General features: G+C 40.5%; 3 protein-coding genes across 3 annotated transcripts; 2 read left to right on the top strand and 1 right to left on the bottom strand.

Annotated features, from left to right (window-relative positions):
* Positions 1–20,160: 20,160 nt before the first annotated feature.
* Positions 20,161–20,742, top strand: LOC122644958 (calcium-binding protein CML37-like). Its single transcript, XM_043838317.1, has one exon. The coding sequence runs from the start codon at positions 20,278–20,280 to the stop codon at positions 20,740–20,742; it is 465 nt and encodes a 154-aa protein (XP_043694252.1). The 5' UTR covers positions 20,161–20,277.
* Positions 20,184–30,546, top strand: LOC122646460 (calcium-binding protein CML37-like). The gene is made up of 2 exons (XM_043840022.1): positions 20,184–20,216; positions 30,018–30,546. The coding sequence occupies exon 2, from the start codon at positions 30,085–30,087 to the stop codon at positions 30,541–30,543; it is 459 nt and encodes a 152-aa protein (XP_043695957.1). The 5' UTR covers positions 20,184–20,216; positions 30,018–30,084; the 3' UTR covers positions 30,544–30,546.
* Positions 30,547–51,557: 21,011 nt separating this feature from the next.
* Positions 51,558–53,105, bottom strand: LOC122644957. The gene has a single exon (XM_043838315.1). It carries the CDS (start codon positions 53,103–53,105, stop codon positions 51,558–51,560), a length of 1,548 nt encoding a protein of 515 aa, XP_043694250.1.
* Between the last annotated feature and the right edge of the window lie 14,273 nt (positions 53,106–67,378).

Raw genomic sequence — 67,378 nt, 5'->3', positions numbered from 1 at the left:
AATGTTCTCCTTTAGGAATTTGATAACCATCTTGTGGTCATTGGTCCTGCAAGCAATTGCCTCAATCCATTTGGATACATAATCCACAGCAAGTAAAATATATAGGTTACCAAAAGAATTAGGGAAAGGTCCCATGAAATCTATACCCTATACATTAAACACCTCAACCACCAGAATTGGATTGAGGGGCATCATATTTCTCCTGGAGAGACGTCCTAAAGATTGGCATGAAGAACACGCCTTGCAATAAGTAAAAACGTCTTTAAAAAGAGTAGGCCAATAAAATTCATACTGTAAAACCTTGTCGCTGTCTAATTGGGCCCAAAATGGCCTCCACAAGTCTGATCATGGCAAAAAGATAAGATAGATTGTTGTTCATGATCAGGAACACACCTCCGGATTACCTGATCCGGGCAGGTCTTAAAAAGATAAGAATCATCCCAAAAGAAATATTTAACTTGAGAAAAAAAATGATTCTTATCTTGGGTGGACCAATGTGCAGGTGTCACACCCGTAACCAGATAATTAACAATGTCAGCAAACCAAGGTTCACTAGACACTGCCATCAGATACTAATCAGGAAAGTTCTTGTTAACTAGAGAATCATCAGTCAAGGAATTCGGCAGCTAGGATAGATGGTCTGCAATCAAATTTTCACTACCTTTCTTATTCCTAATTTCAAGATCAAATTCCTGTAACAAGAGGACCCACCTAATGAGGTGAGCCTTGGCATCTTTCTTCTGCACAAGATATTTGATAGCTGCATGGTCAGTATACACAATCACATGTGAGCCTATCAAGTAGGGTCTGAACTTCTCTAATGCAAATACAACAGCTAAAAATTCTTTCTCAGTGGTGGTATAATTAAGCTGTGCATCATCTAGAGTCCTACTTGCATAATAAATGACATGGGGCAATTTATTGATTCTTTGCCCAAGAACAGCCCCTATAGCAAAATCAGAGGCATCACACATAAGCTCGAATGGCACTGTCCATTTTGGAGCTTGAATAATGGGTGCTGAGGTCAACTCTCTTTTCAATTGCTCAAAACTCTTATGACACTCAGGGGAGAACTCAAATGGGCGGTCCTTTGCCAAAAGGGTAGTTAGAGGTCTAGCTATCTGGCTAAAGTCCTTGATGAACCTTCTATAGAATCCAACATGACCCAGAAAAGATCTAATATCCTTCACACTCTTGGGTGGTGGTAAATTGACAATAAGGTCCACCTTAGATCTGTCAACCTGAATCCCATCTTTGGACACAATGTGACCAAGAACTATGCTTTGCTTCACCATGAAGTCGCACTTCTCCCAATTCAAGACCAAGTTCTTTTCTATGCATCTCTTTAAAACCAAGGAAAGGTGGTGCATGCAATTAAAAAAAGTAGAGCTGTGAATAGAAAAATCATCCATAAACACCTCTAGAAAATACTCTACCATATCAGAAAAGATACTCATCATGAACCTTTGGAATGTAGTAGGGGCATTGCAAAGCCCAAAAGGCATACGCCGGTAAGTAAAAGTTCCATAAGGGCATGTGAATGTGGTCTTGTGTTGGTCCTCCAAAGCAATAGGGATTTGGTTATAGCCTGCATATCCATCAAGAAAACAATAATATTCATGGCCAGCTAGTCTCTCTAACATTTAATCAATGAAAGGTAAGGGGAAGTGGTCCTTCCAAGTTGCCGCATTCAGCTTCCTATAGTTAATGCACACTCTCCATCCCGTTTGGATACGGGTTGGAATCAATTCATTATTTGCATTCTCAACTATAGTGACTCCCTTCTTTGGGATCTCTTTCTTAATTGCCTCTTCCATCATAGGATTAGCCCTTCTTTGGGGTTCCCTAGAAGGCTTAGAACTCTCCATCAGATGAATATGATGTTGAACAATGGAGGGACTAATACCTTTGATGTTTGATATGATCCAACCTATGGCTTCCTTATGTTCTTTTAAAAGCTTGATCAACTCTTCTTCCTGAATAGAAGTCAAATCAGAAGCAATAATTACAGGAAGAGTGTGATCATGTCATAGGAAGGCATACTTGAGATTGGAGGGCAACGTTTTCAACTGTAATGTGGGGGGCTCAATAATGGAGGGTTTAGGAATGGAGTTGGATAGGGGTCCAAGGGGCTCCAAATGGTGGTTGGATGCTCCAGACCTCAGTTAAGGTGGTATCGTCAACACCTTCCAATTCCTTCATACATTCCTGAAATCCCGAATCAAAATCAATCTCAAAGAAAGTCTCAACATCATCGGGGAATCCCTGAAGCATATGTACCTCTTCATCTATATCAGACTGCTTGTCCAACCTAAACACATTAAAGTCCACAGAAGTATTGTCAAAAGATAATTTCATGAGACCATTCCTGCAATTGATTAAAGCATTACTGGTAGCAAGGAAAGGTCTACCCAAGATAATCAGGATTTGTTCCTTGAAATTTACAGTAGGTTGGGTATCTAAGACAATGAAATCCACAGGGAATACAAATTTCCCAACCTTTAACAGGACATCCTCAACCATCCCCTTAGGGACTTTTACTGACCTGTTTGCAAGCTGAAGAGTGACTCTAGTGGGTTTCAGCTCTCCCAATCCCAATTGTTGGTAGACATGAAAAGGCAATAGGTTCACACTTGCACCAAGGTCCAATAAGGCATGATCAATAGTGGTGTTGCCTATAGTGCAAGATATGGTGGGGCTCCCTGGGTCCTTATGCTTGGCTACTACTGGTTGTGCGATGAGAGAACTAATGTTAGCAACAAGAATGCCTTTTTGGGCACATTGGTGGTCCGATTTTGGGTATATAAGTCTTTGAGGACTTTAGCATAAGCGGGGACTTGGGCTATAACATCCAATAAAGGAATATTTACCTGAACCTGTTTAAAAACATCAAATATTTTCTCTACAGAAGGAGACTTCTTGCTAACCAACCTATTGGGGAATGGGGTAGGTGGGGTATATACTCTTTCAGGGGTGGTCCTTTTCACTTTCTCAACAGAATCATCTTTGGTTTCCTCAACCAAATCATCTGGAATTTCTTCAGGTTCATCAGACGAATCAGGAACAGAAGGTTCTACAATGGCTTCATCAGAAGGGGGAGAGTCAACATGAGTATGAGATGGTAAAGACTGAGGGGTACTAACCTGTTGATACTCACGGCCACTCCGTAAAGCATATACTGCATTAACCTGGCTGGAGGGCCCTTGATGCTGTTGGCCTTGTGCAACATTGAGCTGAGGAGCTTGGGTACCTTGCCGAATAAGAACCTAATGTCTAGGATTTGGCTCAGGTTGGCTAGGCAATTTCTCTTTATCCCTCTCATGCATGATTGTGACAAGCTGGGTGAGTTGCTTCTCCATATTATTGTGGCTTGTCATGAGAAGGGCCATCCTGTTCTCTAGCTCACTTATTCTTGTTGCTTATCATGTATTGGTAAACCCTGGGGGTTGCTGATAAGGTGCAAGGAGAGGTGGCCTAGAAGCATTCAATGAAGGTCCTAAATGAGGACGAGGGGGAAGGGGGTGAGGAGACATACCTGGGTTTTATGGTGCATAGTTGGGCCTTTGGAGACCAAGCTGGCCTTGATGGTGAAAGTTGGGTGGACCTACTTGGTTCCCTTAATTCCAGGAGAAATTAGGGTGATTTCTCCATCCTGGGTTGTAAGTGTTGCTATATAGATTATTTTGGTAGAGGGCACTTACATTCTCAGTGTTGGAATTACCCACAAGGGTGTTGGGGCATTCCTCCAAAAGATGTCCAGGTGTATGACACTAACTGCATAAGGAAACATGGCTGACTTGGTTAACCGGTATAGGCTCTTTAGGAACTATGGACTCCAACCTTTTGATGAGGCTGTCAAGTTTGGCCTCTTTGGCTGGAACACCCTCAATGAGATAACCCTTAGTGGTCCTTTCAGCTTCTTGGGTGGATTCTCATTCCCTAGTCTTTTCAGCCAAGTTGGTCAAGAATGTCCAGGCCTCATTCTCATCAGTAAAAGAGGTAAAGCCTGTAGGACACATAGACTCTAAAAGTTGTTTGGTCTGAAAGTCAATGCCCTCATAAATGATTTGGCAGAGTTGCCACAAGTCAATACTGTGGTGAGGGCATTCTAACAGGAGGTCTTTGAATCTTTCCATGAACCTAGAGAAGGACTCATGTGGTTTCTGCCTAAACTAGAGTATGTCATTCTTGAGTTTATTGGTCTTGTGAAGAGGGAAAATTTTTCTCAAGAAGACAATTGTGAACTGATCACACGCAGTGATGGAATTAGTCGACAGTCCATTGAGTCACTTCTTGGCCTAGTCCTTCAAGGCAAATGTTATAAACCGAAGCCTAACTGCATCATCAATTAAATTTTGGACCTTAATTAGAACACAAACCTCCTCAAATTCCTTAAGGAAGAGATATGCATCTTCACGGGCCATCCCATAGAAATGGGGCAGCATACTAATGAAGTTGGTCTTGAGTTCATAATTGTTCCCTGTAGCAATTGGCAGACTGATGCAGGAAGGCTGTGCAGCCCTGGTAGGGTAAAACCTATCCTTAAGAGTCTTGGGTTGTTGGTCACCCATAGTGGTAGGTGGTGCAGAAGGTGGTATCCTAATAAGACGGTTGGATGAATCACGGGTCCACACTTGAGCCACCTAAACAAATAAGAAGTCTCCCTTTTTTTTTTTTTTTTTTTTGAAAAAGGAAAATAAAAGGTCTAGAAAAAATCACTAACAAAAAACACGAGGGAATCAATAATCAGGTGGTGCATTGCCCTCAAGAATCGAAACAATGGATCCAAAGCTGTAAGGTTGCCACATAGGTTGACAGAAAGCGAACCCATATAGTCTTCAATAGCCACCTATGTGCGACTCCAAGTGGATTTTGATGTAGAGTGGAGGACTACTATACGTTTTTGTTTTCAAACAAAAGCTCTCACTATGTCGCTTTCCTGTTATCAAAGTTGGTCACCTCCAAAGATATGACAGATGCCAATCCACCCAACCAAGTCAAGATGCAGCGTCATAGGTAACTAAATCCTATGAGGGACACCAAAAGAGGCTGGGTTTGGGCATATGAAAAACTTTAGATTGAGCGCACAGTCCTTGAAATAGAAGAGAAACAAGATGAGGTTTTTTTATTTTTGAAAAAGAAAAGGAAAAAGAAAAGAAACTCAAGCACTTCGAATTACTTAAAAATCAAAAAAATAAAGTGGACAAATATCTCCCCGGCAATGGCGCCAAAAACTTGTTTGCAAGAAATAATTACCACAAGCGTACGGATCAATCGTAGCTACGGGTCGAACATAAGGAGATGTATGCCACTCTATCTTACTCATGTTTTTTTTTTTTTTTTTATGAAATTATCTTACTCACTTAAAAGCAATGCAAAGTGAACCAAATTAATTAAGGTGTTGGATTAAACTAACGTATCTTAATTCACAAGCATCTACCGAATCGAATCCTAACACACATCCATCTAACGAAATTACGCATCTAAGGAATTGAATTGGCGTCCTAACACACATCCATCTAACCTATCAAAACTAATGCGGATTAAAGGATTAAATAACCACAGCTACACAAAAACAAAGGAAAAATAAATCTAAGGGGTCAAAGAAGTAAAACCCGAAGGTGCTTGAACCGAACTAAAATTGCTTGCTTTTCTCTACCACACTTAAAATGCTCCTACCAAATCTGAAAAATAAAACAAAACTAATTAAATTAAAAGCTTAACATAATGCATGATGATGATAGTGAATAAAAAAAATAAAATTCCATAAGCATGGAAGAATTAGAGAGGTAGAGAATGAAAATAAGAATAAAAAGAGTGAAGAATTAAAGTCCTACTAGAATGGAGGGAATAGAGAGGATGAGAGTGAGATTAAAATAAAAATAATGGAAGAACTAAGGAATTAAGAAGAAAAAAAATAAAAATAAAAACTTTGAACCAATACTCCCTTCTACCAAACTTGTGATTGCATGAATTGACTAGGCATTGAATGGATGTAGTTGATGAAGCTTGAAAAACTTGAATGAACCTTGCATGGCTTCCTCTTCCAACTCTCTAAGTCTACTCACAAGAATTAGAAAATTAGACTAGAAAGCTTTACAACTGGAACTAGAATTAAGAGATTACAACCATATTGAAGACAATAATTGAAATTAAAACTTGCATAAACTTATTACAACCATGTAAATCAAACTCATAAAATCAAACTAGAAGCTAAAAAGTAAAAAATTAGAGGGAGAAGAAGAAGAAATTTCACTAAAATTTGAACTAGAACTAAACACCTTCACACCCCAAAGCCTTGGGTATTTATAGGGGAAGGAGAGGAGAAGAGAGAAGAGAAGAGAGGCCTCCACGGTTTTGGGAGGCTCTTTCCTTCTAAAACCGTGGAGGGTGGAGAGAATCTCCCCCATAAAATATTCTCTTATCCCTCTTTCCTCTTTTCAAAGTGCTTGAATCCCACGAAAAATAAAAAAAAATAGAAAGTAAGAGAAATACTAAGCTTGGTCCAATAGACTTGCTATTTTCCAAAAAGTAGACTTTCCAATTTAATTCTTGTGCTTCCTTTTCTTTGCAGGAGTCTTCTCCAAGTAATGTGATTAAGGCATCTCCAATCTTTGACTTTTCAACCTTCCAAGGATGAGAGAATATTCTCCAAAAGATATCTATCCATAGTCAAGTTCCTAAAATAACCTTGGAAAGTTGGAGGAGAGAGAAGGTGATGACTAGGATTCCACTCAAAGAATAATTAAATCCCCATGATGTCCTTCTTCAGAAATTAGTGGAGCATATGTGCTCCCTAGAAAAAACGTGTAAGGCTTGTGATGCATCCTTCAAAAATCATGGAAGGCTTATGGGTCCCCCCCATGTGTCGATGGCAGCTCTTCTCTCTCTTCAAGATTTAAAAATCATAGAAAGGGCCTTATACTTGCATTAAATTTCAGTCCTTGATTAGAAGTACCTTCTTTGATGTAAAAAATACCCTTGGGAAGTGGCAGATAGGCTTGGGCTTGCATTCCAGCTCATATGTGGCCCATTATTCTTTCCTAGCCTGAAAAGAATAATCGCTTGCATGGAGGCCTAAACGAATGCGTACTTGAATTCCATCACGTCCATCTTGCTCAAAATTCAGTCCTCTTTACAGCCATGGAAAGAAATATGGTAACTTTACGTGTAGATTTGGACATGCAGCTCCCGATAGCCCAGAATAGCATAAAATAGCCAAAAACCTGAAAAGTACAAGAAAGCACCCGAGTAACTCTGTTCAATGTGGTAAAATGTATGCTTTATGCCCTAAGATTTCACACATAAATGTGCTCATCATGTGACATAACCATTGTGGCATAGGTTATCATGGTAATGGCTATGTGATGCACATGATCATTGTGACATTGGTTGTCATGGTAATGGTCATGTGATGCACATGGTCATTGTGACATAAGTTTATACGATGGGTGTATTGGATGCACATGATCATTATGACTTTGATTGTCATGGTAATGATGATTTTATGTGTTTTTAGCATTTTTCACATAAAATATTAGAATATTAATTTTTGAGCATCATGTATGTAATGATGACTGTGGTTATGGGATTTAAAATTTACATACATTAGATAGATGTGTGTGCTAGGCATGGCATGGACGTGGTTTGATATGAAATTTCATTTTTATCCTCCAGGGCAATCCAATTTTGGTGGACTGGTTTCTGTTTTGTAATTTTGTTTGGAAAGGGTTGTAATAATTTTTTGAATTAGTTTTACATTATTTAATGTAACCTCTTGGAGATCGTGCTAAGATCGGGATCATGTTTTTGGATCATGGATCAAGGATCTTACCGGTTAGTTGAAGAGAAGATTAAAGGAGGGGTTTGCTCACTTGAAGTGTCCAAGTTTATTGCAGTTTTGGATTAATTTTCCTGTAATAGTTAGTTGCATATGCATTATCACATTATTATTGTCATATGTGGGAGTAACATATGAGGCTATGATTGCTCCCATCCATCTTTTAATCAAAGTGAGTTTATCATGGTTATGAACTCATGTTGATTAAAGATGCTATCCCATAACCATTGGTGTTTATATTTTTCCTTGGATGGATGTGCTATTATGCTTATACATTGGATGTATGATTTGTGGTTTTTATGCATTCCCGCTATCCCTCAATTTTAATACAAGTGTGATATGGGAAACCCCGGTTGGTGGGATTCTCATGGCCTCCCTTAGTTGGTAAGTGTAGAAATTTCATCGATCTACCCTTGTAGATGCCGATAGGATAATATTTGGATAGGTTGATGAAATTATTTGTACTTATCTCACATGTGATAGGTAGAGAATATGGTCAGTGGTACATGTACTATAATAGTAGGCATTAACCCATAAACACCATAATTCCCTCCAAAATTTAGGGTAAATACTTGACTTGAGTGTGTGTCAGTCGATAGGAATGGGCATGACACTCAGGTGGCCAAATCATATTGAAAGTCTAAGTGACGGACAGAATAGTCCACCCAACCAACATACGAATGATGAACTCCGATAGGCTAAGTCAGGAGCATAAGGGTTGATGGTTTTCCAATTCATACCCTACAAGCCAGAGGGAAGCTTAGGGTGTGATTGACCATTGATTGTTCTTACCCCAGTTATTTCAATGGTTGTACATCATTCCAATTGTTATTTTTTGTACATCATATAGATTTAATAATGTCAGCCCAATTCAACTATGCCGTCCTTATTAAAGACCATATTTTGACCTACCCAAACTATGTTGACTGGAGGAGGACAATCAAGTTACTCCTGTTTACAAAAGGTCTAATGTCTATCCTGGATGAAGAAGAGCTTGAATTCCTCAATGAGGAAAACCCTGAATCTAAGCCGGTCTATGAGTTATTTCGATAGAAAAACTCTAAGGCCAAACTCTTCGTGTTAAGTTCTCTGAAAAATACCATTGTTGATTCTGTTAAGGTTCTGCACTTGACCAAGGACATGATGGAGGAGTTAAAGGAGATGTATAGGAGAGAAGAAAGACATGCCCATCATCAACTGGTGACACTCCTCCATAGCACGAAGATGGCTCAAGGAACTTCAGTTATAGATCATGTGATGAAAATGCAAAACTTGTTCCAAGATCTGGAGAACCTTGGGACATCCTTCAACCTGAATTAGAAGACGGGTGTCATCTTCTACTATTTGCCTCAAGAGATCAATGGATCGTTTATTGTTAATTATAACATGAATAAACTCTTCGTCGAACTCCCTGAGCTGGGCAATATATTGTAAGAGGTAGAAGCTGCATCCAAGAAGCAAAATGTGGAGGTCTTGACTACAGAGGACAAGCCTTCTTCCTTTAAGTCCAAGGGCAAGAAGAAGAAGAAGAAGTCAGACAAGGGAAAAAATCCTAAGGTCGGTGCTAAGGGAATTCAGAAAAATAAGGGCAAGGGGACTTGTTTCTATTGCAAGAAGGACGGACATTGGAAGAAGGAATGTCGTGCTTTCCTGGCTGCCCAAAAAAGAAGCAGGAGAAACAGAAAGAAGGTATTTCTGAAACATTAGTCCTTTGTGAGTCTAATTTGTCAGAGGAACCTACTAACACATGGTTGGTGGACTCGGGGTCTACCGCCCATATTTACAACTTGTTACAGGGGTTCAAGCTGACAAGAAGGTTGAGTAAGGATGAAGTTCATTTCAGAATGGGTACGGGAGCTGAGGCCGTTGCTGAGGCCGTTAGAGATTTTACTTTATTTTTTAATAGTAGCACTTTGATTTTGAGAGATTTTTTTTATGTCCCCCTATTTAGGAGGAACATTGTTTCTATTAGTAGGCTGGTAAAGGATGGTTATACTTTTCTTTTTGGTGACAAGTTAACTATTCGATTGAATAACTCTTTTGTTACTACTGGCTTACTGGATAACGGATTATATCTCTTAAAATCGATACTAGAGGTAAATGAGATCTCCAATAATTCTATAAAAAGAGAATCAACCCAAGATAATTCAACATATCTTTGGTACTTGAGGTTAGGCCATATTGGAGTAGAAAGGGTAAACAGGTTGGTGAAGGATGGACCTTTGGATCCATTGAAGGTAGAACCTTATCCAACTTATGAGTCGTGTCTACAAGGAAAAATGACCAAGAAACCCTTCTCTAACAAAGGAAGAAGAGCCAAAGCTGTGATGGAATTGATGCACTCTGATGTGTGTGGACCCATTAATGTTCAGGCGAGGTATGGTTACGAATACTTCGTAACCTTCACTGATGATTACTCTCGTTATGGTTACATATACTTGATGCACCGCAAGTCAAAAACCTTTGACAAATTCAAGGAATTCCGAGCAAAGGTTGAAAAATAGTTGGGTAATTGCATCAAGTGCCTTCGATCTGATCGAGGAGGAGAGTATTTATCGGATGAGTTTAGGGACTATCTAAAAGAAGCTGGGATTATATCTCAGTTGACTGCCCCAGGGACACCTCAATAGAACAGAGTTTCAGAAAGGAGGAACCGAACCTTGTTGGACATGGTTCGATCCATGTTGAGTTATTCAGAACTCCCATTGAGTTTTTGGGGTTTCGCACTGGAAACTGCCATCTATCTACTGAACAGGGTACCAACAAAGTCTGTGACCAAAACACCTTTTGAATTGCAATATCAACGCAAACCTAGTCTCCAACATCTTAAGGTGTGGGGTTGCACAGCACATGTAAGGAAACAATAGACAGATAAGTTGGAATCCCCAACAGATAGAAGTTATTTCTTAGGATACCTTAAGATGACAATAGGCTACTACTTCTATGACCCTGTTAATCAGAAAGTCATAGTTCGTAAGCATGCGGCATTTCTTGAGGATGACAAGATCTCACTAAGATCAGATCCAGTGGTCATTAAAGAAGTATCTAATGACCAAGTGCCCTCTACGTCGACATAAATTTCAGTTGACGTACCCACAGTAGAGCAACAACCTCAAGAGCCTAGACGGAGTCAGAGGTCTATCAGACCACCAACTCGTTTGAACTTTCTCATACAGGAAGATCAAAAGGTGGAAGAATTCCACATGGTGTCTGATTGTTCAGAAACAAATCCTTATACTTATGCTGAGGCTCTTAAGGATGTTGACTCGGTGAAATGACAGGAAGTTATGCATAGTGAAATAGATTCCATGGATTCTAACCATGTCTGGACTTTTGAAGATCTGCCACAAGGGGTAAAACCCATTGGCTGTAAATGGATCTACAAGAGGAAGAGAGGTGTGGATGGAAAGGTGAAACGTTTCAAGGCAAGACTGGTGGCAAAGGGATACACTCAGAAAGAGGGTATTGACTATGATGAAACCTTCTCACCGATAGCGATGATTAAATCCATTCGGATTCTATTGTCAATTGCTGTATACCACGATTATGAGATCTAGCAGATGGATGTACAGACCGCTTTCCATAACGGTTATCTTGATGAGGTCATATATATGAGTCAGCCAGAGGGTTTTGTTTCCCCAGGGGAGGAAAATAAGGCATGCAGGTTGTTGAGGTCCATTTATAGACTAAAACAAGCTTCCAGAAGCTAGAACATCCATTTTGATCAAACTATCAAGGAATTTGAGTTTGAATAAAACATTGATGAACCATGCGTGTATAAGAAAATTTGTGGGGGTGCCATCTGTTTCCTTGTCCTATATGTGAATGATATACTATTAATTGGGAATGATGTGGAGTTGCTATCATCTGTAAAGATGTGGTTATCCAATACATTCTTGATGAAAGATTTGGGTGAAGCCAGCTACATCTTAGGAATCAAGCTTGTGAGAGATCGCAAGAAGAGGATGTTGGGATTGTCACAATCCACCTACATTGACAAAGTGCTTGAGAGGTTCAACATGCAGGATTCGAAGAGAGGAAATGTACCTCTCAGGCATGGAATCGGTCTATCCAAGTCACAATGTCCTCAAACTCCTAAGGAAATTGAGACTATGAAGAGAGTTGCTTATGCTTCTGCAGTAGGAAGTCTGATGTATGCCATGTTGTATACCAGACCAGATATTTGTCATGCTGTAGGGATTATAAGTCGATATCAATCCAATCTAGGACAAGAACATTGGACAACTGTCAAGGGCATCCTCAAGTACCTAAGGAGGACCAAAGATTACTTTCTTGTATATGGTTGTGATCAATTGTCAGTAGTTGGATATACAGATTCGGATTTTCAAACTGACAAGGATGATAGAAAGTCTACCTCTAGGATGATTTTCATGATTGGTGGGGGTGCGGTGATTTGGAGGAGTGCCAAACAGAAGTCAACAACTGATTCCACAATAGAAGTTGAGTACTTGGTAGCTAGTGAAGTAGTTAAGGAAGGTGTCTGGCTCAAGAAATTCTTGACAGACTTAGGGGTGGTGCCTGAGCTAGTGGAGCAACCCATACAATTGTTATGTGACAACAGGGGAGCTATAGCACAAGCGAAGGAACCAAGGGCTCATCAAAGGAATAAGCATGTGGAGCAAAAATATCACTTGATTCGTGAGATTATTCAGTGTGGTGACATAGCCATAGCTAAGGTTGACACTGTAGATAACTTATCTAACCCCATGACTAAGGCATTGCCTCCTAGTGTTTTTGAGAAACATGTTGGGAATATGGGGGTGAATTTCATGGGTAATTGACACTAATGTACAAAACTCCTTCTATTTGAATTAATAAATTTTGATTTTGATTAGCATAATCAATTGTTGAGCTTAGTTATTGTCCATAGGTATTCATACCTAAAACTGTTCACCACTAGGGATGGGACTGGACATCCCGTCCGATATGGTGGTCACATTGTGTGTGCTTAGGATGGTTATTTTTTCAAGACACAAATGTGAGTGTACATTCGGTGTGTACATTGGACTGGATCACTTGAGAATTTCACATGTGGTGTACTATCAGTTTATCAAGAAAATAAGATTCTCTTAAGTAGTTCACGATTGGTCCCTTGACCTGAGGGGTCCTTATCGTTACATTCATATGTTGATAATTTTGGTGTACCAACGGTTGATGTCTCTCTCTGACTATATATCGATGCACTGGATTCTCAGTGTCTGGCTGTATTCGAAAGAGATGCCCAACATGAAACCCACAACCCATACGTTGGGAGTATGTTGAGGAGAGTATTCTATGCAGGATTGGACATAAATCCGATTCCGGTAGCATTTTCAACATGTTTTTGAAATGTTTTTAAGATATACTAACAAAACATTATCTATTTTCTTAAACATTTTGTTTGAAGTGTTTTTTCCTCGGTCCAATCAAGGTAATTGAATCTCTCGATCGTAGTATCAGTTCATTGAGGTTTGAAAGTCTCGTACACATGCCTTATATTGAACCATGCAACATTGTTTTGTGGGGGACTAATGCGTGTTTTAGCTACTTACCTTGGGTGTTGATTATTACATCTGCTTGGCATCTTTGGTGTTGAACACTTTAGAAGCTGAGTAGATTCCCATTGCGATCCTACCCCTTTCCTTTCGGTTCCACTCATTTACGTAGTACGGTTGATCATGATTTCCTTTTCATGATCCTCTTGTAAGATCGTATCTTACAGTAGGATGGAGGAGATTGTTAGAAAAGAAAACTTATTGGGTGAATATTTGATATTGAACCCAATATTGGATTCCCCTAGCAATAAAGATCTTTCCTTGTTGGAAAAAATTAGATGGGCTAGCATATCTTATATAATACTAGAGATTGCCAAAAACTCAAGAATGCACAAGGAACCCAAATCGTGGAGCTCCTCCCTCTCCCTCCCAAAAACTGTTTTCTCCCTCGCCTTCTCTTGGTGTTTGATCTTAGAGAAAGTCCAAGCTCTTGTGCTCCTTGGAAGTGTGGAGGAGTTAGCTTGACCATGTGGGGAACGCAAAGCTTTACGTGGTGCGTGGAACGATCGAGAAAGGGCTATCATCGACTGGAGGTCTTGCATCTATGAGGCTCTAGGTAATGATCGATCCCTGTATTGTTCTGTTATTGAATGACATCTCCCATCGATATCCATGATCTTGTATTCGGTTCCGCTAAATCGCACTTTGGATGTTATCAATCAGACCATAAATGCCACGCCAGATTTCCAAGTAAAGATCGATTCTGAATTGCTGGATCACGAAAACCCAACTCACCCTTATCTTTGGATCTACACAAGCGTCGCCAAGAGATCCAAGGAATGCCATTTTGACATTCAGAATTCTTCCCCCAAAAGAAATTAGAAGAGAGTTGGTGAATCTTGGAGTGGTGGGAGGCAAGGCATTTTGAAATGGGAAGCAGCGTATGTGTTGAGAGAGAGAGCCACTAATTTGATTAAGATTTCCTTCCGAGCATGGGAGAGGAGATTTTGTTTCCACCCTTGAAATTTAGAAGTGGCTCGGTCATGTATTTCCTTGAATAGGTCATGCTTCACAGATCTAAATTCTAAGGGGAGTCCCAGATATTTTTTTGGACAGCCTCCATATGGGATTTTTAGAGTCCTAGAGAACCAACCTTGAACTTAATTGGTGTGTTTGGGCTCAAAGTAAGAGATGATTTATGGAGGTTAATCCTTTGCCCGGTAGCCTGACAGTAAAGGTTTAGACATCCTTTGAGATTGTGGATTTCTTTAAGCGTTACCTCTAAAAACAGGAGACTATCGTCCGCAAATAGGAGGTGGGTCAGGGGGCAGTCCTATTGCGAATTTTGATGCCATGGATAAGACCAGTTTCTTCTGCCTGAACAAGAACAACACTTAGGGCCTGGGAACAAAGAACGAACAGAGCCGGTGATAAAGGATCACCTTGGTGGATGCCTCTTGAGGGGATGATTCAGTCACGTGCCACTCCATTTATCAGAAATTTGTAGGAGACTGATGAGACACATTCCATTACCATAGAGACCCATTTGACATTGAAACCATATCGAAACAGGACTTCTCTAATAAATCGCCAATCAAGAAAGTCATAAGCCTTTCGGATATCTAACTTAAAGGAGACAAGCTTCTTCTTCCCCTTGCGCTTGTGTTTGATATAATGGAATGCTTCGTGAGCCATAAGGATGTTGTCTGATATTGTTCGATGAGGAATAAAGGCTGATTGAGCAGCAGAAATAATGTTTTCCAGGCAGGTCTTGAGACGAGACACTACAATCTTAGTGATAATCTTGATTGAGAAGTTACATAAGCTTATAGGCCAAAAATGCTCAACTTTCTCTGGTTGAGGAATCTTTGGAATTAGGCAAACCATAGTAGTATTTGAAGATGGGAGCATTATTCCAGATTTAAAGAATTCACAGAAAAACTTGCAAATATCATCACAGACGATGCTCCAGTGGCGTTGGAAGAAGGCAGGAGGAAGACCATCAGGCCCAGGGGATTTAAGAGGGGCCATGGTGGACAAGGCAGCTTTAATCTCTACAGCATTTGGTATTCTACATAGCAGCTCATTAGTATAATCATCAACAGAGGGGGAGATGGTTTGCAGCACAGCATGGAGAGCATTATCATCTATAGCTGCTTATGAGAAAATAGCTTTATACTTCCTGTTTACCTCTTCTGTAATGTCTTTTTCAAACTGAGTCCAAGTTCCTGAATCAAGCTTCAATTGGAGAATTCGGTTTTGATGGCGCCATTGTAGAGTTGAAGCATGAAAGTACTGGGTGTTTCGGTCACCACATTTTAGCCAGAGGTTCCTTGATTTTTTATGCCAGAAAATCTCTTCTCTTTCAAGTTCAACTGCAAGAAGGTCTTGAACCTCTTTTTGGCACTCCTAATTAGTAGGAGAAGGGGGGCAGTCCTGAAGCAACTCTAACTCTTTCTGTAAAGCTCCAATTTTTTGTTGAATGTTTCCAAAGGTTGTTTTGTTCCATTTGGAAAAGAAAGATTTCACATTTGATGTCTTTTGATGCAGAACTTCGCAGGCTCTTCCAGCTGTTGGAATTGACCAGGCTTTTACAGCAACCTCTTTGCATTGAGGATGGGTAAACCAAGCTGCCTCGAATCTGAAGGGCCGAACTCCAGAACTACGACCTCCATCGGTATCGAATAAGAGAGGAAAGTGATCAGATCCGATAATGGTGTGACCTTTAACTGCTGCCACTGGGAAAGTTGATCGGCTTGAGTTTTTTGTTTTTTGGTAAAGATCGGCTTGAGTTTGATATGAGCATAAATTAGATCTCCTTACGTTTTCAAACATTTGAAACTAAAACATTGGATCAACATAAGGACACGTGTCAACCTCATTGACCAGGGCAGGACAATGGCAAGACTTTCCTTGGCAGTAGAGGATCTCAATCCTAAAAGCTTTTCATAAATAAAAAAGAGAGACGACGTGGCAAAAAGCAAGATTCTTAGGGTAAGATGATGTCAAGACTTTCCTTGGCAGCAGAGGATCTCAATCCTAAGAGCTTTTCATACATAAAAAAGAGAGACGACGTGGCAAAAAGCAAGATAAAGAATCTCTTCTTTATATTTTTAGGGTAAAGTTTTCATACCAGGCTTATAATTTTTAATTTTTTTTAATAAAGAGTCTCTCTATTTAGGGTAAGTTAGGGCCACAAGGGGGATTAGAAAGAGAAGGGTAACAACGAGAGTAGATCCCAAGACCTAGCTACAATGACCTTTATCTGTTGTTGTACGCATCATGTGGTATAGCAGCGGCCATGTATGCACAATGGAATCCGTTATGTATATATGACCGCTGCTACACTGCACGATGTGCACAATAACATATAAAATCCGTTGTGCATACATGACTATTACTACACCGCACAATGCGTACAACAGCACATAAAAATTCGCTACAATAGCCGTCATGTTGAACGCTTGAAGAGAAGCTGTTCCAAGGGAAGTTGTCAGAGACAAACAAAAAAAATCCCGATCCATGAGATACACCTTCTTCTGGTACTGTTTAAAACATCTACCCACCAGGAGGGAAAATAATAATAAAAAGCATAAGGATAATGGTATTCTCAAAGAACACGTGTCGAAGTCCTTTAGAAGCTTTTGACCTTATTTTAGTGGACATCAAACACGTGGCACCACCTCCTTTTCATCCGTTTAAACGTGTAAACCGACGTCAAGCAGTGCGAAGTACCCATTTCGTAATCCGTACGTGGTGCTACTTATCTAGTTTTGACCTTTTGTTTTTTTTTTTTGTATCTTTTCTCCATTAGATATATTACACGCGTTTTTCTGGCGGCTGTGACTTTTGGAACAGCTTCTCTTCAAGCGTTCAACATGACGGCTACTGTACTTAGGTCTTGGGATCCACTCTCGTTGTTACCTTTCTCTTTCTAATCCCCCTTACGGTGTTAATTTACCATAAATATACAGACTCTTTATTAAAAATTTAAAAATTATAAGTCGTGTATGAAAATTTTTCCCTAAAAATTATAAATTAAAAATTTTTTTTTTTTTTAATAAAAAATAAATTAAACTTGAAATACCTAACATCTCCATAAACTAAATTTAGGGCACACAACGGTAACTTGGTTGGCTGGAAGCATTGTTGGTTGAGTGTATGCCCAAAGAAGGTCAAGGGATTTGGATTACATTTGTGTCATATGGGCACCCTTTCTCCCCACTCCAGCAAGGAATTGGAGGGAATAAAGACCTCCCCTTCTAGCTTGGAGTAGATTAGGATTGACAAAAAAAAAAATACTAAATCTAGGGCATCGAATGTGACATATTATTAGGGGTGCAATAAGGTCAGGTTGAGCCGTGCTTTATAAAACCCTAGCCCAACCTTGAGTCTCCTTAGCTAGGCCCAGGCCCAACCCAACCCTAACTTAAGGCTTGAAAAATCCAATCCTGATCCACCCTCAAGGTCGGGTCAGGCTGACCCTGATTGGCCTTGATCATGGGGAGAGGAAGGGAGATGCATACGTTGGATTGGCCAGGGAGAAAATTATCAATTTTACTTAAAATAACACTATAATAAAATGTTTATATCACTTATTATCTTCATATATAATATATTATATAACAAAATATGGATGACATTTAAAGTTTATAATGTATATACTATATCAATAAATATTTTATAGTATAACTTAAAATAGGGTCGGGTAGGGCCAGGCTCAACCTGAGGCCTCAACCCTGACCCGACCTGACCGTGACTCAGGGTTAAAATTTCCAATCCTAATCAACCCTCAGGGTCAAGATATCTTAGCCCAGAACCTATTTGGGCTTAAGGCGAGCCAAGGTGGGTTCAGGCCAGCATGGCCAAACTTGCACCCCTACATATTATGATTATGTAAATTAAGGTAACATTATTTAAATATTTTTTCAGTTTACCCATAGGTCTTTTTTGGTAGGAACCCCTAGGCATTAAATTACAACATATTAGACAAATCCTGCTAAACGCGGGAGCCTTGTGCACTAGGTACGACCTTTTTTATTAGACAATTCCTAGGAGAGAGTAGAACATTCTCCAGCTGGAATATCTAGGTGAACTGCTGAAATTAACGGTTGGATTGATTTAGACGGAAGAATAAATCTTGTTTGGGAGTTATTACTTGTTAACGGTTGTAGCTTCCCATATATATGTTTAAATCCTTATATAAAGTGATTTTCTTATTGACACTTCTTAAGGTGTTAAATAATTTGAAATTTTACTTTCTTTACTTTTTAAGTATATCATATCTTTTTTTCAATGAGAGTAAATAATGTCATTTCATATATGTACTTAAAAAATTTACAAAACAATGATAGTTTTTTATAATGATTATGAATTAATGAAAAGCCACTTTTAAGTAATTTTTGAAAACCTTTTTATATTTAGTAACTTAATGAACTTTTGAGAGTGAGACAAAGGACCGGGCAACCAAAAGAAGGTATATATCAAAGTTCTAAATACACATATATAGGGTGTATTGATATTTTGGGTGTGGGTAGAGAAATGGGAGCATATAGGGGTATTTATTTAAGGGAATTTGAAAGAGAACGCTACCTGGGCACGTGCGGTGGGTGTGCTGCCCATGCACCCAGACACAGGGGAGCATGAAATGATCACCATGCACCTGGAAATTTCCATCTTTTCAGGGAGTCTGACAGTCATTTTGCACCCCTATGTCTGGGCATAAGGGTAGTGCACTGCATGCTCCCAATTAGCGTTCTTTATCCTTTTATATAAATACATTAGAAGAGACACACATTATTCTTTATGGGAGAGAGATGAGTATGTTAGCAGTATACAGTATGCTAGCATCCTATGTGTCTCTCTCTTCCCCACTTTGAAATGACTCCCTTACCCCTCAAAGAGGAAGAGAGATAGGCACAAAGGGTGCTAGGATACGATATACAACTAGCATACCCAGCATTTTCCCATTCTTTATAATTACAATTTCCTACAATCATAGTTGGAAAATCAAGTTTTTCTGAATTTCTGACTTGACTCATCTTTCAGAAAAACTCGATGACTCGGCTTTGTCAAACCTGGTCAAGGTGAGTCACGTTTTTTAAATTATTTTAATGCAATAAATATGTATATTATTAAAAAAATTATAAAAATACAGAAAAATATGGAAAAACCAGAAAAAAAAATCAAGGAATCACATATTAAGAACAAGAGAAGGGAGTCAATGAGTTGAGGGTTTCTTAGTGTTTTAGCATACAGATTTACTATTTTACTCAAGTGAACCGAATTTATGATTTTTTAAAAAGCAACTAAATTCATCGAGTTTATCATGACACGAGTAAATATATCAAGTCTTAAGTGACTCAGATGATTTATGATATAGCCTCATCATTTTTTATTCTAAACCAGTCTACATGACTCTTGATTAAATTTTTCAAAATTTTAAATTTTGACTTGACTAAGGGGATTCCCTTTAGTCAAAACCTTGTTTTCCTACTATGCATACGATATCTTTTTCATTCTCCCACCAATCATCCAAAATAAGTGAAGTTCAATGTACTTGAGTAGCCTGTTTTGTCAAAAGAAAAGACTGGATGTCATACCAAACTAGCCTTCTTAGATTCCCTTCTCCAAAATCTCCCCCTTTCCCCTTCCCCTTCCCATCTTGAAGCCAGTCACTGAGAAGCTTCCGCTTTCAAATATCCCATATACGCGCAAAACCCATACGATTAACTGTCAATAACTGCCCGCCCCCGACGCCCCTGAAACCTATAAATATCAATCCTTAAACCTTCTCTCTAACATACTTTCGAACGTGGGATATTTCTGTTGTCTCTACTAATTCAAGTACCCTTTTCTTTCTCTTTAACTCTCCTTCTATTGCTGTTGTTATCTTTCTTTCTCAAGTCAAACCCTAGTTCCTAAAATTTCAAGCTTACAGAGATGATCATGAGAAAGGTCGAGAAGCGTTCTCTATCTGCGAATCCAGATTGCAGCTACCTCGAACGGGTGTTCCGGTACTTCGATGAGGATGGTGACGGCAAGATATCGCCGACGGAATTACAAAGTTGTGTGAGTACTGTCGGTGGCGAGCTGTCTGCCGAAGAGGCAGTGGTGGTGGTGGGATCGTCAGACTCGGACGGCGACGGGTTGCTTGGGTTCAATGATTTTGCGAGGTTGATGGAAGGGAATGGAGAAGAGGTGGAGGATGATTTGAGGGAGGCATTTGGGATGTATACGATGGATGGGTGTGATTTTATAACTGCCAAGAGCTTGAAGAGGATGTTGAATCGACTCGGTGAGTCAAGAACGATCCGTGAATGTAAGGGAATGATTAGTGTCTACGATTTGAATGGGGATAGCGTGCTTACCTTCGAAGAATTCAAAGCTATGATGCGTTTTGATTAAACAAAAGGCAATTCGATCCCCACCCCTTGGCCACTTTTAATTCCACATTTTTTTAATGTAAAATTGATTTTTTTTTGTTTTTTTTGCGCATGACATTATTTATTCGTTAGTTTATTTAATTTACATGTCTTTTCAGATATTAGTGGATGGAAATTATTACATCATTTTTCCACGAGAGAGAAATTGAGTGTGCAGAAATTTTTTTTTTCCAAGGAGTTGCAAGTCCTTGAAATTTTTTAACATAATTTATTTTGGTAAATATTATTTTTGGGAGAAAATTTTGTGCGGTATTGTGGTTTATGCCAGTACTCCTATGAGTTTATCTCTCTCCTCCCCATTTGAAAAGAGCTTATTTTGAGGAAGAGAGAGAGAGAAAAAAACATGGGAGTGCTGGCGTAGCCCACACTCCCTAACAGATAATTGCTTCACATTATTTTTTTTATAAGTATTGAATAAATCCACTGTTTCTAAGCCTTTCCAATTGATTTATTCCGATATATGGGGACCTGTGCCAATACCATCGGTCCAAGGTTATACCTATTATATATTTTTCATTGACGATTTTAGTAGATATACCTGGGTCTTTCCCATAGTACAAAGATTAGAAGCTTTAAAAGTATTTAGCCAATTCAGTACTTATGTGGAGAATTATCATAACTGTAAAATTATTAATTTTCAATCTGATGGTGCTGGTGAATATAAATATTTTGATAACTTTCTCCATAAAAACGGAATAGTGCACAGGTACTCTTGCCCTCATACTTCCGAACAAAATGGAAGGGCAGAACGCAAGCACTGCCATGTGGTGGAAACAGGGTTGTCTCTAATGGCACATGCATGTGTACCTAGGCAAATGTGGGTTTCGGCCATTGACACTGCAGTCTATTTGATAAATAGACTCCCAACTCCGGTGTTAAAGAACAAGTCTCCTTTTCAAATGCTCTTCAAGGCAGATCCGGATTACACACTGATGCGAACATATGGGTGTGTTTGTTATCCTTGGTTAAGGCTATACAACAAGCACAAATTAGAATATAGATCAACTCAGTGTATGTTTCTTGGGTATAGTGACTCACACAAAAGCTACAAATGTTACAACAGGGAGAATGGGAAGACCTACATTTCAAGACATGTAATTTTTTATGAGATGTTGTTTCCCTATAAAGCATCTCAAGTAATATGTACACCTTCCCCCCCTATCTTTCCCAACCCCACATTTATCAACATTGATGTAATCTTTCCCTGCCCCGCTCCCCATAGAGAATATAGGGCTGTAATTTCCCCACCCCCTAGCTCGAGTCAAGCACCTACCACCCTTGGTAGGACTGTACAAAGCACCCAACAAGCCTCTTCACTAGTGCTGCAGCCTATTGGTTCCTCACCCATCCATGTAGATGACCAAACTCAACCCACCATGAATCCACCTGATCCAATTCAGCCCATGGCAACCCAGCCCATAACATTGACCCAACTCACCACATCAACCCAACCGCCACCTACTCCTGCCCCAAACCACAATTCCCACCATATGGTGACACGGTCAAGGGCTAGAACCTCAAAACCAGTCCAAAAATTGAACCTTCTTGCCACAAGACACCCCTTACCACAAGCTCTCCTATCCACCATACCAACCCAAGAAGAGGAACCCACATCTTACACGGCTGCCAGTAAAGATCCAAAGTGGAGAATGGCTATATATGAGTGAGGAGTTTGATGCCCTAATGCGTAATGGCACATGGAAGCTTATCCCACCCTCCCCATCCTACAATGTGGTTGGAAACAAGTGGGTGTTTAGAATCAAAAGAAATGCTGATGGAACTGTATCAAGATACAAGGCCCGCCTTGTAGCAAAGGGCTTTACCCAACAAGAAGGGATCGATTACTTCGATACCTTTAGTCCAGTGGTCAAACCAACCACCATTAGAATAGTCCTCTCCTTAGCAATATCTAGAGGGTGGGTGCTCTGTCAACTAGACATCCAAAATGCCTTTTTGAATGGAACTCTAGAAGAACAAGTTTACATGACTCAACCACAGGGTTTTGTTGACCCCGCCCGACCAAATTATATTTGTCATATCTAACATGCCTTGTATGGTTTCAAACAGGCACCACGGGGATGGGCTCATAGGCTTGGCTCCTTCTTGGTCATGACCCTTGGTTTTTAGTCATCCAGGGCAAATAGATCCTTATATGTTCGTAAAAGAAATGGGCTATACATATACATCCTGATCTATGTTGATGACATAATCATCACAGGAACAACGGCACAAGCAGTTCAGAGTGTCATACTTCAACTAGCAAAGGAGTTTGCTATCAAAGATCTTGGATCCTTACATTATTTTCTTTGTATAGAGGCCACAAGGTCCTCTCAAGGACTATACCTCTCTCAAACCAAGTGTGCCCTAGATCTTCTAAAGAGGACAAACATGGATGCAACTAAACCCATGCCCACACCAAGCTCGACCACCCATCTCTCCAAGACAAGTGGGGATACCTTCTCAGATCCAACACTTTACAGAAGCACTGTTGGCGCCTTGCAATATTTAACCTTGACCAGACTAGTTATATCTTATTCAGTAAACAAGGTTTGTCAATACATGCATTCCCCAACAACGGAGCACTGGATTGCAATCAAATGCATACTGCGTTATATAAAGGACACACTAGATCTTGGTATTTGTTTACGTGTATCCTCATCATTACAACTTAGTGCATATACAGATGCAGATTGGGCTGGTTGTTCTGATGATCGTCGCTCTACCGGCGGCTACTGCATATATCTGGGGGATAACCTTGTCTCTTGGAGTTCCAAGAAGCAATACACCGTTGCAAGATCGTCTACTGAGTCTGAGTACAAAGGTTTGGCCAACGCTTCAGTTGAACTAATATGGGTGCAACAACTATTACTAGATCTTGGTGTCTCAAGTCCAGTTTTGATATTATACTGCGACAACATTGGAGCAACATATCTAGCAACAAATCCGTTATTTCATGCCAGAACGAAGCATATAGAGATAGATTACCACTTTGTCGTGAACAGGTAGCAGCTAAGACTCTCTCTGTACGCTTTGTTCCAAGTTAAGATCAGATTGCAAATATTATGACCAAAGGTTTGCCAGGGCAACGATTTCGTGCTCTAAGTGCCAAGCTCATAGTTGTGGACCGACCGCTTCGATTTAGGGAGCGTATTAAGGATAAGGAAGAAGTTTCAAATTTATATTCAAAATCCATTAACGGATTACATGTTGATAGGGTCAAGAGTTATCCCATGCAAAACTCCAATGACCTATCCTCTTCCTACTTCTTCTCTTCAGCACCTTGATATAGGAGTCTTGATCTCACTCAAACTCTATCTCTCTTTGTAAATTCAAATTCAAAATACAAAATGTAAACGACTCTCACATGTGATATAAAAACATAAGCACACCGTAGATGATTGAATACGGTGAAACTATTATCTTCAAAGGCTTCTTATCCTGGGTTTATCTCTTATCTCTTTAACCTATCTATTATCTTTTTTCACCCACAGATCTTGCAGATTGGTCCGACGGGTTCCTCCAAGTCCTAATTATCTAAAGTTTAACGTGGATGGGGCTAGCTTAGGGAATCCAAGATTGGCTGGAATTGGAGATGTGTGTCGCAACTTGGATTCGTCATTTTTGATTGGATTTGCTTCTGGGATTGGATGGAATTATGCTCTTGTAGCTGAAGCTCTAGCGGCAAAGTCGGCAATGATGATCGCCATCTCTCTCAACTTCAAGAATGTCATCATTGAGAGCGACAACCACTTGATTGTTCACTTGTTGAACAGATCCTCACATGCTGTTCCGTGGAGAATCGTCCCCATTTTGAATGATTGCTTCAATCTGTTACAGTTCTTCGAGGACATTAGATTCTCTCATGTCCTTAGGAAGCTAATATGGTCGCGGATTCCTTTGCATCAATGGCTGCTAACAATCAAGGAGCTTTTTTCTAGTCTTCCCCCCCTCTATTTCCCACTTATTGTATGCAGACTATATTGGAACTAGGTTCCTTCGTCAATAAATTGGTATTTTCATAAAAAATTAATGAATAGCTAGCATAAGTAGAAGGGAAAATTGTCAGATAAAAACAAAATCCCGATTCATGTGATATTGGATCTTTATCTTCTCAATTACAATGCCCGTACTTGACGTCAAGTACATCTAATCGAGGAGGCAAAAATGACTATCCTACCCCTTGCCCGAACACACTACCCGAGGTGGGGTCCACATGGGGTCCACCTCCCTCTATTAGATGTACTTGAGGTCAAGTACAGGCAGTGTAATTGAGAGGATAAAAATTCTATGATACACCTTCCCTTTGGCACTATTTAACACATCTACCCAACATTTCATCCAAAAAAAGAAAAAAACATCTACCCAACAGGAGCGAAAATAATAATAAAAAGCATAAGGAGAATGGTCTTCTCAGAAAACACGTGTCCAAGTCCTTTAGAAGCTTTTGACCTTATTTTAGTCGTCATCAAACACGTGGCACCACGTCCTTTACATCCGTTTAAACCCGTAAACGGACGTCACGCAGTGCGAAGTCCCCATTCCGTAATCCGTACATTTGACCTTTCTTCTTTATTTTTATTTTTTTTAATATCTTTTCTCCATTAGATATATCACATGCGTTTTTCTCGCGGCGGTGACTTTTGAACAGCTTCTCTTCAACCGTTCAACATGACGGCTATAAGGCTATTGTAGCTAGGTCTTGGGATCGACTCTCGCTGTTACCATTCTCTTTCTAATCTCCCTTGCGGCCTTACCTTACCATAAGTAGAGAGACTCTTTATTAAAAAAAATAAAAAGTATAAATTAAACTTTTTTTTTTTAATGAAAATAAATTAAACTTGGAATACCTAACATCTCCATAAACTAAATCTAGGGCAAATAACCATTAACTCGGTTGGTTGGAGGCATTGCCGGTTGACTGCATGCCCCAAGAAGGTCAAGAGATTTAGATTACATTTATGTCATATAGGCATCCCCTCTCCCCACTCCGGCACTCCCCCCCCCCCCCCCCCTCCTTTTGGTAGTTGTGGGATGGGAAAATATCATCCGCCTCCCCTCTAAGTTTGCCTCATATCAATCCAATACCAAAGTTTTGAAAAATATCTACCCCCTCCCCTACTTTATAAAGATTATATCAACCATACCCTAACCATTAAAAACGACCATTAACCGATGATGTGGATAGGTCTAATTTATCTAAAACCCTAAATTACCCTTAAGTTATTTTAATTCCAATTTTACCTCTCCAATCCCAAAATCCCCTCTGTTTTTATTTTTTATTATCATTTTTCCCTCAAAATCAAATCCCATTTTCTTCTTTTTTCTATTTTTCTTGTTCACAGGTTTCTTCTTCGTTGCAGGGAGTGTTTCAGGTTTCTCCGACTTCTTCTTCTTCTTCTCCGTTCACAAGTTTTTTCGTATGGGTTTCTTTTTGGAAGATCCGGATCTGGGTTTCCGTTTATCTTGGAACAAAACCCAACCAAAACCAAAAGATCCATGGAGAGGAGAATGTGTGAAAAGCATTGTGTATGCGGGCCTCGACGCCATTGTCACCTGCTTCGCCCTAATCTCTTCCATCGATGCCATTGTCACCTGTTTCGCCCTCATCTCTTCCATCCCACAACCACAGCACCCGGAAAATAAAAGACAAAAAACCAAACTTCAAAGAGGGCGTCTCTTTCTAGTTTCTACACCTCCACTTACTCTAGATCTTAGTTGGGAAGTTGGGACCTCAGCCTTCCTCAGCCCAAGTTGATTCCATCCCAAACCCATATGCCTTCCATTTTTCTAATCCAATCTATTATTCAGATTTCTAGATTTTCAAACGGAAAAAAATTGCAAACTTATATTAAATAATACACAATTTCGTCACCCGAGCCAAGCACACCGGATTTCAACTAGCAACACCAGGCAGTTGCAGCACCTTCACAGTTCAAAGCTCCGACTTTTTCAGAGGAATCTCTCCTTCTTTCTCTCACTTCCTCTTGAAATTTGACAGATCCATCGTGCCCAGTAGATTGGAAGGCCAAACAAAAGAAGAGAAACAAAACCAAGAATCCAAATCTTACGAAACGATTTGAGGGAAAGGATGTAATTAAAGAGACGAAAACTAGATTAATTAACCTCCTAGTTGTAGTCACCAACCATAAACAAAAGAAAAGCAAAAAAAAGATCGAATGGATTGGAGTTCGATCATTCAACAATCCGGCGAAAGGAAAAGATTTTTTTTTTTTTTTGGTAGAAGTAAAAGGGTAATATAGTCTTTTCATTAGCAAGGGAGAAAGACATATGCTTTCAATAGATATTAATTAAAAAGGGTAATTTTGTCTTTACACAGATTTTTTTTAACACCGTTACATACTTAGGGTACGGTTGATATAATCTTTATAAAGTAGGGGAGGAGGTAGATATTTTTCAAAACTTGGGTACTGGATTGATATTAGGCAAACTTAGAGGGGAGGGGGATGATATTTTCCCTTGTAGGATTCAATCTTAGCCTTCCCTTCTAGCTGGAAAATTATCTTCCCAGTTCCCTGCCCCCTTGTTAGGGGGATTGGGGATCTAGGCTAGGCAAGGAACTGGAGGGGGATAAAGACCCCCTTCTAGCTTGGAGTAGATTAGGACAGAAAAAAAAAAAACACTAAATCTAGGGCACTAAATGTGACATATTATTAGGGGTGCAACAAGGTCGGGTTGGGCCGGGCTTTATAAAACCCTAGCCCAACCTTGAGTCTCCTTAGTTGGGCCCAGGCCCGACCCAACCTTGACTTAGGGCCTGAAAAATCCAACCCTGACCCACCCTCAGGGTCGGGTCAGGCTGACCTTGATTGGCCCTGATCATGGGGAGGGGAAGATAGATGCATGGGCTGGATTGGCAGCGAAGAAAATTATCAATTTTACTTAAAATAACACTATAATAAAATGTTTATATCACTTATTATCTTCATATATAATATATTATATAACAAAATGTGGGTGACATTTAAAGTTTGTAATGTATATACTATATCAATATATATTTTATAGTATAACTTAATATAGGGTCGGGTTGGGCCGGGCTCAACTTGAGGCCTCAACCCTGAGCCGACCCGACCTTGACTCAGGGTTAAAATTTCCAGTCCTGACCAACCCTCAGGATCAAGATATCTTAGCCCAGGCCTTGTTTGGGCTCAGGGTGAGCCAGGGCAAGTTCGAGCCAACATGGTCAAACTTGCACCCCTACATATTATGATTATGTAAATTAAGGTAACATTATTTAAATATTTTTTCAGTTTACCCATAGGCTTTTTTTTTTGGTAGGAACCCATAGGCATTAAATTACATCATATTAGACAATTCTTGCTAAACACGAGAGCCTTGTGCACTGGGTACGACCTTTTTTATTAGACAATTCCTAGGAGAGAGCAGAACATTCTCCAACTAGAATATCTAGGTGAACTGTCGGAATTAACGGTTGGATTGATTTAGACGGAAGAATAAATCTTGTTTGGGGGTTATTACTTGTTAAGGGTTGTAGCCTCCCATATGTTTAAATCCTTATATAAAGGGATTTTCTTATTGACACCCCTTAAGGTGTTAGATAATTTAAATTTTACTTTCTTTACTCTTTTAGTATATCATATATTTTTTTTCCAATGAGAGTAAATAATGTCATTTCACATATGTACTCAAAAAATGTTCAAAACAACGATAGTTTTTTATAATGATAAGTCACTTTTAAGTAATTTTTGAAAACTTCTTTTTCAGTAACTTAATGAACTTTGGAGGGTGAACCAAAAGAAGGTGTCAAAGTTCTAAATACACATATATAGGTGTATTTATATTTTGGGTGAGGGTAGAGAAATGGGAGCATATAGGGGTATTTATTTAAGGGAATTTGAAAGAGAATGCGACTTGGGCACGTGCGGTGTGCTGCCTTTGCACCCAGGAACAGGGGAGCATGAAATGATCACCACGCACCTAGAAATTTCCACCTTTTCAGGGAGTGTGGCAGTCATTTTGCACCCTCTATGTTTGAGCATAAGGGCAGTGCACTGCACGCACCCAGTTAGCATTCTTTGTCCCTTTATATAAATACATTAGAAGAGACGCACATTATTCTTTATGGGAGAGGGATGAGTATGTTTTTTTAGGTAGAAAGAGGGATGAGTATGTTAGCAGTATACAGTATGCTAGCACCCTATGTGTCTCTCTCTTCCCCACTTTGAAATGACTCCCTTACCCCTCAAAGGGAGGAAGAGAGATAGACACATAGGGTGCTAGGCTGCTAGCATACGGTATACAGCTAGCATATCCAACATTTTCCCATTTGCACGATCATAGTTGGAAAATCAGGTTTTTATGAATTTCTGACTTGACTTGTCTTTCAGAAAAACCCGATGAATTGGCCTTGTCGAACTTGGTCAAGGTGAGTCACGTTTTTTTAAATTTTTAATGTAATAAATAAATATATTATTAAAAATTATAAAAATACAGAAAAATATGGAAAAACCAGAAAAAATCAAGGAATCACATATTAAGAACAAGAGAAGGGAGTCAATGACTAGAGGTTTTCTTAGTGTTTTAGCATACAGATTTATTATTTTACTCAACTTAGTTTTAAGTGAACTGAATTTATGATTTTTTAAAAAGCAACTAAACTCGTCGAGTTTGTCATGACTTGGATAAAAATACCGAGTCTTAAATGACTCGAACGATTTATGACATAGTCTCAACATTTTTTACCCTGTGTCCTAGTCTACACGACTCTTGGCCAGATTTTACAAAATTTTGACTTGACCAACGGGATTCCCCATAGTCAAAATCTGTCTTTCCTACAATGCTGACAATATCTTTTTCATTAATCTTTACCAATCATCCAAACGAAGTGAAGTTCAATGTACTTGAGTAGCCCGTTTTGTCAAAAGAAAAGACTGGATGTCAGCATATTTACCAAACTAGCCTTCTTATATTCTTTTCTCCAAAATGTCTCCCTTTCCCTTTCCCCTTCCCCTTCCTATCCTGAAGCCAGTCACTGAGAAGCTTCCGCTTGCAAATATCCATATACGCGCAAAACCCATACGATTAACTGTCAATAACCGCCCCCCCCCCCCCCCCCCCCAAGGCCCCTGAAACCTATAAATGTCAATCCTTAAAACTTCTCTCCAACATACTTTCGGACGTCGGAGATCTTCACTTACTAATATTTCTGTTGTCTCTACTAATTCAAGTACTCTTTTCTTTCTCTTAAACTCACCTTCTATTGCTGTTGTTATCTTTCTTTCTCAATTTAAACCCTAGTTCCCAAAATTTCAAGTTTATAGAGATGATCATGAGAAAGGTCGAGAAGCGTTCTCTATCTGCCAATCCAGATTGCAGCTACCTCGAACGGGTGTTCCGGTACTTCGATGAGGATGGTGACGGCAAGATATCGCCGATGGAGTTACAAAGTTGTGTGAGTACTGTGGGTGGCGAGCTGTCTGCCGAAGAGGCAGTGGTGGTGGTGGGATCGTCAGACTCGGCCGGCGACGGGTTGCTTGGGTTCGATGATTTTGCGAGGTTGATGGAAGGGAATGGAGAGGAGGTGGAGGATGATTTGAGGGAGGCATTTGGGATGTATGCGATGGATGGGTGTGATTTTACAACTGCAAAGAGCTTGAAGAGGATGTTGAATCGACTCGGTGAGTCAAGAACGATCCGTGAGTGTAAGAGAATGATTAGTGTCTACGATTTGAATTGGGATGGCGTCCTTACCTTCGAAGAATTCAAAGCTATGATGCGTTGATTACACACAAGGCCATTCGATCCCCACTCCTTGGCCACTTCTAATTCCACATTTTTTTTAATGTAAAATTGATTCTTTTGGTTTTTTTTGCTCATGAATTTATTTATTCGTTAGTTTATTTAATTTATAAATGTCTTTTCAGATATTAGTGGATGGAAATTATTACATCATTTTTCACGAGAGAGAAAAATTGAGTGTGCAGAATTTTTTTCAGGAGTTGCAAGTCCTTGAAACTTTTTAACATAATTTATTTTGGTAAATATTATTTTTGGGAGTGTTGTACAAGAATTTCTGCCGAAGAAAATTCTTGTTATAAGCACAACTCTTTAAGCTAATAAAGAAAATTGAAAGAAATTGAGAATGACAGAGAAAAGACAAAGAAAAGACACTGGAGTAAAATATTCTCTTTATTGATTATTGAATACAATCTTTTTCCCCCATCTGAGGGCTTAGCCCTGAATTTATATAGATGGATCAGATCTATGGTAACCCATTCTTCGTTAGTAGTGGTCTTCCTTGGCAGCACGGTTTTTGGTATTCTCATTCTTGATGTGGTCCTTCCCTCCGTTCTTGGTGCACGTGGGTCTTCCCGTGGGCGATCCCCTAACTGCCATGGTGGGGATTAGTTTTATAACTGTCTGGCACGTGGGATTTTCCAAGCATGCGTCCAAGTTCCATTTATTGGTGAGTCCACGTGTACCGTCATGATTTGAAGTCGAAATTGTGGTGTATCATTTGCCCCCTACTCTCTTCACCTTGGTTGAGGCATCTCGGTTGAGGTGAAGGGAGTAATTTAGCAAAATTTGGAGAAGTGCTTGGATGATCTGCCTAGAGCTCAAGTCTGGTATCTGGGGCTGGTTAGCACCAGGCTATGTTTTAATGATGATTCTTCCTCGTTTGGACATACTTAACCTTTACAGATTATTTTATAAAGGGCAAATTTCACGGACACCCCCTGTAACTATTCGAAATGGCACGTACACCCTAAATTTTGTCAAAATATCATAGACTACTCTTATTTTATATTTTTATTTCAACTTAGTCCACTCCATTAGGTCTGTGCAGTTAAGTGGCTGTTAACTCTTTTATAATGACGAAATTACCCTTACCATAGGGTGAACTTCCTATTATACCCTTAAGATCCAATGGGATCGCACACGTAGGCCGCTCCAGCAGCAGCACAAACTTCCCACTCTCACACTCGTACTAGACTCATAAGATTAGTTTTCCGTCTCTGTTTTCTTGCTTGACATCTGAGGCATTAACCCTTGTCGCTCTCTCCAAACCCTAGACATGGCTTATAGTCTCTCAGGAATCCGTCTTCCTACTGTCCCTACAGCTGGTAGTTCGAATCGATCGAGCAAGCATAGCGAACGAAAGAGTCTGAACTTATCTCTCTTCGTGAGGAAAGATTCCTCTCCTAGTGAGTTCTATCTTGTATCTCTATGTATTTCATCTGTTTCTTGTTTTTTTTTTTGCTGTATGTTTTTTTCTTTCTGTTTAATAAAAAATAAAGTGTGGGATTTCTTTCCCTGCCTCCCTCCCTCTCTCCTCGTTGTCATCAAAGAACTACAAGGAATCGATTCAAATCCTCCTCTCTGGAAGTCCACAATGAGAAGGATTGTTCTTGTGAGAGTAAGTCTTCCATTTCTATCCTCCTAGAACTTGCAGGAACAATTACTATTACCTAAGAAATTTTACTGTCAATGAAGAAATCAAGAACTTGCAGGAATTTTTTCTTTTCCTGAAAGAACAACTGTCTCAAAGATTTCCATATGGTATCCTGAGTAGCATGGAACAGAAAGGGGAACCGTAACAGCAGTGAGTAAAGCCCTATAGATCGAGTGCTATAGTAGGTTGCAGAGAGTTTTCGCGGGTTCTGGCAACGATTCTTGAGTCAAATCTTCGAGTGGTGGTGATGAGGAAGTTCGATTTGGGAAGATGATGGAATCTTAGTAATTTTTATTTAAATTACTAAGAGGGTAAAATCAACATTTTAAATTTTGGGGGTAACCTTGCTTAACGTCAGGGGGAAGGTTGACATTTTGACAAAATTTAGGGTGTACTTACCATTTCGAATAGTTACAGGGGGTGTTCATGAAATTTGCCCTTTTATAAATGCGCCGCCATTGGCTGTTGTTAGCACGTGGGGGCGACATATCTATTGCTTTTTGCGCCTTTTGAGGGGAGATTGATGGAAGGTTATAAAATTCAACTTTTAAACTTCCTTACTTTTCCCGATGTTCTCTAATGATAATGCTCTTATTCCTAGGTATAGGTCCTTTCCTCTTCCCCATTATCTGGTCCGTTGAAAAAATATTTGAGCAGTTGGATCAAACGAAAGTTATAGGAGTGTCTCTAAGGGTATAAAATATTTCAGTCTTTTTGAGTTTTTTCATTTCTTCGTCTTCGAGCTCTTCTGTGAGGGATATTTCTTCAAGTTTCGCCATAGTGTCATTCTGTTTCTTCCTATCTTCTCCAACCGTAATCTTCTTCGTTTTCAAGTGAGTGCTTTTTCCTCTTCCTCCCCTTTTCTATCTGCCGTTCTTTTCTCTTCCTTTTACATTTGCTTTGGAGAAATGGGGAAAATCAAGAGAAATCCTTCAGCTAGGGAAGACATAGAGGTGGAATCCCTGTTGGATGAGGGTGAGCGATTATATCATGGGATTACCTAGGAAAAGGGTGAGGGAATTTCCCGTCCATCGCCTCTAGTCGGAGGTACATGCCTTAGGGTTTCAGCATTTGTCCCTAAAAGTTCTACTGGTGCTCTGGCCAGCACTTCTAGTCTTGATTCCATGAAAAAACTAGGGAGGAAATGTTATCGAGTTAGACAACCGCAATTGGATCCTACTATTGGAAAAGGGGTTGATGAGATCTACTCTGCTCTATCTGAATACAACCTTTTGGAAATCCGAAATGTCTACGCGATTCCAGAGGAGATCATTCTAAGAGTTCCTTCTCCCGAAGATAGATTGAATCAGCCCCGATCTCAGGAGGTGGGACCTATCCTTGATGCTTTTGCAGGCGGTCTTCAGTATCCCCTCTCCCCTTTCGTGGGCCAACTCCTTAGGCATTATAAAATAGCCCCTAGTCAATTGGTTCCCAATGGTTGGAGATGTATGGGAGCCTTTTTGATAAAGTGTTTTTGGCTGGGGAGGCGTGTTTCTCCTGCGCTGTTCATCAGGTGTTTCACCTTGAATCAAAATAGTGGTCAACCCGGATGGTATTATTTTCGCCAACGTAGTGGTATACCCAGAGTGGATTCTCTACCATCATCCAACCATGGTTGGAAGTAGAGATTTTTTTGGGTAGTTCATGTAGGGCTTGAGGATCCCATCGCGTGGCTTTATCCTGATACCTTGGTCTGGAATAAAATTCCACGATTGGACTCCGTGGATCAGGCGACTCTGGAGAAGCTGACAGCAGATAAAGGCCGCATCAAGGGAGAAGCTATCGACGTCCAGGATATGGGCGAGTTCGAACGGGGTGAGCATATTGGGAGCTCCTCCCTAAGGTGTTTAGGTTATAATTTTTTCTTTTGTTGGTTGCAGTGGAATTCAACTTGGACTCTCTCACGTCGTTTATAGAGAAGGAAGATCTTCAGGTTGCGGGGGACAAAGTTTTGGTGCCCCTGAATAAGGGTAAGAAGAGAAAGGCGCCCACTACCGAGTTGGGCAAGGATTCCCCAAAGAGAGGATCATTCAAGCCTCCTCCAGTACCGTTCCAAAGTATTGAAGTTGTGGGAGCTTCCTCGGGTAAAGAGAAGAGTCCTGATTTGAGCTTGGTTTCTCAGGAAGGGGGGACCTCCATGGTCCCAAAAGATCTTATTCCCCCTATCGGTACCTGATGAGCACATTTATGTGTGAAATCTTAGGGCATAAAGCATACATTTTACCACATTGGACTGAGTTACTCGGTGCTTTCTTGTGCTTTTCAGGTTTTAGGTGAATTTTTGTGAAAATGGAAGAGATAATGCTAAGAAAATGTTTTTAAGATATTTAGAGGTGTTAATGGCTTGGATGCATAGCCCATCGAGTCAGCTTCTCAACAGTTCAAACGGCACTTGATTCTGAGTTGAAACAAAGAAGTTACGGTCGTTTCCGTAACGAAATGCGAAAATGGTCTACATGGGTTTATTTATAATTATTAATAGTTGGCCGGGGAATAAGTGAAGCGAAAGTTCAGATTCTAGGAGCCTTAACGAAATAACCAGAAGTTATATTTCTTGTACCAGAAAGATTCTATTTGGAGGGCTCTAGACAGTCCAACTTTAACTTGAGATATCTTGGGCTCCCGAACTCCAAATTGGACGAAATTTGGGTCTATTTTGGGTTATTTTTTGCAAGGAACACAATGGTGAGGCCTATATAAGCACCCCATGCTCCACGTTTTCTGGAGGACAGAATGGATATTTTATTTATTCTTGAAGGAATCCTAGTCATCACCCTTACTCTCTCTCTCCTCAAACTTCTCAAGGGCACTTATGAAATTCTACTTGGGATAGATTTATATTTTTCCATCTATGGAAGGTTGAAAAATCAAAGATGCTTTGATTTTATTGCTCGGAGAAGATATCTACAAAGAAAAGGAAGCATTTGTTAGAATTGGAAGTTTACTTTTCTAGAAATAGAAGATCTATGTAAACAATCTTCTCTTCTTCTTCTTTCTATTTTTTTTTTTCTTAGGATTCAAGGCATTGTAAAAGAGGAAAGAGAAGAGAATATTCTCTTTTCTTAGGGAATATTTCTCCTACACTTCTATCTTCTCTCTTCTCCTCTCTTCCACCTATAAATAACCCCTACCTCTCTTGTAAAAATTGCTCATCCACTTAGTGAAATTTCTTCTCTTCTTCTCTTTCTAATTTGTGATTTTTGGCTTTTCTAAGTTCTAGTTTTCTTTTTTAATTTTTATTTAATGGTTATAATTTATGCTTTAATTTCAATTTAAGTTTTCAATTGGGTTGTAATTTCTTAATTCTAGTCTAGGTTTTAAGTCTTCTAGTCTAAGTTTTTAAGTTGATGACAAGACTTAAAGATTTAGAAGAGGAGGCCATGGTAAGTTTATGCAAGTATTCAAGCTTTTCAATTACATTCATGCAAGCACATCCAGGTTTTACTATCTAAACTGTCAATCTCATTCTCCATCTCCTCTATCTCTCTCTATCTTCTTCTTCTTCTCCCTCTATTTCTTTTATTTTAATTTTATATGGTTGTGGTTTGTGGATGCATTTTTATTCCCTTATTTTTTTTTATGTGGTTAGTATGTGTGGCTGCATTTTTATTCCTTTCAATTCGCTTTAGTTTGATAGGTTAGATGCTCATGTGTTAGGACGCCGATTTAATCCCTTAATTTTGTTAGATGCTTATGAGTTAGGATGCATTGATTTTCATTAGTTTAATTAGTTTAATTTAACACTTTAATTTGGTTCACTTTGCATTACTTGTAAGTTAGTTAAATAGAGTGGCTTATATCTCCTTGTGTTCGACCCGTAGCTACGATTGACCAGTACGCTTGCGGTTTTATTTTAACTCAAACAAGTTTTTGGCGTCGTTGCTAGGGAGATTATAGTCCATTTTATTTTTTTGATTTTTAAGTAGTTCGAAGTGTTTTAGTTTATTATTTTCTCTTCTTTTTCTGAAAAAAAAAAAAAAGCAGTTTTTGAAAACCTCTTCTTGTTTCTCTTCTGTTTCAAATAGTGTGCGTCCAATCTAAAGTCTTTCATATGCTTCAACCCTCCCTCTTTTGGTATCCCTCATAGGATTAAGTTACCTATGACGCTATATCTTGATTTGGTTGGGTGATTGACATGTGACTTATCTTTGGATGTGACCACTCTTGATAACAGGAAAGCGACATAGTGAGAGTGTTGGAAACATAAACGTATAGTAGACCTCCATTTTACATCAGCATCCATATTGGAATTGCATGTAGGTGGCTATAGAAGACTATACGGGTTCCCTTGCTGTCAACCTATATGGCATCCTTACAGCTTTGGAACCATTGTTTCGCTTTTTGAGGGATAGAGATGCACTATCTACCTTGGGCTCCCTCCTATTTTTAGTATTTCTTTTTTCCTTAAGACTTTTATTTTTTTTTCTTTAATTTTTCAAAGGAGACCTCATATTTGTTTAGGTGGCTAAGGTGTTGACTCATGATTCAAGTAATCGTCTTATTAGAAGACCACCTTCTCTACCACCTTTGACCATGGGTGACCAACAACCCAAGACTCTTAAGGATAAGTTTTACCCCACCAGGGCTGCACAACCCTCATGCATTAGTCTGCTTGTTGTTACAGGGAATAACTATGAACTCAAGACCAACTTCATCAGCATGCTACCCCATTTCCATGGGATGGCTAATGAGGATGCATATCTCTTCCTTAGAAAATTTGAGGAGGTCTGTGTTCTAATTAAGGTCCAGAATTTGACTGATGATGCCGTTAGGCTTAGGTTTATATCTTTTGCCCTGAAAGATCAGGCCAAGAAGTGGCTCTATGGACTGCAAACAAACTCCATTAATACATGGGATGAGTTCACCATTATCTTTTTGAGAAAATTCTTCCCTCTTCACAAGACCAATAAGCTTAAAAGTGACATCCTCCAGCCGAGGCGAAACCACATGAGTCTTTTTCTAAATTCATGGAAAGATTCAAGGACCTCCTCTTAGAATGCCCTCACCATGGTTTTGACTTGTGGCAGCTATGCCAAATTATTTATGAGGGTATTGATTATCAGACCAAGCAACTTGTAGAGTCCATGTGTCCAGCAGGCTTTACTTCTTTTTCTGAGGAGAATGATGCATGGACATTCTTAACCAACTTGGCTGATAAAACTAGGGAATGGGAATCTTCTCAAGAGGCTGAAAGGACCACTAAGGGGTATCTCATTGAGGGTATACCATCCAAGGAGGCCAAACTTGACAGCCTCATAAAACGGTTGGAGTCCATAGTTCTTAAAGAGTCTATACTAGTTAATTAGGTCAACCATGTGTAGGTATGCAGTTGGTGCCAAACCCCTGGACACCTTTCTGAGGAATGCCCCAACACCTTGGTGGGTAATTCCAGTATTGAGAATGTAAGTGTTCTCAACCAAAATAACTCATATAGCAATACTTACAATCCAGGATCCAGAAATCACCCCAATTTCTCCTGGAATTAAGGGAACCAAGCAGGCCCATCCAACTTTAACCATCAAGGCCAGCCTGGTGTCCAAAGGCCCAACTTTGCATCACAAAACCACGGGCTGTCTCTTAACCCTTTCCCCCCTCATCTTCATCCAGGACCTTCTATTAATTCTACTAGGCCTCCTCTCCTTGCACCTTATCAGTAACCCCCAGGGTTTACCAATACAAGAGAGGCAACAAGACTGAATGAGATGGGCAACAAGATAGCTCTTCTCATGACAAGCCACAATAACATGGAGAAATAACTCACCCAGCTTGTCACAATCCTGTATGAGAGGGAAACAGGGAAGTTACCTAGCCAACCTGAGCCAAATCCTAGGCATCAGGTTCATATTCAGCAAGGTACCCAAGCTCCTCCAACCAATGTTGCACAAGGCCATCAGCACCAAGGGCCCTCCAGATAGGTAAATGCTGTTTATGCTTTAAGGAGTGGTCGTGAGTATCAACAGGCTAGTGCACCTCAGTCTTTACCATCTCATACTCCTGTTGACTCTCCCCCTTTTGAAGAGGCCATTGAAGTGCCTACTATTCCAGGTTCGTTTGATGAACCTGAAAATATCCCAGATGATTCGGTTGAGGAAACCAAAGAGGATTCTATTGAGGAAGTTAAAAAGCCCAACCTTGAAAGAATTTATATCCCACCTGCCCCTTTCCCAAATAGGTTAGTTAGCAAGAAATCTCCTTCTGTGGAGAAAATATTGGATGTGTTCAAACAGGTTCAGGTGAATATCCCTTTGTTGGATGTCATTGCCCAGATCTCCGCTTATGCTAAAGTCCTCAAAGACTTATATACTCAAAAGCGGATCACCAATGTGCCCAAAAAGGCATTCTTGGCTGCTAACATTAGTTCTCTCATCTCGCAGCCAGTAGCAGCCAAGCATAAGGATCCTGGTAGCCCCACCATCTCTTGCACTATAGGCAATACTACTATTGATCATGCCTTATTGGACCTTGGTGCAAGTGTGAACCTCTTACCCTTTCATGTCTACCAACAACTGGGATTGGGAGAACTGAAACCCACCAAAATTACTCTTCAACTTGTAGATTGGTCGGTTAAAGTTCCTAAGGGAATGATTGAGGATGTCCTGTTGAAGGTTGGGGAATTTATTTTTTCTGTGGATTTTATTATTTTAGATATCCAACCCACTGCCAACTTCAAGGACCAAATCCCAATCATATTAGGTAGACCATTCCTAGCTACCAGTAATGCTTTAATCAATTGCAGGAATGGTCTCATGAAATTATCTTTTGGCAATACTTCTGTTGACTTCAATGTGTTTAGGTTGGGCATGTAGCCTGACATGGATGAAGAATTGCATATGCTTCAAGGACTTCCAGATGATATTGATACGTTCTTTGAGATTGATATTGATTCGAGATTTTAAGAATGTATGCAGGAATTGGAGGGTGTTGATGATACTCTCTTATCTGAGGTCTGGAGCATCCAACCACCTTTGGAGCCCCTTGGACCCCTATCCACTTCCATTCCTAAATCCTCTATTATTGAGCCCCCCACATTAGAGTTGAAGGCATTGCCCTCCAACCTCAAGTATGCCTTCCTAGGACATGATCATACCCTTCCTATTATTATTGCTTCTGATTTGACTTCTATTCAGGAAGAAGTGTTGATTAAGCTTCTAAAGGACCATAAGGAAGCCATAGGTTGGACCATGTCTGACATCAAAGGTATTAGCCCCTCCATTGTTCAACATCATATACATCTAATGAAGAGTTTCAAACCTTCTAGGGAATCCCAAAGGAGGGCTAATCCTATGATGAAAAAGGCAATTAAGATAGAGATCCTAAAATTCTTGGATCATGACATCATTTATCCTATTTCTGATAGCCAATGGGTGAGTCCTGTGCAGGTTGTGCCTAAGAAAGGAGGAGTCACTGTAGTTGAGAATGCCGATAATGAGTTGATTCCAACCCGTATTCAAACGGGATGGAGGGTGTGTATTGACTATAGAAAATTGAATGCGGCAACTTGGAAGGACTACTTCCCCTTGCCTTTTATTGATCAGATGTTAGAGAGACTAGCTGGCCATGAATATTATTGTTTTCTTGATGGTTATGCAGGCTATAACCAAATTTCTATTACTCTAGAGGACCAACACAAGACCACTTTCACATGCCCTTATGGAACCTTTGATTACCGGCGTATGCCTTTTGGGCTTTGCAATGCCCCTGCTACATTCCAAAGGTGCATGATGAGTATTTTTTTTGATATGGTAGAGCACTTCCTAGAGGTGTTTATGGATGATTTTTTTATTCACGGCTCTACTTTTTCTAATTGCTTGCATCATCTCTCTTTGTTTCTTAAAAGATGCATAGAAAAGAACTTGGTCCTGAATTGGGAGAAGTGCCACTTCATGGTAAAGCAAGGCATAGTTCTTGGTCACATTGTGTCCAAAGAAGGGATCAAGATTGATAGATCTAAGGTGGACCTTATTGCCAATTTACAACCACCTAAGAGTGTGAAGGACATTAGATCTTTTCTTGGCCATGCAGATTTTTACAGGAGATTCATCAAGGACTTTAGCCAAATAGCTAGACCTCTTACTTCTCTTTTGGCAAAGGACTGCCCATTTGATTTCTCTTCTGAGTGTCATGATAGTTTTGAGCAATTGAAAAGAGCTTTGACCTTAGCCCCCATTATTCAAGCTCCAATTTGGATAGTTTCATTTGAGCTTATGTGTGATGCCTCTGATTTTGCTATAGGAGCTGTTCTTGGGCAAAGAATCAATAAATTGTCCCATGTGATTTATTATGCAAGTAGGATTCTTAATGATGCACAGCTTAATTATACCACCACTGAGAAAGAATTTTTAGCTGTTGTGTTTGCTTTAGAGAAGTTTAGGCCCTACTTGGTTGGATCACATGTGATTGTTTATATTGATCATGCAGCTATCAAATATCTTGTGCAGAAGAAAGATGCCAAGGCTCGCCTCATTAGGTGGGTCCTTTTGTTGTAAGAATTTAATCTTGAAATTAGGGATAAGAAAGGGTGTGAAAATTTGGTTGCAGACCATCTATCCTGGCTGCCTAATTCTTTGACTGTCGACTCTCCAGTCAATGAGAACTTTTCTGATGAGTATCTGATGGCAGTGTCTAGTGATCCTTGGTTTGCTGACATTGTTAATTATCTGGTTACGGGTGTGACACCTGCACATTGGTCCACCTAAGATAAGAATCGTTTCTTTTCACAGGTGAAATATTTCTTTGGGGATGATCCTTATCTTATTAAGACTTGTCCGGATCAGGTAATCCGGAGATGTGTTCCTGATCATGAGCAACAATCTATCTTATCTTTTTGCCATGATCAGGCTTGTGGAGGCCATTTTAGGCCTAATAAGACTGCGACCAAGGTTTTACAGTGTGGATTTTATTGGCCTAGTTTGTTTAAAGACGCTTTTACTTATTACAAGGCATGTTCTTTATGCCAATACTTAGGGCGTCTTACTAAGAGAAATATGATGCCCCTCAACCCAATTCTGGTGGTTGAGGTGTTTGATGTATGGGGTATTGATTTCATGGGACCTTTCCCTAACTCTTTTGATAACCTGTACATATTACTTGCTATGGACTATGTGTCCAAATGGATTGAGGCAGTTGCTTGTAAGACCAATGACCATAAGGTGGTTGTGAAATTTCTGAAGGAGAACATCTTCTCCCGTTTTGATACTCCCCGGGCTATCATTAGTGATCGGGGCAAGCATTTTTGTAATCGGCCTTTTGAGGCCCTCATGAGAAAGTATGATGTCGTCCATAAGTTGGCCACACCCTACCATCCCCAGACCAGTGGCCAGGTTAAGGTTTCAAATAAGCAGATCAAGCAAATTCTAGAGAAAACCATTAACCCAAACTGTAAGGATTGGTCTAACAAGTTGGTAGATGCATTGTGGGCCCATAGGACAGCCTTCAAGACTGATCTTGGTCAATCTCCGTACCGTCTGGTGTATGGAAAGACATGTCACTTACCTGTACAGATTGAGCACAAGGCCTTTTGGGCTATCAAGAAGCTTAACTTTGACTTACCCACTGTAGGTGCCCATAGGAAACTCTAACTATCTGAGTTGGAAGAGCTTAGGAATGAGGCATATGAGAATGCCCGGATTTACAAGGAAAAAACCAAGGCTTTCCATGATAGGCACATTTTGAGAAAATCTTTTGAGGTAGGCCAAAAAGTTTTGTTGTATAATTCTCATTTGCATATCTTTCCAGGTAAGCTGCGTTCTAGATGGGATGGCCCCTACATTACTCAGAAAGCTTATCCTCATGGGCTGCTGAAGTCCTCAATCCAAGTATAGGAGCTACTTTCAAGGTCAATGGCCAAAGATTGAAGCCATACATAGAGATGCCTTCTCCAGTTGAAGAAGAGGTCATAGATCTCCATGAGCCTCTTTACCTTGATCCCTGATATCCTGGTATGTATCCCCTCCCTTGTCCTTATTCTTTCTTTTCTGCATGCATTGAGGACACTGCATGAATTAAGTGTGGGGGGGGGTGTTGGACTTTAATTGTGAATTTTGATTCTGGCGATAGTTTTTGGTTATGTGCATAAGTCTCTTTGATTTGCAAAGCGAGAGTGAGAGGGAATTAGGTGTCCTAGCATGCAAAATAATAAAAACATCCCTTTTCAAGGATGGTAGTTGGTTTGTATCTGGTGATGGGGATTGAGTTTGAAAATATGAGTGTTACTTCATGTGATGGTTAGATTTCTCTATGTGTTTATAGACCCCTTTGATTTTTTGGCTAGTAGTTGAGACCAATTTGTTTGTGGCAAGGCATGAAAGTGAAAGTGAATGAAAAAAAAAAAAAAAAAAAAAGAGAAACAGAAAGAAAAGTGGAATTCCTTGGGACTAGACAGGGCACTGTGCCTCATGAAGCAGGGTGACTTGATCGAAATTCCTTGGAAGGAAACTCAAAAAAAAAAAACTCTTGCATCAATGTCTCAATGTCTTATGGAAACATGCAAAAAGCAAAGCTACCAAGTATTTGGGTGTTTAGTGTATGCTCCACCATGTCATTCAGAGAACATACTCAATGCCTAAGTCTTTGGTTCCATCAGTGCTATGAGTGGTTTACTTGAAGGTGAGTAGTGTTCAAAAAATATGAGGAGATCCCTTGACCTTGATGCATGCTTGTTACTTGAATTGATGTGGGGTGATAAAATTCAAGTGTGGGGGAACCTTTGGCTCCTTAATCTTTAGTTGAATATTTCTTTGAGATTGTGTGCCCTATCTTACTTATGCCACGAGAAAAATTTACATCATTCTTTTTTATTTATTGAATTTTGGGTGTATATTCACTGCAAACACCCACGAGACACAACTCGTCCACTAGGGGTAACCTAGGGGTTGAAAGGCTTGTTGCACATGCTAAGTGCAACCGTGATTCCTACGAAAGTGAGTTAGGATTTTTTTTTGCATTCTAAGTTAGTTTATCTTTTGCTTTACTTGAGGACAAGTAACGTTCAAGTGTGGGGGAATCTGATGAGCACATTTATGTGTGAAATCTTAGGGCATAAAGCATATATTTTACCATATTGGACAGAGTTACTCGGTGCTTTCTTGTGCTTTTCAGGTTTTAGGTGAATTCTTGTGAAAATGGAGGAGATGATGCTAAGAAAATGTTTTTAAGCTGTTTAGTGGTGTTAATGGCTTAGATACGTAGCCCATCGAGTCAGCTTCGCAACGGTTCAAACGGCACTTGATTCCGAGTTGAAACGAAGAAGTTACGGCCGTTTCCATAACGAAGCACGAAAATGGTCTATAGGGGTTTATTTATAATTATTGACAGTCGCCTGGGGATAAAGTGAGGCGAAAGTTCAGATTCCAGGGGCCTTAACGTAATAACCAAAAGTTATATTTCCTATACCCGAAAGATTCCATTTGGAGGGCTCTGGACAGTCCAACTTCAACTTGAGATATCTTGGGCTCCCGAACTCCAAATTGGACGAAATTAGGTCTATTTTGGGTGATTTTTCGTAAGGAACACAATGGTGAGGCCTATATAAGCACCCCACACTCCACGTTTTCTGAAGTTAGAATGAGTATTTTATTTATTCTTGAAGGAATCCTAGTCATCACCCTTACTCTCTCTCTCCTCCAACTTCTCAAGGGCACTTCTGGAATTCTACTTGGGATAGATTTATATTTTCTCATCTATGAAAGGTTGAAAAATCAAAGATGCTTTGATTTTATTGCTTGGAGAAGATATCTACAAAGAAAAGGAAGCACTTGTTAGAATTGGAAGTTTGCTTTTTTAGAAATAGATGGTCTATGTAAATAATCTTCTCTTCTTCTTCTTTCTATTTTTTTTCTTAGGATAAAGGCATTATAAAAGAGGAAAGAGAAGAGAATATTCTCTTTTCTTAGGGAATATTTCTCCTACACTTCCATCTTCTCTCTTCTCCTCTCTTCCACCTATAAATACCCCCTACCTCTCTTGTAAAAATTGCTCATTCACTTAGTGAAATTTCTTCTCTTCTTCCCCTTCTAATTTGTGATTTTTGGCTTTTCTAAGTTCTAGTTTGCTTTTTTGATTTTTATTTAACGGTTATAATAGGTTTAGTTTATGCTTTAATTTCAATTTAAATCTTCAATTGGGTTGTAATTTCTTAATTCTAGTTTAGGTTTTAAGCCTTCTAGTCTAAGTTCTTAAGTTGATGACAAGACTTGAAGATTTAGAAGAGGAGGCCATGGTAAGTTTATGCAAGTATTCAAGCTTTTCTATTACATTCATGCAAGCACATCCAGGTTTTACTATCTAAACTCTCAATCTCATTCTCCATCTCCTCTATCTCTCTCTATCTTCTTCTTCTTCTTCTCCCTCTATTTCTTTTATTTTAATTTTATATGGTTGTGGTTTGTGGATGCATTTTTATTCCCTTATTTCTTTTTATGTGGTTAGTATGTGTGGCTGCATTTTTATTCCTTTCAATTCACTTTAGTTTGATAGGTTAGATGCTCATGTGTTAGGACGCCGATTTAATCTCTTAATTTTGTTAGATGCTTATGAGTTAGGATGCATTGATTTTCGTTAGTTTAATTAGTTTAATTTAACACTTTAATTTGGTTCACTTTGCATTACTTGTAAGTTAGTTAAATAGAGTGGCATATATCTCCTCGTGTTCGACCCGTAGGTACGATTGACCCGTACGCTTGCAGTTTTATTTTAACTCAAACAGTACCAAAAAGGATAAGGGTAAAGGCAAGGCCAATCTCAATGTGTTTGTTCTCCAATGGTCTATTACTAATGATTAGAGGGTAATTGGCAATGTTGCGGCGGCAAAAAATATGGCCTTAAATTGTGTAGCCCCAGCAGACCAGGCTTGGCTTTCCGAGATGTCTGATGACGTATTAGAGAAGTCCACTCTTGCTCGGGGCTATGAGGTGACATTCTTTCTCTAGTTTATATTTTCACTTATTTCTCCCTACTTATTGACATGGTTTTCATTCTATTTTTGGTTCTGGCCTTTGCTTCGGAATTGGTGGAGCGAAGGAGGAAGGTTGCTGAGGTGTATCAAAAATCCGAGGAGGAAATGAGGGAGATGAAAAAGGCTATTAAGTACTATGAGGAAGAGTTTCCTCGTCTGAATAACGAATTGGCCAATCTGAAGGCTGAAAAAGAGTCTGCTGGGAAGGCGTTGTCGGAAGCTCAGGAGGGGCTGAAGAAAGCTGAGGAGGAGGCCCAATCTTCCAAGTCTTCTTATAAGAAAATCAAAAAGAAGTTGAGCGAGAAGAACCGGTTGCTCGGTGAGGCACAGGTTGAGATCAATAGCCTGAAAGTTTAGGTTAAGGATGCGGGGAGCAGGACCCTTAATGAATATCTTAACTCTGAGGCTTGCAAAACCCATCATATGTCGACAGCTTCTCTGACTATGCTGAAGATGGCTTACTCCATCTGGTTTTGAGTGAAAAAGAGGCATCTAGATTTCAACTTTGAGGGGATAATCGAAGTGGAATATATGCTTGAACGGCTGGAGTCGAGTGCATATAAACCTGCCTCTTCGGTTGGGAAATTAGACATCCCTCGCCCCTCTTCATTTGTGATTCCTCAAGTGCCTTCTAATGAGGCTGGTGGGCCTTGTTCTGGGGTCAGCCCTGATGGAGCTGCTGATACTGGAACTGAGCAGGCTGTGTCTTCTGTCTCTCTTGAGATTGCTCCCGAGGAAAATGAAGTGCAGAATGTTGACCAGAGAGAGAAAGATCCTTCTCCAGCTCTGTCAACCACGCCAGTTACTCTCTTGACCCCTGAAGATGCTGTAGATGCCCCTACGATTTAATTTTTTTGTTTTGCCAAATACTTAGTGTTGTTTGTCGTTGTCTTCCCTTTTTTTTTTGGTACTTCCGCGCACGCTAGTCAATGAAAAAATGGCCATGGGCTTTCTTTGCTATTTTTGGATTTTCGTCTTGCTGTTGATTCGATTATGACTCCCTACCACTTTTTGCCTAGGAACATGCTCCCTTGGTCAATATCGTAGCTTAAGAAACTTCAGAGCATGAGAAGGAACTGCAATCTCAGATTATGGCATACGACAGGGCTAATGTCATACTACGGAAGCAAAATTCTCAGTTGGAAGTAGAATTGGAAGATTACAAGTCCCTTGGACGGTGGGAAAAAGATCTATTGGCTAGACCGGATTTTGCTTGGGATATTATGGATAACGTTAGGGATTACCTCTGGGCTGAGAAGTATGCTGCAGCAAACTTAATAATCAACCACGTGGTTCAATCAGCTGCGTTTAAGCATTTCTACGCGGACAAGGCCTTGGAAGGTGCTCAACGGCTATATAACCGAGTGAGGGAGGTTGCCCCTTATTTTAATTGGGGAAAGATGAAATTAGGTTTTGATCCTTGTGCTCCAGTACGGGAGGTTGTACTTGACCCTTTAACACTGTCCATTCCTTTCTTTCCTCCTCCACAAAATGTTCCAGGGCCTTTGCCCCCTAATCCTCCTCGTCCCGAGCTCAAATATTTAAAACTGTGATTGTTGTATCTTGGGCAATTGTTGTCGTTCCTCGGATGTATATATTTTATCTTTCATGCTTGGAATTTATTGAATCTGTGTTACTTTTTTCTCTTTTTGAATTGTCAAATCCTTCTTTTCTCTTGGCTTCTGGTGACGTTTGTCTTTTTCCCTGACGTACTTATTCATCATGATGCGAATCCTTTTTCCACAGATTTTTGTGGATTTCCCATGCTAATATTTATTGTTTCTTTGTTTGACTGGTGTTCCATATACTTTAGTATTAATGGGGCTGGTAAAGAAATCGAATCGGTATCTAGGTTACTGCACTACTTCCCATTTTTTAAGGAACGCTTGGTCCATTGGGGTTGAAACATGTGGCTTTGGGTGTAACTTCCCAGTAAATGGGGGTAGTTACTCCCTTAATTTTCTTTTTCACCTTCGAACCATCACTTTGCCCCTTAAATAGGGTTGGCCTCCTTCACACTTTTTCTCTTCAGAGAGATATGGGTTCTTCAATGGCTCTTCCCTATTGTGATTTCGTAGAAACTTTGTATTTCTTATGGCGTTTTGGTTGCCATGGCTTCGCCCGGTGTAAAGGTTTCAAGTTTCTGAAGATGAATCTTCTCAGAAGTACTATTTTTGGCTTCAATCTTCAATCGACATTTCCTTTCACAGCTTCGATCCTCAATCGACACGTAGTGTCTTTTGGGTTGATTGGCTGTGATAACGCTTCTTTGGGTGCCTTCCCTTTGCCAACTCTTTGGAGAAGGAAGGTTGCATCAAAGGGGTGGAGAATCTTGAGGAGGCTGCTCCCCGCAGTGGTGTGGATCTGTCAGTGCACTGGAGAACCGAAAACCCATAATTCTGACTAGTTTGGTGCTTTAGTGCGCTGATGGTTAATTCCAATTGGCTTGCCTCCTCTTGATTCTCGGGGTTGCTCTGGAATAGCTGGTTTTATTTCCTCATGGTCAAGCTCGATATCGATCATTATGTCAATGCTACTCTGGTCTCACACTTCCCCTCCTCCGGTTCTCAATTTTCATCATCCTTCTTTTGCTCGGGAGCGCAGAGATGGCTTTCTCCTAGCGATGTGGTTATGCTATTAGTTTGCCACGTTTTCTCCTTTTGATGAACTAGTCTTAAAACCGAGCATAGTACTTGTAAATCCCACTGTGTACTTGTACTTGAAAGTTATAATGGCTTTGTAAGCTTATACTCGAATCATTACATACTTGTATTGGTAGACTAGAATGCTAATAAAAGAACTTTGTCATTTGAGCGATTTTCTTTGTACACTTTGCTTTGCTTTCTTCATCTTTGTCATGGCTTGGCCTTATATTTCTGCTTCGTGTTTACCTCCGTAGTTGGTTGATCATTGCCTTTGCTTTGGGAAAAACGCCCCTATGGTGCAACTCATCATTATGGTCTGGTGACCATCATCTTTGATTGGGGAAACGCTCCTATGGTGTAACTCATCATTATGGCCCTGGTGACCATCATCTTTGATTGGGGAAACGTCCCTATGGTGTAACTCACCATTATGGTCGGGTGACCATCATCTTTGATTGGGGAAACGCCCTTATGGTGCAACTCACCATTATGGTCGGGTGACCATCATCTTTGATTGGGGAAACGCCCCTATGGTGCAACTCACTATTATGTTGGTTGCTGGGACATTATTGACAAAAAAAATAATATCCATAGAGAACTCTAATGCTTACCTTCAACTTAATTGATTTTCCACGAATGACACATTTGGAGTCCAAACAACTAACAACCTTGAAATTTAATTTTGGAGTTCTAACAATTGAGTACTACCAGAATTCAAACAACTGGGAATTGGCCTTTATTGATAGAATTTTTGCAAGTTCTCCGCATTCCTCCAAATGATATGCTCCTGGGGCTACTTGCTTGGAGATTCTATATGGCCCTTTCCAATTAGGTGATAACTTTCCCATGGATCTCGGGTCTGAGGCTTCTACTTTGCGTAGGACCAGTTCTCCTTCATGGGACCTTTTAGCTTTCAACTTTGTGTTATAGTGGCGTGCTGTCTGCTACTAGTGTACTGCATTTTGTACCCAAGCTGTTTCTCGGATTTCTTCAAACAGATCTAAGTTTACTCTTAGCTCTTCATCATTAGCCTCAGGGTTATATAGATGTGTACCCTTAGTGAGGTTTCTCCTATTTCTACTCGGAGTACTGCCTCAGTTCCATATGCCAGCATGAAGGATGTTTCTCCAGTTGCCAACCTCGTGGTTGTTCGATATGCCCATAGAATGTTAGGCAGTTCTTCCACCCACAATCCTTTGGCTGTTTCCAGCTTTTTCTTGATTCCATCTAATAGAATTTTGTTTATTGCTTTTGCCAGGCTGTTGGATTGGGGGTGGGCTACTGAGGTCTTTCTTAACTAAATTTCATATTGGTCAATAAATTCCTTGATGTTCTGTTCAAACTGCTTCCCATTATCAGTAATGAGGGTTCTCGGGATTCCATACCTGTATATAACTGAATGTAGGAAGAATTTCCAGATTTTTACTGCAGTGATGGTTGCCAATGCTTCTGCTTCTACCCATTTGGTGAAATAGTCAACGGCCACTACTATAAATTGCTTGCCTCTAGATACTTTGGGGAAAGGTCCCAATATGTCCATTCCCTATTGGACAAAGGGCAACTGACTGGAGATTGAAATGAGTTAGGTTGCAGGTTGACGAGTGATGGGTGCAAACTTTTGACATTTCAGGAATTTACGGACAAAACTCAGTGCTTCTTTGCGGAGATATGGCCAAAAAGTATCCTTATCTAATGACTTTATGGGCCAGTGCTGTGCCCCCAAGTGTTGTCCACAAATGCCTGTGTGTATCTCCCAAAGTACATACTCTGCTTCAGATGGTCGGAGACATTTTAGATAAGGCATTGCAAAAGGCCCAATGCCTTTTTATATAGTCGTCCCCCTATCATTGTATATCGGGTGGCCCTCATTTTGACCTTCTTTGCATCTTCTTTATCGGTGGGCAGTATGCCCTCCTAGAGGTAGTTGACTAAAGGGTCCATCCAGCAAGGTTCCACTTCGATTGGCAATACTTCCTCGGATTGTTTTATGCTCGGAGTACTGAGCACATCGAGGTACGCTGTTATGCTCAGGTCTTGAAAATCTGAGGTTGCCAACTTAGAGAAGGCATTAGCAGAGGCATTTTATGTCCGAGGTACTTGAAGTATCTCAAAATGGTTGAAACTTGTGATCAGGTCTTGTACTCTTCTCAGGTATTGGGCCATCCGAGATTCTTTGGCTTCATACTCCCCTTTAACCTGATTAACTATCAGCTGAGAATCACTGTGGACGGTAATATACTTTACCATTAGGCTTTGTGCTAGCTTCAAGCCTGCAATTAGAGCTTCATATTCAGCTCCATTATTAGAGGCCTGAAATTTGAACCTCAGTGCGTATTGTACAGTAAACCCTCCAGGGCTAGTTAATATCAATCATGCCCCACATCCTTGCGCGCTGGATGAACCATCCACGTACAGTGTCCATTCTTCTGTTATCTGCTCAGTCTGCGCGGTGGAAGGGGTTTCCTCTTCAGGAAGTGTACATTCTACCACAAAATCCACCAAGGTCTGAGCCTTTATGGCAGTTCGGGGCTTGTAATGGATGTCGAATTCCCCCAACTCCACGCACCATGCTACTAGTCTTCCTAAGTGGTCGGGTTTAGCTAATATCTTCTTCAAAGGCTGGTTGGAGATTACTTCAATGTTGTAAGCTTGAAAATAGGGCCTTAATTTTCTAGCCGCCGTAACCAATGCATAGGCATATTTTTCCACATTGCTATACCTGGTTTCAGCATCCAGGAGTACCTTGCTGACATAATATATCGGCTTTTGAATCCGTCCGTCTCCACGGACCAATACAACGCTAACTACTACCGTAGTAATGGCTATGTATAATTGTAATGTGTCCCCTGGTTCTGGTTTTGACAAAAGAGGTAGCTGTGCCATATATCTTTTTAGCTCTGTGAAGGCTTTCTGGCATTCTTCGGTCCATTCGAAGGTGAGCTTGGTCCCTTTAGTTTCACTATCCTTTGGTCGGTTTTTGAGAGCCTTGAAAAAAGGCAAACACCTGTCTCCCGAAGTCGAGATAAATCTTTCGAGAGCGGCTATTCTCCCCGTGAGTTCTTGTAATTTCTTAACCCGTCCAGGCGGACGCATCTCTAGTATAGCCTTGATCTTTGCTGGATTTGCCTCTATCCCTCTTTTTGAGACCATGAAACCGAGGAACTTTCCTGATGTGACTCTAAAGGCACATTTGGCTGGGTTCAACCTCATTTTGCTTTCTCTTAAGACTTGAAATACCTCATTCAGATCTGCAATGTGATCTTGTGCTTTCAAGCTTTTTATAAGCATATCATCTACATAAACTTCCACATTACGGCCTATTTGATGTCTAAAAAGATAATTTACTAAACGATGATAGGAAGCTCCAGCATTCTTTGATCCAAAAGGCATGCGAATGTAACAGTATGTATCTCTCTTTGCGATAAAAGAAGTTTTCAATATATCAGGCTCATACATCCTGATCTGATTATACCCGGAGTAAGCATCCATAAAAGAAGCATTTCTTAACCTGCCATTGCGTCTATCAATAAATAAATACGAGGCAAGGGGTAGTAGTCTTTAGGACAAGCTTTATTCAAATCTGTAAAATCAATACACATTCGCCATTTGCCGTTTGGCTTGGGGACCATTACAACATTAGAAAGCCATTCTGGGTAGATAGCTTCCTCGATAAAGCTAGTATCAAGCAACTTGGTTACTTCCTCAATCACCTTCTCTTGACGTTCCGGTGTAAAGGTTCTCTTCTTCTAGAACACTGGCTTGGCTTTTGGATAGACGCTGAGCCTATGTTCGGCTATCTTTCTATCTATCCCTGGCATATCAGTAGCAGACCAGGAGAACACGTCTGCATTGGTTCTCAAAAAACTTATGAGGGCAATTTTTCTTTCGTCACTCAGGCCTGCGCCTATCTGGACGATCCGCGTTGCATCCCCTTCTACTATCTCCATGGGGACTAGCTCCTCGGCTGGCTCACTTCTTTCCTGCTCACCGATATCTCGGTTGTAATTCAAGTGGATCAGATGCATTTGTGGTTCTTTTCCTTTGGTTCTCAAGTATCCTTCATAGCAGCGTCGGGTTGCTACTTGGCTTCCCCAACATTCTCCCACCCCATGATCAGTTGGGAATTTCAGAATTAGGTGTGGTGTAGAAACCACTGCCTGTAGTGCAGTGAGTCTTGGCCGCCCTAATATCCCATTGTGTGTGGAATTCACCTTTACTATCAGGAAATTGATCGTCACCGTAAAGAGTTTGGGCTCTGTCCCCACAATAACCAGTAGCTCCATCGATCCTTCTGTCTGTACCAGGGCCCCATTGAAACCATATAGGGGAGACTCCACTCTTTTTAGCATCTCGGGTTTTAGGAGCATCTTTTCAAAGGCATCATAGTACAGGATATCAGCTGAGCTCCCATTGTCCACCAGGATCCTTCCCACCATGTAGTTGGCTATAACCATCTTGATCACTAAGGCGTCGTCATGGGGGGTCTGAATATCCGCCATATCTTCATCAGAAAAGGTTATGGGATAACCCGTTCTTCTCCTTTTGACCGTGGCTTCGGCTTGCAATACACTCCGAGCATGCTGCTTTCGGGAATTCGAGGTTTCTCCTCCCATTCCAGGCCCGCCAAATATGGTAGTTATCTCCCTTAAGGGCACATTCTCGGCATGGGGCTTACCTTGGGGGAGTTCTCTTTTATCAGCTCGTAGGGGTGACCTTTGTTTTTCTTCTGGCTCCCGAGTACGATAATCCGGCCTGCGCTCGTTTCCTTCTTTCTTGACGAATCGACCTAGGCACCCTCTTTGGATGAGAGCCTCAATCTCATCTTTCAGCTGTCTACACTCTTCGGTATCGTGACCGTGGTCTTGATGAAAGCGATAGTACGTGTTCTTGTTACACTCATGCGATGGCTTGACCATCTTGGCTGGCCACCGTAGGGTCACCTGGTCTTTGATTTCATTCAATATGTGCGCTCGGGTATGAGTCAGAGCCGTATAAAGCGATTTGGATTCCCGATTAGTAGCCTTAGGGACCCAAGCTTTCCCTTTGCCTGGCTTTCTTCTAGCATCTTTGTCATCTCTACTGCGCTTTGCGTCGGCTTCTTGGGGGGCCTCCTCCTTCTTTTCCAGGGCTCTCTTCTCGATTTTATCTTCTTTCTCGGACGCAAGAACTTCAGCTAAGTTAATATGCTTTTCGCATCTGGAGAACAACTCATACATGTCTCCTGGTTCATCTATAATTAAGGACTTTTTCAATTCGACATCTCGAATTCCTCTATGCAACGCCTGAAATTTCATTACTGGGTCTAAGTTGCATACCTCCAGGGCTTCTTTATTGAACCTGGTAAGAAAACCCCTAATGGACTCTTCGAGGCACTGCTTTATGGCAAGAAGATTGGCGGCTATCTTCTTGTGAACTTTGCTACTAACAAAGTGAGCTAAGAAGGCTCTCCCCAGGTCGGTGAAATTGGAGAGAGATCGTGGAGGGAGCCGGGAGAACCATTGTCATGCCGCCCCCTTTAGGGTGGAGGGAAAAGCTCTGCACATTATAGCATCTGAAGCACCTTGAAAGAACAGGGGAGACTTGAAGGTTTCCAGGTGATCTTCTGGGTTCGTGGTGCCGGCATATTGCTCTATGGTTGGCATCTTGAACCCTTTTGGGAGGGGTTCGAACCGCACTTCATCTGTGAATGCTAAATTTGCAGTAAAGTGAAAGTTATGGATTGGGGCTTGGTTCTTTCCCCTTATAACTTCTTGAATCTAGTCTTGGAATTCCAAGACTTTTTAATTCAGAGCTTGCTCAACCTTTGTCATGTGTGAATCTTGATTCTTGGCATTTCCTCGTACCTCTCTATTCCTTTGTCGAGTGTTGTTTACATTGCTATGGTTCTCGCTATATTTCGGTGAACGAGATCTTTCTCTGTTTGGCGGCGGAGGGGGTATGGGTATCCCCTGTAAGAGACCGTGTTGCATCTCCAACATCTGCTCCATATTGTCATTCTAGCGGGCCTGCATCGCATCGAACTGTTCCATGGTCATGTAACGTGGGGGGTCCCCTGGGAGTCTTGGCTGAGACTCTTCCTGGCGTGGCGGTTCCTCATCTTCTGGAATAAGATTCTTGCCTTCCTGTCTGGAAACAGTCGGACGGGGCAAGATTCCTCCCTGACTAGCAGTGGGAGGTCCTGGCGGAGGATTTGCTGCAGCGGTGGCGGTGGCGGATCGAGTGATCCTAGCCTGGTTTCTTGTGTTGGTCATAGTGGGATCTCCGTAGGTCTTTCTTCTCTGTTTCCCATAGACGGCGCCAAATGTTGTATAAGAATTTCTGCCAGAGAAAATCCTTGTTACAAAAACAACTCTTAAAGCTAATAAAGAAAATTGAAAGAAATTGAGAATGAAAGAGAAAAAGCAGAGAAAATACACTGCAATAAAATATTCTCTTTATTAATTATTGAATACAATCTTTTTTCCCCAGCTGAGGGCTTAGCCTTGAATTTATATAGATGGATCAAATCTATGGTAACCCATTCTTCATTAGTAGTGGTCTTCTTTGGCAACACGGTTTTTGGTATTCTCATTCTTGATGTGGTCCTCCCCTCCGTTCTTGGTGCACGTGGGTCTTCCCGTGGGCGATCCCCTAACCGCCATGGTGGGGATTAGTTTTATAACTGTCTGGCACATGGGATTTTCCAAGCATGCGTCCAAGTTCCATTTAATGGTGAGTCCACATGTACCATCATGATTTGAAGTGAAAATTGTGGTGTATCAGGGAGAAAGTTCTTTGTGCGGTATTGTGGCCTATGTTAGCACTCCCATGAGTCTATCTCTCTCCTCCCCATTTGAAAAGAGCTTGTTTTGAGGAAGAGAAAGAGAAAGACACATGGGAGTGCTGGTGTAGGCCACACTCTCGAACAGAAAACTGCTTCCCATTATTTTTTTATAAGTACTATTTGACATACTTAAAAATGTTTTTTTGGTAAACAAGTCTTTATTAGAAAATGAGACATGCAAAACTCATGGCGGCAATGAGAAACACAACTCAAGCAACCATGGATTGGAATTGGGCCATTCAGTAGTGCATGTTAACGACAAAGCCCTCCGAGCCAAGGAGTTAGCCACGCTGTTAATCTCCCTTGGAATTGAAAAGAAACAACAAGAACCAACAGAGGAAGAAAGATGAATAGTATCATCCACCAACACTCGAATGTGTAGAAGTGAAGTTCCACCACCAGTCCTGGCATATGAAATCAGATTCATAGTGTCAGACTCAATCATAACCCGCTCAAACCCAGCCGTGATCATCTCCATCATCACATACCGAACAGCAATAGCTTCACCCACTAAAATATCTGAAAAGGGAGTCGGGAATGAGGCAGCAAGCAAAGGTTGTCTAGTGTGATCTCTACAAATAAACCCAACACCTGATTTGGATGAATCTACCCCATAGCAGGTGCAACCTAGTGAAGGGGTCTATCAACCAATGTTGGAGGGTAAGAAATGATATTAGAAGGAATCACATCATACTCATGGAAGGCCTTAACAGCTGCTGCAATAACATCTGAAGGCCGCCAAATTCTACGCCCAAAAATCAAATCATTCCTTGACAATCAAATGTGCCAACAAATGAAACTACATAAAGTGACCATAGACCTGGACTCCTTCTTCCCCAACCGGGAGAATAACTTCCAAGTCTTAATCCAATCTGAAAAACGTTGATCACCTAGCACCGAAGAGACAGAACCAAGTGGGCTACCAAACCATACAGCCCTCGCAAATGAGCAACCCAATAGAATGTGTGAAGTTGTCTCACGTTCCCCACACCGAACACAAAGCAGATCAGCATGAACATTGCGCCATGTTACAGCATCACCAGTTGCAAGACCTGCGGCACAAGCACGCCATAAAAAGCATTGTATCTTAGGAACTGTTTTACAATTCCAGATAGACTTCCAAACAGCACTGGGAACCGAACTCTAATCATGTAATCTGGAGGAGGATGCCAAAGACATACGGCGAGCATGTTCCTTATTAGATAGAAGATGGTAGACACTACGAACGGAGAAAATACCATTCTTACTTCCCATCCATACCAATCGGTCAGGCCGATCACAAAGTGAGAAATTTATGTTCATTATCTCCCTGATATCAGCAGCATTAAAATAACTAGAAAGCAAATCACTGGCCAAGTATGAGAAATTGGGTCAATAAGATCTGAAACCCTCCTCAACCATGGAATGTTTGGACAAATTGAGGTGACCCTAAAATCAGTATAAGAAGGAATCCATGCATCAGACCAAATATCAATACACTCACCATTTCCAGCATTCCAACATAAACCATCCTTCAAGACCCGTTTCCCTTCCATAAATAGCCTTCAAGAAATGATAAAGTAAGCTATTTGAATCCGACCACAACCGCCATGCCATCTTAGAAAGTAAAGCACTGTTATGAAGGGCCGGGTCATGGAATCCCAACCCACCATACTCCTTCGACAAGCATAGGCGCTCCCAAGAAATCCAATGCATCTTTGGTCACCCATAAGTCTCCCCCCAATTAAATTGGAAGCCATATGACACAAGGATTTGTGATGCGATGCTGGTAACTTAAAATGCATACATGCATAATTGGACATAGAAGAGACCACTGATTTAAGCAATACCCCCTTACCAGCATGTGTTAGAAGCTTAGATTTCCAACCCTCCACCCTTTGTCGCACCTTGTTGGAGATATCCTGGAATAATGTTGCTTTGGAAACACCAAAATCTGTTGGAAGCCCCAAATACTTCTTTGGGCCAGAACCATATGGGACCCTCATAATTCTAGAAAACCATCTCTTAATTCTAGAATGTGTATTTGGTGAAAAGGTCATACAAGATTTCTTCAAATTGATCTCCTGACCTGAAGCTTTACAGTAAGTGGACAAGATCTCCCTCAAAGCATACAACTCATCCAGCTTGCCTTCAGCAAACAAAAGACTATCATTAGCAAATAAAAGGTGTGTAATCGGAGGAGCACGATTACGTACCCTTATACCTCTAATACTCCCTTCTGCTTCTGCCTTTAGCAACAAACAACTCAAGGCATATGAACAAAGAATAAATAGGGCAGGTGATAAAGGATCTCCCTGTCGAATACCTCGCGAAGGAATAACCATACCCCTTGGTGCACCATTAACAAGAATCTGATATGAAACAGAAGATAAGCAGGCCATAACCATTTTAACCCAATGGGGTGAGAAGCCTAAACGTAAGAGCATATGTTCAATAAAAGGCCACTCCAGCTTGTCAAATGCTTTCTTCATATCAAGTTTTAAGGCCACCAATCTCTTCTTACCTTTCTTCATCTTGTTAATATAGTGGAAAAGCTTATGAGCAACCAAAACATTATCTGAATTAGCCCTCTTAGGAATGAAAGCCGATTGATAAGGAGATACAATGTCATCCAGAATAAACTTCAACCTTGATGCCATAATTTTAGTGACCACTTTACATACAACAGTGCACAAAGCAATTGGCCTAACTTGATTAGTAGTCTCAGGCTGTGAAACCTTTGGTACATGACACACCAAAGTTTCACTCAACCTGGAAGACATAACACCTGTCTCAAAAAAGTCAATTACAAAATAGTAGAGTTCTCCCTTAATGATATCCCAGTTACTTTTGGAAAAAATCTAGTGGGAAGCCATCAACACCTGGTGACTTGAGATGGCTCATAGCAAACAAAGCATCCTGCATCTCATCAAGGGTTGGAATAGCACAAAGCATACCATTTGTAACAGGAGAAATACAAGGATCCACAGAGTCCAAAACAACATCAAGAGAGGTTGAATCAATACCTTTTGGCTGAAAGGCTGAATTATAATGACCAAGAATCTCCTCATATAATTGTTGATCAGATTGAGTCCACTCTCTATTGGGCATTTTAAGATGTAAAACCCGATTGAAGCTCCTCCTTCGCAAAGTGGAGGCATGGAAGAAGCTTGTATTTCGATCCCCTTCCGTTAACCAAGCAACCTTAGATTTCTGCCGCTATAACTCCTCCTCATCAGCAAGAGCATCATCAAGTGATCGCTTGAGCACCAAGAGCTTCGAATCAATAGCATCTGTTAGTGGCAAGCTTTGCAGCCTAGTGATCTCAGAGGTGAGATTAGCAATACGGGTGTGTACATGCCCAAAAACTTCCTTATTCCATCTTACATAATCATGTCGACATGCAATTAATTTCTGGTGCAAAATAGAGGAAGGGGAACCCGAAGCACCCATAGACCATGCACTGTCCACAACCATCTTACAATTAGGATGTTTAAACCAAATCGACTCAAAACGGAAGGGCCGTTTACCACCAAAACGTCGCCCAGCCGTATTAATCAATAGGGATGAATGGTCCGAACCACTTTGAGCCTTAGTTGTAACAAAAACATCCTCAAACTTCAATCTCCAAGCTTGGTTACATAATGCACGATCAAGGCGCACTTGTACATTAGCATCACCAGTACGCCTATTACACCAAGTAAAAGTGGGCCCATAATAGCCCAAGTCCATCAAAGAACACTCATCAAGCATATTTTGAAATAAGGACATATCCCTAGAGTCACACCCCACACCTCCTTGTTTCTCCTGCCAAGTTAGATAGGAATTGAAGTCACCAAACAAAAGCCAAGGCATACTCCTTTGTGCACCAATAGAAATTAAAGAATCCCAAACATGATGCCTTAAGGCTTTAATTGGATCACCATAAACACAACTTACAAAGAAAGAAAATCCAGTCTCCTCAGTGACAGAAATATCCAAAATACACGGCGACGAAGAAATTACATGAATGGAAATAGGATTACGCCAAAATAAAGCCAGACCACCAAACAACCCAATTGGATCAACAGTAAAAAGATGATCCATCTGCAGACGCCGCCTAATCTTATCCAATCGAGCTCGCTAACCTTTTGTCTCCATTAGAAACACCACACTAGGCCGATCAATACGGGAGAGTTGAGACAAATACCGAACTGCAAGGGCCTCCCAATTCCTTGACAGTTCCAACTTAAAAACTTCATTGCTGCCCGTGGCGCTGACCAGCGTCAGCCACCACGGGGGTAGGAACCAAATCAATCTCCGTTGAAGAAGTGTAGGCGGATGCATAGGGGTGGAAAGGGGTGAGTTGGGGCTTGAGGTGGGAACTGGAAATCAGAGCAGGAGTTGGGATGGGAGTGAGAGAGGGAGGTCTTCGGGTTAGGGCGAACAAGGGGGTGCGGTGAGGGTGAACAGGGGGAGAGGGTGACCCGTGGGGTATGGTGAGAGTGAGGGTAAACAGGGGGGAGAGGGTGAGCCGTGGGGTATGGTGAGTGTGAGGGTTAGTAGGGGGTGAGGTGAGGGTGAGCAATGGCATAGAGGATGGAGGCGTCGATGAGGTGAGGGAGGTGGCAGTGAGGGCGATGGCGAGGGGATTGGGAGCAGTGAGGACGGTGGCATGGAGGATGGGAATAGTGAGGGTGATGGTGTGGAGGATGTGGATAGTGAGCAGGGGGTTGTCAGTGAGGGCGATGATGGTGGCAATGAGGGGGGGTAGGGGTGAGAGAGGTGGTGGTGAGGGCGATGTGGAGGATCATCGTTGGCGGCGGCGGCTTCGACGACGTCATCGGCAACACCCAGGGTCATGGCTGGTGGACTAATACTGAATCTCACAAGGAGGAGACACGCCGCTTGGGCGGAGATAACATGCAACTGTGTTTCCATCAAGCCTTGGACACATGTCGACTAACCAACGTATCTACGTATCCATTGCTGATCCGGACTCAAGGAAGGAATCTTTTTCAAGTGGTAAAACATGACTCCCCAAACATATCTTGGAGGAGCTAGATCTTCAATGGAGGATTGGCTTCTCTAAGGGGTGTCAGGTGGTGCCATTTGGCCTCTCTTGGAGAAGATGCAACGTGGCAGTCTCCAAATGGGTCCTCCAAATGGGTCCAAAAATGGGCTCCAAGTCGATCGCCTTTTTGAATGAATTTTCAAAACTGATTATAGGAGATCTGACAGCTTGGTTTGCTTGGTTTCTCTGAGAGAGACAGAGAGAGAGAGACATCTAAGTTTTCTTTTTGTACAAATTACCACAAGGAATGAAATACTAAAAGGAAGGGAAAATTGAAAATGTAGATAACGTGCAGCCGCACTTTCATCAAGCCTTGGACACATGTCAGCTAACCAACATATCTACGTATGCATAGCTGATCTGGACTCGAGGAAGGGATCTCTTTCAAGTGGTAAACTGTGACTCTCCGACCATATCTTGGAGGGCATGTACGACCATTGGCCACCTAGAGAGATAGAGGGATGGAGAGTGAGTCTGAGAGACTGGGAGGAGAGAATTCAAAGTCTCCATAAGCATGAACAGAAGTCCATAGCACATTTGTAAAAATCGGGTGATCATGCAGTAGGGGATCTGAAGTCCCATTAGTGTGAAGAGAAGTCCATCACACAATTGTTGGAATCGAACCCATCTCGAAAGAGCGGCCTGTTAAGTGGAGGTACTCTCATGTAGGTGGGACGAAACTACCATACATGTGGACATAGAGGAGGCACAGAAATGGGATTGAGACTGATTTGATACTAAGTGTTTCCGGTAGAAACTATCTTCTTCATCATGAACAATCCATAAAACGTCTTGCCTGGAGTGTGGTATTTATAGGTTTCATGGGATATGTCCCTTTTTGTGCACAAGATCCGAGTTCTGATAGGATTAGAATCCTTGAGTCGGTAGATATTTTCCTTTCTTCTTCGAGATTCTTTAGCTATGCATGAGTTATATAGTAGGAATAGAATAAGATACCAATTGTAATTAATATCCAGTTGGATTTGTTTCTTTTTTCGTAGAGAGTCCCGAATGTGCACATGGTTATATTCATACGCTTCTTAGCGCATGTTGATTGGTAGTGGATAACTGTCCATATCACTATTTTATATTTCGATCTCAAAAGATTGCTCTGCTAAATGAAAGTACTACCATGTAGGCAAGTATATAAAAGAATGAGAATCCCACTCAGAGTGAATTTGAGATCTAATAGTTTTTACTCATTATTTTTGAATGTATTTTAAGTGTCATTGATAGTAATTGGAACACCAGTAAGTATGCTAAGTAGCTAAGTCATTTTTTATTTCTTTTTTAAGCTGAAAATGGCAATATTTTGGGGGTATTTATTTAAAAGGAAAAAGAACACTGCTCAATGGCATAACTCATGACATCCATACATAAGAGCATGCCAAACTAATCATTAAAATATTGATGAATATTGATGCCCTTCCTGGGTTCTCATTGACCCATGTGCTGAATTGAGGGGGAGTGTGAACAGAAGCAATATCTGATGGTACGCGTATTATTGTCATATTCACATCTGGCTACGGTATCTTTTTCTTTCTATACCAATCATTGAATGTACGTACTAATGCCAAGCTCGTTTTATCCAAAAAACAAAGACTATTAAAAATTGAAAAGTCAAAAGGAAAACTAGATATCAGCATGGTAACCAAACTAAGCTTCTTATATTCCCTTGACCAAACAAAAGGTAACCCTTTTCCCTTTCTTATCCCCCTTTCCCATCCCGAATCCAGGATCTGAGAAACTTCCACTTGCAAATATCCATATACGCGGAAAAAACCAACGAATAAACAACCGTCAATAACCGCCCCTGAGACCTGCCCTGAAACCTATATATATATCTCGATCCCCCAACCTTTTTCTCTCCAACATACTCTCGAACGTGGGAGATCTTCACTTACAAATATTTCTGTTGTGTCTACCAACTCTAAGTGCCCTTTTCTTTCTCTAGAGCTCTCTTTCTATTGCTGTTGTTATCTTTCTCTCTCAATTCAGACCTTAGTTCCCCAAATTTCGAGCTTATAGAGATGATCATGAGAAAGGTGGAGAATCGTTCTCTATCTGCCAATCCTGATTGCAACCACCATGAACGGTTGTTCCACTACTTCGACGAGGATGGTGATGGTAAGATATCGGCGACGGAATTGCAAAGTTGTGTGAGAATCGTGGGCGGTGAGCTGTCGGCCGAAGAGAGAGTGGTGGTGGTGGTATCGTCAGACTCGGACGGTGGCAGGTTGCTTGCGTTCGATGATTTTGCGAGGTTGATGGAATGGAAAGGAGGAGGAGGATTTGAGGGAGGCATTTGGGATGTATGCGATGGATGGGTGTGATTTTATAACTGCCAAAAGCTTGAAGAGGATGTTGAATCGACTCGGTGAGTCGAGAACGATCCGTGAGTGTAAGGGAATGATTAGTGTCTACGATTTGAATGGGGATGGTGTGCTTCACTTCGAAGAGTTCAGAGCTATGATGCGTTGATTAAACAAAAGGCCATTCTATTTTTTTATGTAAATTGATTCTTTTCCTTAAGCTCATAACATTATGTATTCGTTAGTTTAATAAATTCACCAAATGTCCGTTAGTTGGATAAGTTTTCATGTTTTCTAAATTTTCAATGGTCAATGTTGGAATTTTAATTTATCTTTAAAATCAAAGATTCAAAATATGTAGAGGTTTATGTCGTTTTCCTAATAGGCACCAATAGACACATAAATGATCAATATGTGTGACTATTTGACTACTTATTTGAATGGTCAACAAACAAGTATTTTGGGAAAAGGCAAGCATAATGTTAGGGCATGTCTCCTGAAGATACCCCGTAATTGTGTCTCTTCCTCTCCTATATATATAGAGAGGGGGTGTTGCTTATTTCTCTAAGATTTGGTGTGGAGACAATCTCACTATTTCTGATTTTTCGGTTGCATTAAAATCATTTTTTCTAAACCTTCTAGTGAGCCTAGCCTTGTTCTCCCTCGTTACCAAAGTCTTCGTGCAGAAGATCGCGGTTGGGTGGTTGTTTTATCTTGGAGGTAAAACGCAAGGAACCCGGATTGCACTAATACATAAGGCGTTTCAGACCTTAAGAAGAGTGTCTTCATTGATGTGACTCAACCACAATTGTTAAATTCGTGATTGATTCGTGGCTATTAACAACAGCGTGTTTGTGGCTATCAACAACATTTCAATCTTATATTCTCAAACCGGGTACTTATTTCTAATAGTTAATGCAAGGCATTTTTTTAGATAGAACCTGCAATTCATTAAAAGTGTGTTGTATGAGTGGGGTAGTGGATAGGTATAATTAGTTCTTTTATTTGATTAGTTAGTGTGACAGTTGTTGGAAAAAATAATCCCTTTCTCACCTGTGTGCAAGTTAATGGAGATCCACAATGATAACCAAATATGTATTAAGTAATAACACAGAAGCAAATCAATCCAAACCACAAAAGCACACTCCAATTTTAACATGAGAAATCCTTCCAAAGAAAAAGGGAAAAATCACAGGACCTTGTTCAGGTAAAACTTCTACTATACAAATAATAATGGGATTACAATATTCTTTTCTATGTAAACTAGAGGCAACCAAAACATCAAGAGAAATAACCCACTCTCAGCTATCGAAGTATCTCACCAAACAATAAGGTGAATTCACAAGAACAATAACATTCTCACCTCAATACTGGCAATGACAAAATGGAGAAAGAACTAATGCACCTTTTCTACTTTCCTGGACTAGGAGAACGCTGCCACGCCGCTACACCGTATGGTACAATTCATACCAGAGGAACAAACCACCTTTTATTTTTCTATTTTCTCTCTCACATAAATCATCTCTGGAAGAACACCCACGACTTGAGAAATACATAATTGAAGAGAATGAGAGTGAAGCCCTTTTAGATCCGCCTCACAAGTGGCTATGACATTGAGATTGAGAGAAAGAGAGCCGTGTGGGAGGATGCCACCCAACAAACTCCCCCTCCGACTGTCGAGGAGAGATCACCAAATCTATCATGCAAACATCTATGTATCCCTATAACACAGGCTTCCCTCATGACGATCACCGAACTTCTCACATTGTAGGAGTGCCCACCGCACCTTGCCAGTCCTACAACATGGTTCCTTTGCCTCTATAAACAGCTTACTCACCTCATCTTTACCCTGTGCATCCTCAGTGCATGTATCATTCTGTGAGCATCATTGTCCTTGCATGCAACATTCTGTATACACCATTATTTTATAATTCTATGTATACTATCTGTATACCATTCTGTGTAGCACTAGTCCCTCAAATGAAAAACTCTGGATCATTGAAAGGATCAAAACATTGTACTGGTCAAGTCTTTTACTCCATCATGCAACTACTCTTCTTGCATGGTTTCAATACTCATCGGCTTTGTTTCTTCAAAGCATTCCTGTTCACCTGCATATACTAATGTGGTGGAACTCTGGTAGACGGTTGTCTCTCCTTGGTAGATCACCTCATCAACTGAGGTTCAACTGGTGGCTCTTGCGAGAGGGCAGCTCCTCCTGATCACATCACCTATACCAGTTGTAGAGCATCATCATCAACATCATCACCATCTGCATCCCATTACCTTGTTGTACATCTCCCCCATCATTACGTGCCATAGGAAGAGGATTTAAAACAAAATCAATGAGATCATTAGTACGAACACCCTAGTGAGGAGGTGTGACAAGATCTAAATAATATCGCAATCTAAGTAGACGGTAGTGGTGGAACCATTTTCATCTGTCTTTCCTCATCCTCTTTTTCTTTCTTTTGTTTTAGCTTCCTGCACTCCCTTTTCACATGTCCTTCCTTTATGCAATAGCAGCATGTAATCTCCTTCCTTGATTTGTTGTTACTTCTCCCCCGATTTTCTATGACAAGTGCTTCTTGCTGAGGCGAGCCCAAGGATTTCCTTCTTGTCTCTTCATTCAATAGACTTCCTGTTACTTGACTTTTGGAGAGCACCCCATCTGGTGCAGAATTGCTAAAAGACACCACCAGTGTCTCCCAACTATCAACTGAGCTGAAAAGTAACAAGGTTTGTAACTGATCTTCAAGCATCATCTTCATAGAGGAGAGCTGATTCACAATACTTTGCACCTCGTTCAAATGTTCTGCAATTGAGCTTCCTTCTCTGTACTTCAGGTTCACAAGCTTTCTAATCAAGAAATCTTTATTGTCAGTAATTTTCCTTTCGTACAACCCTTTTAATTTCTTCCATAGTGATTATGCTGATGTCTCTACGGATACATGATAGAAAACGATATCATTCAAAATATTGGCGGATAAATCCAACTGTTTTTTGATACATGGTCTTCTAATTTACATCAATCATCTTTTCAGGTTTTGGCGTATTACCCTCTACAGATGCGTATAAATCCTTGAAATATAACAAATCTTCCATCGTCACTTTCCATATCATTTAGTTGTTTCCATTCAAGTTGATCATCCGAGTTGTGGTGATTCCTTCCATCCTTTGTACATGATTTAAGAACCTCGCTTTGATATCACTTGTTGGAAAAAATAATCCCTTCTCACCTCTGTAAAAGTTAATGAAAATCCATAACGATACCCAAATATGTGTAAGTAATAACACAAAAACTAAGCAATCCAAACTACAAAAGCACACACCAATTTTAACGTAGAAAACCCTTCCAAAAAGAAAGAGAAAAACCATGGGACCTCATTCAGGTAAAACTTACACTATAAAAAAAATAATTGGATTACAATATTCCTCTCTAGGTAAACTAGAGGCAACCAAAGCATCAAAAGAAATAACCCACTCTCAGATATCCAAGTATCTCACTAAACAATAAGATGAATTCACAAAAACAATAACACTCTCACCTCAATACAGGCAATGACAAAATGTAAAAAGAATCGCACCTTTTCTACTTTCCTGGACCAAGAGAACACTGCCACGCCGTTACACCGTAAGATATAATTTGTACAAAAGGAACAAACCACCTTTTCTTTTTCTATTTTCTCTCTCGCGGAAATCAACTCTGGAAGAACACCCACGACTTTACAAAAATGGAATTGAAGAGAATGAGATTGCAACCCTTTTTATATTCACCACCTCACAAGTGGCTTTTATATTGAGATTGAGAGAAAGAGAGCCGTGTGGGTGAAGGATGAGAGGCGGTTTGACTACTGCCTAAATTCCTTCCATGTGGGTCCCCCCACTGACGTAAGGAAGATGCCACTCAACAACCGTATGTAATACTTTATATAGATTAGTAATAGAGGAGATTAGGATGGACTTTATTTTTTGGATTCCTATAAATTCTCTATGGAGAAAGACGATCGACAACCTCCAAATAACGTCACGAGGTCAGGCTTCATCTGTAAAACCAAAAGTTAGCATATATTATCTTATTTATGTTCTAAATTATCTTTTTTTTTCCCTGTTATCTCTCTTTTCCCACCATATACGTAATAAATGTTATCAGAGCCCAGACGACAAATTCCCGAATCTAACATATTTTACCAAAAATTAGGGGATGCCTAACTAGTACAAGGAGAATTGCCCACATTTCTAGAGGAGGACCCGTAAAATTAGGGTTTGATGAAATGATGGCCAAACAATGTTAATTTTACACCAAATTTTAGGACACACTATAATATCATGAATATATGCTATCTGGAAAGGTTCAGCCCATTCCTGATAATGATTTGGGTACAAAAGTCACCCTAGGGATAAAACGGTCTAATCTATCAAAAAACCATGAGAGTAGTTTTAGGCTCCAATCCCTAGCAACAAGAAGAGGAAATACTAGGAAGAAAAAGTCCGGTTTCTATAAGGCCCAATTTAAGTACATGGGCAATGAGAGCCACAATCCGAACTAGGAATTGACTGTGATTGTACCCATGAGCCATGCTATTGAAGAGAACGATAGAAGATTGGAAGGTATGTCGAATAGGTGTTGGGCATTATCCATGGTGAAAGATGGATTTTTAGTAAATGAATCGATGAACTGATGACACGGATGTCGTGTTGAAGTTGGGACATTAATTATGATGGCAGATTGGATTTGCTAAGTTTCCCTAAGGGAGCTGCATCTAGGTAAGAGAGAGAGAGAGAGGTGTGCCTCATGGAGAGTTGCAGAGTAGGAGGAAGACAAATGGGTTAGTTGTAGGGTGGACGTCGCCATTAGCATTCTTGAAGAATTGAATTTAGTAGCAGTTTGAAGGGAAGACTTTATTGCTTGGCATCCATCATACAAATATCTCTAAAGGGACTTTAATTAGAAATTACCTTAAGGGATGAAATAATAAAGGAAGGGAAAATTGAAAATATAGATAGCATTCAACTACATTTTGTAGGTGAAACTACGGTCGAAGGATAAAAACATGGTTCCCTAGGGAAACCAATTAACTGAAAATTAGGGTATTGCACGCCCTGGGTTATCCCATGGTGTCCCAGGGGTGCCCCATTTTAATTTTAAGGTTTCCCATGGTCCCCCATGGGAACCTTGGTGCATCCCTAATAGGGTTTCTCCTTCCCTCATGTGTCCCACGCAATTATAGAACACATTAGGGACAGAGAAAATACATCTCTAGTCATCACATCGTAAGAGGGATCCATCCCATACTCGAATGCGCAGCAAAAATAAATCGATTCTAGTTTCTTTCGCATCCCATAAATATTAATAATCAATAAATTGATGGAATTAATAAAGAACTGCTAACCTGGTGA

The sequence above is a fragment of the Telopea speciosissima genome, chromosome 11 (assembly GCF_018873765.1).
Source record: "Telopea speciosissima isolate NSW1024214 ecotype Mountain lineage chromosome 11, Tspe_v1, whole genome shotgun sequence".
NCBI classification, from domain to species: domain Eukaryota; kingdom Viridiplantae; phylum Streptophyta; class Magnoliopsida; order Proteales; family Proteaceae; genus Telopea; species Telopea speciosissima.
The sequence above is the reverse complement of the archived record's forward strand: the minus strand, read 5'-3'. Positions and strand labels throughout refer to the sequence as shown.

Coding starts and splice junctions, on each gene's coding strand:
- LOC122644957 (XM_043838315.1), bottom strand. CDS start 53,105: ATGAAATTTCAGGCGTTGCATAGAGGAATTCGAGATGTCGAATTGAAA.
- LOC122644958 (XM_043838317.1), top strand. CDS start 20,278: ATGATCATGAGAAAGGTCGAGAAGCGTTCTCTATCTGCGAATCCAGAT.
- LOC122646460 (XM_043840022.1), top strand. CDS start 30,085: ATGATCATGAGAAAGGTCGAGAAGCGTTCTCTATCTGCCAATCCAGAT.